Source organism: Ipomoea triloba, chromosome 14 (assembly GCF_003576645.1).
Source record: "Ipomoea triloba cultivar NCNSP0323 chromosome 14, ASM357664v1".
Lineage (NCBI taxonomy): Eukaryota > Viridiplantae > Streptophyta > Magnoliopsida > Solanales > Convolvulaceae > Ipomoea > Ipomoea triloba.
In genome coordinates, this window is record NC_044929.1 from 7764085 (window position 1) to 7836173 (window position 72089).

Sequence of the window (72089 nt, forward strand, 5' to 3'; positions counted from 1 at the left end):
TAATATTAGCCTTTTGCAATCTATTTATCCCTATTAGCTTTCAATTCAATACCTCTGATATTTCCATATATGTTAATATATATTAAATTATGGGTTCCGTTTCAATAAAAAAATTTAAATGGAGAGTTAGACAAAATATTTATATTTTATGCACTATATACTCAACAATATATATATATATATATATATATATATATATATATATATATATATATATATATATACACTAGTATTTGTACGCGCGATGCGCGAAAGTTCATGCCCAATATTAAAACATTAATAAATATAAATAATTAAAATTTTTAATTCTAATTATATACACAAATATAGTATATGTATTTTATACACACACATATATGATTTACCATGTATAGAAATTTAATTAAAATATAATCAACCATTAAATTAATTATATAATAATTTTACTAAAATGATAATTAAGAAATAGGAAAATGATATGATAGATATAGGTGTATGATAATAATAATGGAGTTAAAAACTAACGGTGTTATAACGGTGTAAGGGTATTTTTGTATAACAACAATGTAGTATAAGGACAATTTTGTCTAATAATATTGAAGTGTACAACATTTAAAGTAAAATGTACAAATTTATTAGCATATAGAAAGAGGGACATAAATCAAGGATATAACCTTGATTGAGACTTATTAAGTTTTTAGATATATATATATATATATATATATATATATATATATACTCCCACATGGATGATGGGAATGGCCGGGTTCGAGCCTCAGTGAAGGCAACTATTGACTCTTTGTGTTTCAGTAGGTTGAGAAAGTAGCTATGAACAGATACTACATTGTAACAGAGTCAGTAGTACTCAATATATATATATATATATATATATATATATTGTTGTGGGCTTCGGCTAAGAAAGACGAATGGTTAGGCTATGAAAGCAAAGGACAGAAAGTGGTGGTGGTGCAAAGTCTCGTTACTCCAAAGATGGAGATAAAAGTTAAACGTCACTTAGAAGGAAAATCTCAACATAAGTCAAATTACTCCTTAAGAACTCAAGGAAAAGAAATTGTCAAAGCAATATTCTTGAATTTATTACTGCCAAAGTTATCTAACCAGCAAAAAATAATAGCAGAGCTATTTATACACTTTATCCAGCCCCTACATCAACGGCATTTAAGTTCAAGATGTGTTATTCTAATGCTAGCCTAGATAAAAAGATGCAACTAGCCACAAGACTAGGATAACTAAGTCAAATAGGTTTATAAAAAAACTAAATTCTAATTGAATTTAGGATTTATAAGCTTAATTTGGACTTTACAAATTAAATAGCATAAGTACGGTCTAAAATAGTCTCAAATTTTTATTTGCAAGAAAAATACTCCAATTGTTGATTTATACGGTATGAACCTCCAATCGATTTTTATTTTTCAAATTGTGCCTAAATCAGATTGGTGACCTTCAACTCAACTCCATCTTCATATTCTTGATTAGCTTCACTTCTTTAATAAGGCCACTCACAGCTTCATGAAATATCTTTGTCCTTGCTCTCATCATTGGACCCTCCAAGATTTGCAAAGGATCTTTTTCTTTTGTTGTCATCCTCATAGTTGTCCTCAACATCTCCTCCCCCTTAGAAAGAGTCGTCCACAAATTAATTTCACCCCAAAGAGTTTTCCAAAAATAGCTCAAAAATTTTACATCTTATGATCTTGTTTATAGCTCGACAGTCCACGCACATCCTCCATGACCCATCCTTTTTAGGCACCCGCAATACTAGTACAGCACTAGGACTTAAGCTCTTCTTTATTTGTCATTTTTCCATCAACTCAACCACTTGTTTCTTTTCTTTAGTTTCTTTGGGGTTACATCTGTAAGCATGTCCATTTGGAATAGGAGCCCCAAGTATCAAGTCTATTTGGTGCTCTATTCCTCTTATATGAGGTAACCCACTTGGAATCTCTTCTAGAAATACATCATCAAAAACCTACATCAAAGAAGAAATAGCAAGTGCTCAAGGTTAACTAGTTCAGGGACAGACCCTTTGCAAAGCATAAGAAACATAGATTATCCGGCATCAATAACTCTCTCAATTTCTTTTGTTTTGCATAATATTTTTGATTTTTTTCTTCTCTCTTTCTTTTGCTCACTTTCTTTCTTTTCATTATTTTCTTCTTTTTCTTTTTTCTCTTTTTCTATCCCTTCCATATCCTCTATTACCTCTTCTTCTTCTCCTATCATATTCTTCGCCCATATCTCCCTCACTTATACTGCATTCACCCCTTCTCTCATCGACAAAAACTTTTGTGAGACCGTTTCACGGGTTTCAATTCGTGAGACAGGTCAAATTTTTGATTAATGAGCTCAAAGATCCAACTCATTAATCAAAACTCCAACCTCTCTCACATATTGAGCCCCGTGAGGCGATCTCACACAAGTATTACCCTCTCTCATTACCTCTCACATTCACCCTCTCATTTTGACCTTCATTTTGATTATTTGGTCTCCTATCTCCTTCCATTCTCTCTATTCGACTATTCGACCGTTCGACCTCCATTGTTCATTTTAGCAAATTGTCTCTTAATGGCTCTCATCATGAAGCGTGTGTTAAGAGCTAATTCTTGCTCATCAATCTCACTAGGACCCAACATTTTCCTAACTAGCCCCAAGTATGAGAATTAGACCTCACTCACTCCCTCACTTGCACTTTTTTAATGGGGTGATCACAAGTTAATTTTAAAACTCGTATATAATAAGACACTCTAATGATCTCACACATAAAATTCACTCAAGTAGTAAAAATAAGTCTTGTCTTGTGGAGTTCTTTCGGAGTTTAAAACTAAATCAAGAAGCTTAATTAATCCAAAATGGCTAAACTCACAGAAAGGGAAATATTTGGGAAAAACAAATGATGAATATGAGATAAGGCATTTCAAATGCTGCTTTTCACATTCTTTTTTTTTTGGGTTTTTGTGGGGTTTCAATCTTGTTTCCTTGACTTTTCTTTAAAGAAAAACAAAACTAGTAGCAGATCAAGGTGATATCAATCAAAAAGGATTGAGGTGCATAAGGTGCAGTACGCTCGTGTATAATCCCAATACTCGCACAGAAGTCACCGATAGGTACTTCGTACTCACCACCTCTATCGCTTCTAACCTTTTTAATCTTTCGATTAAGTTGGTTTTCCACTTCATCCTTATAAAGAATGAATTTTTCCTTGGCTTCGTCTTTGCTCTTTAGCAAATACACATAGCAAAACCGTGTGCAGTCATCGATAAACGTGATAAAATATTTATTACCACCTCTCGTTTCATCGATAAACGTGATAAAATATTTATTACCACCTCTCGTTTGATCGATAAACGTGATAAAATATTTATTACCACCTCTCGTTTGAATCGATAACGTGATAAAATATTTATTACCACCTCTCGTTTGAATCGATCTAAAATCGCAATATTTATTACCACCTCTCGTTTGAATCGATCTAAAATCGCACAAATCGCTATGTACCAATTCTAGTGGCTCAGTCTCCCTTTCAACCGATTTGAATGGAACTTTAGTTAATTTTGCCTCAACACAAATTTCGCACTTATTTGTATTAACTTGAAAATTAGGGAATGTATAGTGAAGGAAATGTGAGCAGGGTTTTGATGGAGAAAACAGTGTATCCATGTGTTCTTGGTGTGTTTTTCAAACCTGCTGCTCACAACGAATATATAGTGAAGGATGGGATCATTGCATTAAATCTGGCATTTAATTCCCATTCGTAACCCCCACCCACTAACAACCTATTTACACCCACTACTAATCCATTTAATCAAGAAATAAACTCTGAAATAATGATTGGAATTAATCATATTAATTCCGTAATATTAAGAGTCATTTCTGAACGAATCCAGTAGGTGAACGGTCGCAATCGAGAGGTCACCAAAGTCGTTGTTCGAGACATCGTTCATGTCTGCGTACCTTCGAGACATCGAGTTCGAGACATAGTTCGTGCCGCGAGACGTCGAGAAGTGCTAGCTTCGAGACATCGCACTGGTAGCAAGACATTGCTCGAGACATCAAATTGGTCCGCGAGACATTGAACGTGCACGCCGACCCGGACGCGACTTGGTTCGAGACATTGGACTACATCTCGAGAGGTCAGTGTATTCGTTCGAGACATCAGTTCGATCTCATGTGGTCTGAGATGGAAAATGGCATAACTTAGCCCGCAAGGCCTGCCAATTTTCCGGACGACATTCGTGCCCGCAGGTGCCGGCATACACGAGTCAAGCCTTTTCAAGCTCAGGTTGGGATTTGATTTGCACCCCCCCCCCCTCAGCGCGCGAGAGAGAGAACCTCTATGCTATACAAGTTACTTAGTCATAATGAGACTCTTGTATATATAGTGGTGCAAATGTTCATTCCAAACCAATGTGGGACAATGCTACATAAGCTTTTCCACACTTGAATTCCATCTCAAATGGGTCTACTTTGAGAATCAATATCTCATTCACCCATTATCCATTTTGAGCATATAATATATCCACTTTGACCCGACCCAAAATCGGAAGTGGACCCACATATATTTATACCACAAAATGGCCACTTAAAATGCCATTTTTAGTGCAATTTTCCAACACAGTCTTGCCACTCCAAGGATGGAGATAAGAGTTAGACGCCTCTTACGAGGAAAACCCCAAGATAAGTCAATATACTCCTTAAGAACTCAAGGAAAAGAAAATGTCAAAGAAATACTTTTGAATTTACTACTGTCAAAGTTGTCTATCCAACAAAAAATAATAACAGGACTATTTAAAGTATTTATACACTTTAGTCCGCCCCTACATCAATGGAATTTAAGTTCAAGAGGTGTTACTCTAATGCTAGACTAGCTAAAAAGATGCAATTAGCCACAAAACTAGGATAACTAAGTCAAATAGGTTTATAAGCTTAATTTGGACTTTACAAATTAAATAGCATAAGTACTGTCCAAAATAGTCATAAGGTATGAACCTCCACTCGATTTTTATTCTTCAAATTGTGCCTGAATCAGATTGGCCACCTTCAACTCAACTCCATCTTTATATTCTTGATTAGCTTCACTTACTCATTTAATAAGGCCACTCACAACTTCATGAAATATCTTCGTCTTTGCTCTTGTCATTGGACCCTCCAAGATTTGCAAAGGATCTTTTTCTTTGTTGTCATCCTCATAGTTGTCCTCAACATATACCAACATATTTGTTTAGCATTATTGTTCTGAAAAAAGATGATCTAGTGAATAAATCATAATTCTTATATCAGAAGGTTACATATTTAATTCTTGTCAATATTTTTTCAAGCGAGCTCGTTGCTGCTGTATCTTTCATATTAATTGACTTAGTTACAATGTTACGAATTTCTAGACTTGATAATATAAAGAGTTATTTCAATTTTTGATCATAGATTGTTAGATTTATAGAGGGCATTCCACTTTTTATCCTTTTTTTATCAAAACATACACATTTGGTCCTATTATTATTGCGGCATGATCAACTTTGGTCATCTGTCAACAAAATTTTTGAAATATCGTTAAATACAATGGCATTTTGACCATTTTTATACAAAGTAATTGAAGATCGCAATGTCTTTATATTTAACGAAATTAAAATTGTTTTGTTGATAAAGGACAAAAAATTTTCATACCACAATAATATTAGAACTAAATGCGAATATTGTAATAAAAAAGAAAAGATTAAAATCAACTACTACCTATAAATCTATAACCAAAAGTGAAATTAACTCTAATATAAAATTTGATTAATTTTAGTTCTGAAAGGACATAAATTAAACGTTTGGCGGCCTCTACGTTCATTATTTAAAAGTTTATGATAGTATGACTGCATGATTAGGCACGTTCAACATTGTATGGTAATTGAATAAAAAAGAATAGTTATCTCATATGTATATACATATATAGAATAATAATAAATTTGAATTCCAACTTTAAAAGTAAAGATGAGTGGATGAAGTAAATCATAAGACGTGTCCTAATTAATCTACAAACCCTCTCATTTCTCCCTTAACTTCTTTGATCCTTGGTTTGAACTCTACACTCTGCCATAGAGTGTTAATTGACCATTTGGTCTATGGCTAAGGGCTATATACATATATAATATCCACCATCATATCAAATATAAGTAATGTTTTTTATTTCAAATTTTGTTATCGACAATATGAATAAATCATTCAATTTAGAACAATATTACATTTATTTTTACTTTTAATTTAATTTAATTTGTTCTCTTTTTGAATCGAATGGAGGGTGGTACCAAGGACAACTTATCGTCCTCTCACTAAGACTTTTTACGTTCTCACAATGACCATACAGTCATCTCACATCGCATTGCGAGTTTGGACTGCGAGAACTTCAAGATCGCTTCACTCTCTAGTATGTGAGTATGTTCTGATTAGTCTAAATAAAAAATTGACATCGCAATTTTTTCACTTTCCTTTTCTTTTTCTTTTTTTTTCCTTTTCTCTCTCCCATCAAATTAAAACATTTCCCTTCCATTTATAGATATTTACCATAAATCACACCATTTACATCCAAATTTAATGTAAAAATATTTCCACTCAATATTGAGAATATTTTATTCATTTTTTTTTACCCTCAACCATTAATTTTTATGATCATGATATACTCTATAATTTTTATACAAAACTACATTATATATTTAAAATTTGTGGAAGTACCACGCACCTTTAACATTGCCAAAGCATTCCTTACCAAAAAAAAACATTGCCAAAGCATTAAAATATTAAATTGATTACAATAGTAATTGTAATTTTTTAACAATCAAGGCTTAGTGCATTTAAATTTATACAACTAAGCCAATGACCTTATGGTTTAGTAACACACGATTGCATCCCATATAAAAGAAGTGTGTTCGAGTCTGGGACTATGAACAGGTACTAAACAAAACTACCAACTACTAGCGTAATTGTACCTTTGTTACTCCAGTGATGGTAAAAAATAGTGTTAAAAAAAAAATCAAACAAAACTGTGAAGCCAAAAACAAAATCATATTAGAGAAGATTTACAAAAATGGAGTTCATATAATCATAATAATTTTTCCTTAAAAGGAGTAACCGAGTAGGTGTAGTATAATTACAGTTATTGCATGGACAGTAGTTCACGGTCTAAAAACGACGCCATTTTATGTATTTTTTTTTCACGCAACCCGTTGCTACATATATTTTTATAACTCATAATGTACATTATTCTAAAGCATAATGTACATACATTATTCTAACTCATAAAGTACATTATTCTTACTCATAAAATACATTATCTTATCCTTGAAGTTTTATTATTCTAACACATAAAGTACATTATTTTAACACATAAAGTACATTATTATAACTCATAATATTTAACAACGTTGTTTTGGACTGTGGTTCACTCAATAATTTGCCTAGTGTGATTCTGAAAGTTATAAGTTTGATTTATCTTTTTTTTTTTTGTGTAATTTACGAGTTATTATAACACTCTCAAATGCGCAAATTATATGGTGGACCATGGTCCACAAAGCATTGTGGACCATGATCATAGCTGATACTGCAGTTGTGTTGAACAGATACTGCAGCAGTTGTGTTGAAAAGATACTGCAACTGTGTTGAAAGGAAACTGCATTTGCACGGAACAGAGGTCATTCATCCGTTCAACACAACTGCAGTATCCGTTCAACACAACTGCAGTATCCGTTCAACACAACTGCAGTATCTTTACAACACAACTGCAGTATCTGTTCAAAATAACTACAGTTCCAGATGGATGACACGGCTTCTGTTCCGCACAACTGTAGTTCCCTTTCAACACAATTGCAATATCCTTTCAACACAACTGAAGTATCAGTTCAACACAACTGCAGTATCAACCATGACCCGTGGTCCACAGTATAACAAGTGTCTCAAATGGTGATGGTAAGTTCTGTATCATAAAATAATAATAATTTTTTTCTCTCTTTGTATTTGTCCAATATTCTTTTTAAAAAAATTAAATAAATCCCTGACCTTTGAGGCTTGGAAGCCAACCCCCACCCCCGCCAAAACGTCTCCCTTTCCATGTAAAGAGAAGGAAGCATTCACTCCTCAACTCTCTCCCGTTTTCCTTCATTTTTTTCTTATTTTATTTTTTTGTGTGTGTTCCTCTCCAAAGATCAAAGTTCTGAAGCCAACCACCATTTTTGGCCATTTCTTTCTCTCTCTTCCATGCCTCTCTCTGCTTTTCCCTCTCTGGGAGTTTGAAACAAAGGCCAAAACAAACTTTAAGCTCTAATTTGCATGCCAATCATTCTCCAAATCTTCCATATATGCACTAAAGGCAAGCAAAGGGGGTACGTTCATCAAGATTCTCTCTTTCTTTCTTTCTTTCTTTTTTTCCTGGTTCCTCTCAATTTGTTCTTTTTCTTTTTTCTGGGTTTGATTATTCCCTTCTTTTTTGACTGGTGGAAAGCACAAAGAAACAATCTTTATACTCTGACAGTTATATTTTTTTCCCTACCACATACATAAATTCAAAAAACAGATCCGAAGTGCCAAGCAAAAGAGTTGCCAGCTTAGCTTGTTGTTCTATCTAGGAGGCCTTTTGCACACCACCCTTTAATTTGTTTGCCTTTAGATCTGCAAAACTTCAAACACTTTCATAGTTTTCATCACCTTGAATGAATCTTGACTTTGATTCAATGATTCATCTGCCTTAACCTTAACCCTGTAGTGTACTATTTATAAGTATAGCAGTACAAGGTAGATTCTTGGTCCCCATTGAACATATACATAATAGTACTGTGGTGAGATTTTATTGGATTGTAACACTTTTGGGTTATAGATATAAATTGGAGAGAAAATGCCTAGGCAAAGTTTGAATGGGGATGGAGGAAATGGGAGGAGTTGCAAGGTGAGGAAGAGGGGAGGATCATCATCTTCTTCTTCTTCATTGGTGAGGACTTATCGGCTAAAAAGGGCTGTGTTAGTAGGGAAGAGAGGGGGTTCAAGCACGCCAGTGCCAATGTGGAAGATGATGGATGCTTCGAGATCACCAGCATCGCAGAATTCATGTAAGTATTTGGAGGGAAATGGTGGTGGTGATAGGGGCAAAGAGTTTTTGGTTTCTGCGCGGAAGTTGGCTGCTACTTTGTGGGAGATCAATGGGGTTAGTAGCCTTAGAGGAAAGGAGAATGTGGAGAAGATGAGTGAAGAAGGAGAGAATGGTAGGAAAGGAAGGGGTTTGTTAAAGTCATCCAAACTGCCTTCAAATTCACTCCCTCTGCAATTGTCTCATCCTTCTCATAGCCCTGTTTCTGAGGTGGGGAGTGATTTTTTTTTTCCTTTTTTCTTGGGAAGATTCTTGCTTTTTTTTTTTTTTTTTTCTTGTTTTCTTAAATTTTTATCATCCAATTGATTGGTTGAGTTATCAAAATTTGTTAAATCTTGTTCTAAGGGATATTCTTAATTCTTAAATTCTTAAATTCTTGATTGTATTCAAAAGCTTTTGGTGTTGGGTTTAGCAGGAAATGGAAAGATCTAAAGTGGGCAGCCATAGAAGAAGAGCTTCAGCAGGTTCTGAGAAGATTCTGCAACCTGATCATTCACTGCAAAGTGTTTGTCTGATGGAGGTAGTTGCTTCCTGCTAAACTCAACTATTTCAATGTTTTTTAACAAACATAGAGAAAAATATCTAATTCAACACCCCCAGGCAGATTATCTTATCCATTTTGTGCAGTGCAGTAAATATGGTAAGGTTTAATGCTACCCATAATGTTCATGGTCAGTGTCTGATTGTTCGTTTAATTAGTCTTTTCTGGTTTTTCTTCGAGGGGATTGGGGGATGAATGTTTGGAGCTCACCATTTAAGGTTAAGCCCTTGTAAGTATGAAAAAGGAAATTGGAGTTGGCTTGCTAAGATGAATTGATATGACTAATAGGAAGAAATAGACAAATACTTTGTACGTGGGAAGGAACAGTGAACATGATCTGGTTCTGATTTAGCTTCCACCAGAGCCAACATCTCATGTTGTTTTTTGACATGGTGTGATGTATTCTTTGATGTTTTTGCTTGTCATGGCATGTATTGTGTAGGTTATAGTATTAGGTTTGTGTCAAAAAAATTTAACCAATCAATCCACCGAGGTGAGCTCGTGTTTTTATTTGTTGGTGTGCTAGGTTGAGAATTGTTGTTGATCAATATGCAGGTTGATCAGGCACAACCACATGGGAATTCAAAAACCAGACACCGATTGAAGGATGTTCGCCATGGCCTCACCACCTCGAAAGAGCTGCTCAAAGTTTTGAGTCGCGTTTGGGGTCTAGAAGAGCAGCAGGCTACTTGTTTGTCCCTATTTGCAGCCCTGAAGACGGAGCTTGATAGGGCGTGTGCTCAAGTGACTAAGTTGATCCAAGAACAGAAAGACAATCGCGGTGAGATTGATTTCCTGGTGAAGCAGTTTGAGGAGGAGAAAGCGGTTTGGAAGATTAAAGAGCAAGACAGGATTCAAAGTACCATTGTATCTATAGCTGGGGAGCTCAAGACTGAGAAGAAGCTGAGAAAACAGACTGAGAGGCTGAACAAGAAGCTTGGCAGGGAATTGGCTGATGCAAAGGCATGTCTGTCAAAGGCAACCAAAGAGCTCGAGAGCGAGAAGAGGGCGAGGGAAATATTGGAGCAAGTGTGTGATGAACTGGCTAGAGGTATCGGGGAAGATAGGGCCGAGGTGGAGGAATTAAAGAGGGAATCAGCTAAGGTTCGCGAGGAGGTGGAAAAGGAAAGGGAAATGCTTCAGCTAGCTGATGTGTTGCGCGAGGAAAGAGTTCAGATGAAGCTCTCAGAAGCAAAGTATCAGTTCGAGGAGAAAAACGCAGCTGTGGATCAGCTGAAGACCGAGCTCGAGGCCTATTTGAAATTCAAGAGAGGAGAAGAAGGCAGTGAATCCCCAAACTATGATAGAATCAAGGCTCTCGAGAAACATTTAAGGGAAACACTTCCCGGCCTCATTTACCAAGACAAAGAGAAGCGAGCCGAGGGAGAAGAAACCAAAGAGGAAGGGGAAGAAGAAGACGGAGACGATTCAGCCGATAGTGACCTTCACTCCATTGAACTAAACATGGATGATAACAGCAAGAGTTACGAATGGAGCAACGTCGTTTACAACAACTCAAACCGCCTCTCATCGGCTTCTGACAGAACCAAAGGTAGAAAGTCCACTTCTGCAAAAGCCCCGAGACAAAGTATCTGTCTGGAAAGACAAACCTCAGAAGGCATAGTTTTGGAATTCTCAGCTGGGAGTGGGGGCAAAGAAAACCAAGGTGTGCATAGCAATGGATACTCCCATTTGTATGACAAGGGAGGATCATTGGAGAGCGAACCACACACGTGGAAAAGGGAACACGAAGATGAAATCGAGAGATACAACATGATCAAAGATCTTAGAGATCACATAGTTTCTGCTTCCAAAACCACCCCCTCCCAAGACTTCACTAGTCCTTCCAAAAACTGGAGCCATCAAACTTTCGCCTCCCTCGAGCCTAGCATGATTGCAGATGCATTTACAGTGCTGCAGGGAGCAGAATGAAGCAAAATTCTTATTAAGTTTATTTCCACCATTAACAAGGATAGAGTCTATAAGTATATTGCATTGCCTACAAATCCCAAGAACACACATATTCTTGATGGTTGGTTAGCCCAAAAAAAAATTTTGTGTTCTGCTGTTTGTTTTTAGCTGAATTGTACAAAGTTTGCCACTTTATTTTTTTTTTACTGGGAAGTGAAAAGTTTACAGATTTATTATATATCTCTCCAAAACTCTTGAAGACAATCACTTGTTGACACATGACACCCCCCACCCACCCACCCCCAAGATGCCTTGTCCTCATACCAGAAAACAAAACTAGGTGGTTTGTGGGGCGTTCCATCATAACTATAACGTTGTGTGTACATCTGATAATGATGCAACGTTGTTCATGGAAGTTCCATGGATGTCGCAATCAAGGTTGCCATGCTCATGAATGACAACTCACTTCTTGTGTGTTTGTAAGGATCAAACGCTTACTATTTAAATCAAAAGTTATAGCTAGTAGCATGGGCACAAATTATCCAGTGGACTCGGGTTTTGAATGTTGATTTTGTTATAAGTACATAATTTACATACTAAATATTCACAATTTATTTTTTAAAAATTCACAATTTGTATACTACAAGCACACAATGTTAACATATATATAATTGATTACCTTGTTTTGCATGTATTCACAAGTTTCTTTCAAATACTGTAATCACACAATATTAACAGATTAAGATTTGATGACCATGTATTGTATTCACAATCCCCCTTCTACAATTATGTGTTTTGACTTAAATAACACAATTCATATTTTAGAATTTCAAAATTCCAAAATTAAAAATACACAATATAGTACCTGGGTCCACCCTAATTCATGATATAACCATTCAACTTTATTCTTATAAACCATCACGGACTTGGCCGTTATCAGTTTCTGCCCAATAGTGTGTTGAACTGCAATTCGAAGAGTTGAGTTCAGCATCCTGTCATCAAAACTTTACCCTTTATGTAAGTATAAGAAAATACTCAGTAATAAAATCGGACTGCTAAGTAATATAAGAAAATAAAAATGAGTATTTGTTATTAGCTATAACTTTTGGTCTGCTTGATTATGACTGGATGTACTCATGGGCTTGGAAAAAGTTGAGATTATGGTTTCTACCTGCAAGTACGCGGTTCTTGGAAAGTTGACGAACCTGTGATTGATGAAAAAGGAAAAACTTTCACGTGGATTTAGTTGGGGAAGTTAAGGATGTGTTTGGCAGGAAATGGTTGGTTAATTTTATTTCTTTTTTATTTATCATTTTGCTTCACAGACATGGGAAAAGGATAGTGCTTTCATTGTCATCCTCCTCAACAAGGTGAGACCTTTTCTGGACAGTTGAATTTTGTCACCTGAAAGACTTGGAAAATCTTTAGGTTTGATATGTGTTCCTGTCAAGAAGTGGAACAGACATTAATGATATTTGTTTGTTTGGTTTAAAAATGGGAATGAGAATCGGAATCAAATATTTAGTAATTTGGATGAATTTTAATAAAAGTTACCTAATTGTTTGGCCGGTAGTAAACTTGAATCGAAATTATTATTAACGCTGTGTTTGGTTCGGATTCGCATATGAGAATTCCGAATTGGAATGAGAATCAAATACTTGGTAATGGTAATGAGTTTTGATGAAAATATTTTGCATGTTTGATAGTAGGGTGGAATTGAAATGACTACTAGTATTGATGTTTGGTTGCGTATGACTATATAATAGGAATAAATGTTTTAAAAGTATAAAAAACAAAAACAAAAAATAAAAAATCAAGATAATTGATCATGATATAATGTTATCCAAATCATCAATATGAACACAAAAAAATTTTAAAAAAAAATCTAAAAATATTAATCCAAACTTAAAAATTATATTACCAATAAGATGGAATGATATCATTTTTAATTAGGGAATATGATTTTTAATTGAAGGATAATCAAATCCCATAGTTGTGTTTTAAAAAGTTATTAACCAAATACTTTTTTATTTTTTGGAACAAAAAAAATCAACCAAATACTAGATTTTGATTCTTATTCTTAGTGTATAAACCCATGAACCAAACACACTTCAAATTTGTTGTTGGGATACAATACTTTAACTTTTGTGAATTTTTTTACAAAGAAAGAAAATTTTCCATATCGATTTACCTTTGTGCCATCTTCTACATCTCAAAAAACAAACACCACAACTTTTGATTCTAGTTTTTTTTTTCTTTTAAATCTAGTTGAAGCCTTCTAAAGTAGTGAACCAAACACCGCTTTAATCATTGTGAATCCATCTCTATATTTTTACTTGTGTCCATCAAGACACTTTGAGTGAAGCTCGCATTGTGACTTTAACTAACAAGTGATTAGTAAATCAACTTAAGTTACTCATAGTTGATCGATTCAAACCAAAAAAGTCAATAGACATTTTCCACAAAGAGTCAAATATGGAGCTTTGTAATTACCGAAGTAATTGAAGGTTATCGTGATGATTACTATTACTATAAACAATGGTGTAAATTTTGAAAAAGAGTTCATTATCTTTTAGCCAGTTTTTACTTAATCATTACCAAACACCCACCACCCTTGGATTTCATTGATCTCCCCATGTGCACAAGCTTGTCAATAAATGATTCAACCATATATAAAGTACTGTCAACATAATGTAATATGGCCATTGGACACACTCTGAATTGTTTAACCTCAATAATGAGGCTAAAATCCTGTTGACTATTGATGAGTAATATGTCTGTCTTGCAGAGGAATAATGCCATGTGAGATATAATCAAGAGCACATCTTTATTCCTCCATTATTTGTCAAATTTACAGCTCGATCTACACTTCTTAATCCCGAAAAAATTGATGTATCATACTTGATGTATCATACACAAATATCTTATACGAATCTTATCTTTATCATATCGCATATCTTATCTTCGTTGAGCCGCACTAAGAGAGTGAGTATGTGTGTACTTAAATCAAACAGTTCAGTATGGGTTGCACAAAATAGTCATTGGCTGTGTTTGTGGCTGGCACCAGGAAAACTTGTAGGGATCATGTTTCAATTCTTCCAAGGCATACATAATGGCTTTGTCTTGGATTATTTAGACCAAAGACACTCCGTTCATTTAAAGCTTTTTCAAGAGAAATGAAATTATTTCGTATATTCTTCTCCATTTGTCCTTTTTTTCTTTTCCATACAAGGAAGGATTAAAAAATAAAATTACATAAATTTAAACCACATCAAGCGAACAAGATTTGTAAGTCTTTTCTAGCTTAACCAACTAGAACCACAAGATTACAAATTCAGCTCATAGCAAAAGCAACTTATTGGTCTTCTTGGCTTGAACTGGTCACATCAGGAGCAACCTATTGGTGGTTTGAGCTGATCAGCTATGAACAACCTAGACTGATTTATCTACTTGTAATCCTTTGCCAGCTAAGCTCACAAGACGAGATTTATCCAATGCACAACTTCAGGTAGTGAATACGAATTTCCCTCATCACCAAAATTTAGCTACTTTAAAACTCATGAAAAAATACTTTGATACCCTTCAAGTCCTACCGTGCGAATGAGGTTAATATACTATGGGTTGTCTTATAGGTGCACCATGTCATATACTATTTAACAGATACTATTTCTTTTTGTGTTCAATATTGTATATGATTTATTGCTTTATTTTAGACATTTTCATCCCTATCTTTCCATTGATTCACTGGACCCAAAACTCCAAAAGTCATTAAGAAGAGGAGTATCCGAGACTCAATCTGGCAGGATGTCAAGAAAGGATGAACCTTGAAATGAAAAGAACTAAACAGGCTGGAGTCTGGAGGTTTCATTGAAGCAGGGGGTCCTGAAATTAAATATTCACAGAATTATTGATAAACAAAGTATTAGCACAATGAATGAGCCAGCAGAATAGATGGTCTTCACTCTTCAATAATGTACATGGTGCATGAACACAGAAACCGGAGACATGTCATCAATGTAGAGAATGTCGTTGACTTTGAGATCTAGCGCATGTTCGCTTGTTAGATCTGCTAGTAGTCCATCTCACTTTGCTGAGCTTTCCGCTTTGTTTGATGCAGACGTAAAAGTTACCGGATTCAATGGATGATCCCTCACGACCAAGCTCAGAACTTCTGGCCTTGAGTAGTGCCCAACCACATCAAAGTCGAATTTCGCCCTTGCTATTTCTCCGAGATCTGTGAACCGTGAGATTAGATTAGCATCACTAGATAGACAAACAAAAATGGTGAATATGGGGGTAACCCCAGCCAAGATGGCAAGAGATCCACACTTGTAACTACAAGGTCACAAGTTCGAATCCTTGCTCCCTTGGTTTGAGCCGGTCAGCTATGGATAATGTAAGCTAGTTTACTTCTTTGTGGTCCTTTGCCGGCTAGGGTCATAAGGCGGACCCGAAAGGGTTCTAGGGTTTCCCTCATCATCCCAAAAAATGTTGAATATAAACAGACAATAATGCAAAAGTGTGCTATTTGATGCATAGCGCACATACTAAATGGAATGTATAATCGGATACGGAGTATAATTATTAACCCAGTAATGTACCTAAGTCAGCGGAGATGAGTGCCTCCCCCTCGTAATTTGGTCCCGCCAGCACAGTTCCAGACGGTGAAATGATGACGCTGCCACCAGCACAAACAACGGAATCCGGGGTCAGCTCTTCCTCTGTGCCAGAAAAGATGTAGTCTGGAGGAGGCGGGTAATCTTTCCTTCTGCAGAACTGGTTGGCTGATAAAACAAAACACCCGCCCTCAAGGGCAATGTGAGTCATGGATGCTTGCCACACATCCCGGGAATCAGCGGTAGGGGCACAGTATATCTCTATGCCTAGAATCCACAAGTAATGTAGCCATAAATATTAGGATCAAATGCCAAAAATAGGGTGACGGGGAAGGCTAGTAAACTGTAAACTAAGATTATCATCCACCAAATGCGCGAGTAAAATGTGAAATTTTAAAAACAATACACTTCAGTGTAACTGCATCCACGTTTTGAACTAATTACTATGTACTTTCAGTGATGCAAATGTTAATTATTTCATCACAAGTACAACACGTACTCACGTAGATCCAAGTATTGCATGTTGAATTAAGATGCCATGCTGGTCAAGCAATTACAAATGCGATACGTAGACTTGTTCCTTAGTTATTATCGAGAATATCTTTTGTCAGGATAATTTATTTACATGGGAGAAAGAACATTAAGTTCAAGTGCCTAGAGGCAAATAGAAGAATTGGCGTACAACAGCTTTCAGTGAATACCAAGAACTTTCACTAATGTATTGACCAAATCATAAAAGGACAGAACAACACACACAATTATAACACCAGATTACTAACCTTTAGCATACATTGCAGTCCTCAGAAGTGGCATTCTGTTCTCCCAGCAAATTGCAGCACCAATTTTTCCTATTGGGGTCTCAAAAACTGGAATTGTTGATCCATCTCCAAAACCCCAAATAATGCGTTCCAATGCAGTTGGCATTACTTTCCGATGTTTTCCAAGGTAACGACCTTGAGAATCAAAAAACAGAACTGTACAATAAAGTGTATATCCATCTCTCTCAATAACGCCCATAACTAAGTACACCTTATATTTTCCAGCCATTGCTGCCAATCGATCAACTTCAGGACCTGCAATCAGTGTCTATGAGAGAGAACAAGGACACAGATGGGAAAAGAAGCAGCCACCAAAGCATTAGAAAAGGCATCCATTATTTACTTATCATCAGAAGATAGATGCCTGTAGGTCAAGTTCAGGAGGCCACCAAGTATGTATGCATATGTTTAGCAGGGCCTTAATTTTGTAGTGAAAGAAACTATCAAAACATAAATTCTCAACCCGCACAAGTTTTAAGTTTCCAAACTTCAGATTTTAGTTCTCCTATGCAAGTATATTTTCTCATAGGAGTCAAGACTGTGAAGCTCAATTGCTCCATTGTAACATCAACAAAAGCACACTGCTCCTTTCCACATAACAGCTTCCTGCTGCTAATTCCTTGCAAAATGTCAATTGTCTCAAGGGAAGGAAACATAATTTACCTGGCACATCAATGGCAGCAGCATGATATTTCCGGAATTCCTCCTTGCCCTTCGCTGAACGATTGCCTATGCAGACACCAAAGGTTGACCCACGTGGATAACCACCTATAAACGCTTCCGGAAACACAACCAGCTGTGCACCATATGAAGCTGCTTCAGCTAGCAGCCTCTCAGCCTTATCTATGGGAATTTTGGTGAAACCAATAAGAACTTTTTTTCAACAAATTTGGCAATTTCATATACTTGTTTTGTGAAAATTACAGAATTATCAATAAGAAATTCCAACAAGTAAAAATGTCAACATCTTTATTACTCCTTCAACATACTTAGACAACAACCTTTATTTTGGTGTAGCAAAATTCTAAAGGCACGGGAAGATGTTGCTAGTGTTAAATGCATTCCATGCTTTGGGGAAGAAGAATGACTGCAACATGTTCAGAACACTCTAGAAGTTCAGTGTATTATTTAAAATTTATGATTGTATTTGGTTGTAGTGAATATTAGTTCAATTTGTCCATTTTTGTTTCTCAAGACAAAAAAAATAAAAATAAAAATACCTTGGACATTTTAAATTGTTTGGTAAAAATAAAGACATTAATAAAAACGTTCCACGGAGTGAGCCAATCAATAAAAACTTCACAAGGTAGATTATCTTGTTTTTCCTTCAAATAGGCTCCGTTTAAACCTCTCCTATGAAGGTTGATGCTCTCTTATGTTAAGCATTCATCCATGTTTCATTATGTCCCTCATTAGGCACTCTTCTCTCCACCCAGGCCACCACAGGAAAATTGATCCCATCCCTATTTCCTTTATCAACAATTTATTCACCATCTTAGACAAGAAGTTTCAGCCCCTAGTTCTTAAGAGTTGTAATTCTCAATACTAAACTCAGTTTCTGAAAAGTTAAAAGTAAGATTTTCCCCATTATGCCACTTCTTGATTCCTTATGCTAGTAAACAGAGATGAACATCATAACAAACTAAAATCAACTAAACCTTAATCCCATTCTAGATGCCATTAGGTACATTGATAAGGCACCAAATCAAGGCACAAATGAAAATGGAAGCTAACCAATCAATCAAGCATCAGATTTGCAAGTCACAAATGGAGCACAACTCATGGGATTGGAGCAGAAAATCAGAAGACAAATTACATAATTTATGCTATTTTACTTAATTTCTACATTGTATCGGGTTATAAGTAAGGCGCCTCCCCTAGTGTTGATGGTATCGAATATCCATTAGAAAATAATAGCTATTGTAGCTGGGCAAGGATCCATTCTTGCTGGAGGATACTTTAAAGTATCCTTGTTTGTCTCTATTCATTTTAATCCTATCAATTCTGCATTACTTCTTCCTCGTCTGCTCTTTACTCCAACATACATGTACAATTCAAGTATTGAACACCATGAACACAGCGTCTGATTATTTCTCCCTTCCCTTGAGTCATTGCCCTTCTTTTGCTCTATTACCACCAGACATCAAATGATCAAATAGAATGTTTAGGGTCTAAGTATCTTTACATAAATAGACAAAAGCTGTGAGTATCAGCTAGTTCCAGCACAGATACATTGGAATTCATAGAAATCACATATACCCAAATGAAATTGATCAAATGTTTGCACTCTGTCAAACACAGACCTTGGGGAAAGAAAATAGTGAACTGTGCCATTAAGTTGTTCACACATTCTCACCCTGCCATTGAGTTGTCCACTCATCTCTTCTTATTCAAATAGGTTATAATAAAGTAGACCTTTTACATTGGTTAAGTTAGTCAATGGCCTTTGATTTAAACATATGACAACGAGGATTTTAGGATTACCATACAGATTCAGTTTTCTTTGGTTATAGGCAAATAATTTTTGCTCAACTTTTTACTCTGGAGTTGTATTCCAACTTTGCTTGATAATTCCAAGGGGCAGAAAATAAGTTCTAATTGCACACAGATATTTATAACTAACTTCATCTTCATTATGAACAAGCTCTCAGGCCTCAGCTCTATACTACCACAAACTACCAGCTACCATACTTGAATGTTCTTTGACACTACACTTTATCTGCAACCATATACAATGTAGAAGAGGATTACAAAAGAAATTTCAGATAAGCTACGAACCTCAGAGGATATGCCTAAAGGCTATAGAAAACGCCATTTGACATTTATCATTTCTAGGACTGCACCATTTGAAGCAAGGATACAAACCATTGCTAGGCAAGGAAAGACAGAACTGATGAACTCAAGCATTTTATAATTCTCTAGACACTTGTAAGCTATAGCACTCTAATATTTGACTCAAAATCAACTTGTCACTTATATTCATCACAAAATAATCAACAAACAAATACGGTGCCCAGTACCCTGAAAATCCCTAAGTTTCAATCTTCATTGTACATAATCTCCCGCTGAGAAACCCTTCATTCATCAATTTCCATAACCCCAAGAGGCCAAGAAGCATCTTTTATGAAAACCCCGGAAAAGAAAACGACCGTTATCAAAGCAACAACCACCAAAAACGAAAATAATCGATCAATTTCACCACAGCGAGAAACTGAATCACAGATGTCAAACCAAAAATTTAAAGCAAGAATTGCATAAGTGAAATGGAATGGAGAGGCGACCAAGAGTGGCGGGGGTGTCATAAAAGACGGTGGATGCCTGGACCACGGTAGCGCGGACGGTGGAGGAATCACCAGCCATTTCCACTTCAGCGAAGAGAGGTTCTTCGTTCGAGGGTTGCGGCACCAGAGCCATTTTCCTTAGCTGGGTGGCGATAATCTCGCTCCCTGTTTCTAGAGCTGCTGGATCTTCGGTAGGCTGCTGTGGGTTTTGACTGCTCAGTGGACTTTGCATATGTGAATTGGCAAATATAGGCCAAGATCATCATAGAGAATGTGTTAGCCATAGCCCACAGAAGTTGGGGAAGTGGCTCACCGTTCACTGGGTTGTGGTGCAGAAAAGATTTTGAGATATCAAAAGTAAATAAGATAAATCGTGAGTCGGCCATCTTCTTTTTTAGAATAAAAATTTAGGAAAAGGTACCAATAGGCCATCAAACTATTTGGAAAATAGAAGCCATTGAACTTGAAAAAGCTCAAAATCAATACACCAACTTGAAAAAAGTTACAATTAGCATTTTTAGTAGGTAAATGACCAGTTTCCTCTAATTACATTGCCAAATTTGCCATGTGTATTTTTTTTTTAATCCTAGGTGGATTACATGCCCTATTTCCAACGTGGATTACATGGCATAATCCTTCCGCTGGAGCCTTTGCCGTTGCGTATCATCGTCTCAAACACGACCGACCTGAAATGCTCGTCGATCCCAGCAGCGGCGCTCTAGCTCAACCTCACGCCCAACCCGGCGGCAGAGGGGTAAAGATCTTGCAATGGGTTGATTTGGTGGTGGTGCAGCGATTGATCTTGCCACAACTCAGATCCTTTATAGGCCGACGACATTTCCTGGTTATTCCTGCTTTTGGCTTTCCCGGTGCTCCAGCTGTTAGTGGTGGCTCCAGCTGTTAGTGGTGGCTCCACCTCTTCCTCCTCCACCACCACCGCTCACGGAAAAGAAACCCACCATTTTAATACGAAGAATGAGATGCCACAGATAGTAGTTCTTGGTCCACCATTAGTATTCCAGGAATACGACCACAATGTCCCATCTCACTTTGTTATCTTCTGAAGCCCTGGGAGTCGCCGCTATCGCTGGAAGAGTTTTTCTTAGCCCACACACAGACGATCATATATATATATATATATATATATATATATATATATATATATATATATATATATAAAGTTCTAGGATTTGGCAGCGCAAAACAAATCTTGGAGGACTAAACACGCTAAGATCAACGATGCGAGATCGACCATCCATCATAAGTTCTGCCATAGAAGCACCAGTGGAAGGGCCATTTAGGATACCCCAACAGCTATGACTAGTCGCAGAGCATCCCTTAACACTGGGAACTTCTCTGATAACCAACACGCTATCATCGGTGCAAGGTAGGAAGCACACTTACTCCACCTCCATCGCCGCTTCCCCTTCTACCAAATGGCTTGACACATTTCCGGCTATTCTCTTAAGCATCGCATTGGATTCTAGTACCGGAGCTATCTGCTCTAGATCGTCGGTGACTGATTCAATGTAAAGAAGAAATGAAAATTGCAGCTTTATTCTTGGACATAAAAGTACATAACAAAGTGAGATGGGAATACTTTTTTAGAGAGAGAAACATAAAAGAGAGGTAATGTAATCCACGTAGGATAACAATAAAAAATATAATCACACGTGTCAGTCAAAATCTGACATTTACCTGCTAAAAATGTTAATTGTAACTTTTTTTCAAGTTGGTGTATTGATTTGGAGCTTTTTCAAGTTCAATGGCTTAATTGCTATTTCCCAAATAGTTCGATGGCCTATTTGTCCCTTTTCCCCAAAAATTTAATGCATTAAATTACGAGAAAGACAGTTTACAAGGAAAATAGGAGGAATGTTAAATCATTCCTCACAACCTGACATAGAAAAGGCCTTCTTAATAACAATGTGGGCGACACAATTCGCAAATCGTTTAACAAAACAGAATTCAACATCATCAATTGACGATGCCAATTTTTTAATATCATCAATTAAAAGACCAAAAGTTGAACGAAAAGAAGTAGAGGAAATAGCATGATAAACTAACTGGGAATCCATCTCCACATCTGCCAATCGTTATATCGTGGACCCATGGACCCTAGTCCGAAACGACGTCGTTTTGATGTTAGTGGACGCGGACACGAATGACTCTAGGGAATTCATTATCTATAATACACATAATCATTATCTAGAATACACAAAACGTTTGCCCGGAATATATAGAATATTGACACAAAATATACAGAACTCATCCTTCTAACATTCGAATGCACAAACACATCACAACCTGTGTTAATAACATGAATACACAGAATATTGATACAAAATACACAGAACTCATCCTCCTAAACATTTGAATGCACAAACACATCACAACATGTGCTACTAACATGAATACATAGAACGGTTGCCTAGAATACACAGAATGGTTGCTTGGAATACACAGAACGATTACCTAGAATACATAGATTTGGTACAGGGTGCACAATGCATTGTGCAACGTGGTCCACGATATAAATTGCCCACATCTGCATTACCCATACCAGTATCTTTTAGCCAACTAAGAGCCTCTCTTTGACAAATAGCTTCAGCCCCTCTAACTGTATAGGAACCAGTGATCCAAACGTTTTTTGCAGCAAAAAATTTGCCTTCATCATCATGTAAAATCCATCCTAAACCCATAGCATTATTTGTTGTATCAAAAGTCACATCCATATTTAATTTAATTCGTCCTCGTACTGGCCAAACCCAAGCATCATTACCAGTAGCTCTTGTATTTGTGGAATCTTGAGAGTTTGCATGCTGCCAATTCGACCAAAACGTAAATGCCCTTCTCAGCATCGCATGCATGTCAAAAGGTACCCCCTTTCGTACACTATCATTCCTGCTACACCATATACCCCAACAGGCTATAACAAACTTAACAAGTAATTCGCCATTAAGACATTGATATACCCAAAAAAAAAAACACTCAGTTACATTATTACTGTGGTTTATACTAGCACCTGGTAGACCAATAGCATTCCATATTTTAACAACCTCAGCACAACTAGCAAAAATGTGACATGCACTTTCATCTTCTCTCTTGCACATACATATGGCAAATAAGTGAACAATGTATGTGTTTAGAGGCTAGTGCATCTCTTGTGGCAAATAAGAAGAGGCCAGCTGTCAGCAAAAATGTTTTACTTTTGGCAGCACATCTAAATTCCATAACCTAAACCAAGGTGATCATCATGCACCAAGCCAATAATCCATCTATAACAGGACTTAACAGTATAATCCCCCTTCTGATCCCAATACCAGTACCATGAATCTGGAGGCTTATGGAGGCTAATAGAGATATTCAAAATCAACTTTGCATCATGTTCATTAAAGGTATTCAGTATATAAGTCACGTTCCAACTCGTACCTTGATCATTGAATAGAGTTGCAACTGCTGCCTCTTTAACGTCGTCACTCAACTGGGAATGAACATATAGATCAACCTCTGTAGGGAGCCACGCATGTGCCCCTATTTTTGTGTCAAGTCCGTTTCCAATGCTCCGACGACACCCGAGGAGTAAGACATATTGAACCTCTAGCAAGCCCTTCCATATATATGACGGGTTTCTACTTGTATACTCTGTGCACAAGAATCATCATGACTTCTTATCGGGTTAAGGTCTCTCAAGTTTTTGAAATGAAACATTACATAATCCTAGTGTTATCTAGAATTTGAAATAAATGTCATTGCCTTACTTTCACTACAAAAAAAAAGTCAGAATAGCGACGGACGAATTTCGTCGCTAAAGGAGGAAATTCCGTCGCTAAACCATTTAGCGACGGATTTCGTCCGTCACAAAAACCCTCCTCGCTAGAATTTTGCGACGCAATTTTTTTTCGTCGCTAAAAGTTACGACGGATATTTCCCTCGCTAAACGAAAGGAATCCGTCGCTAACTATCTTCCGGCAACCGATTCGTCAGTGACATTTGTGAGGGAATAGCGACGACATTTTCCGTCGCTACGTATCGCGACGGAAATTCCGTCGCTATGCTAACAATTTGTCCGTCGCTAATTTCATTCGACGACGATTTTTGGACAAAATTTGTGAGGGATTAACGGGATATTTCCGTCGCTAATATTAGTGTCAGAATTTTCCGTTGCTATTTTCCGTCGTTATATATAGCGACGGATATTGTGGTCACTAATTTTTTGAATTGAATTTCATTTAGCTTGAACTTAGTGACGGAATTATCCGTCGCTAAAATTTAAAAAAAAAAATTTACCCACAACTAATATCACGTACCTGCACTAAATCTATTATATTAAAAAGCATAATCTGAGCTTGACAAATATATTAAGCAAACATAATATTAAGAAACTTCCAAAAACAACATCAACATCCAAAAACATAATCTGAGTTTGCCACAATAATAAGAAACAGTGTCAAACAACATCAACAACATCCAACAACATCCAAAAACATAATTGAGCTTGCCAAATATATTAAGAAAACATAATCTAATCATCTCCCAAGTCTTCATCATTTGAATTAACAGAATGTCCTTCAGTAGTTGGAGGTTGTGGCGTAGAAGTGGTGGGTATGACGCCGTTGCGACGCAACTCATCCATCAAACTTGCAATTTGAGCTTGCATTTGAGTCTCCATTTGAGTTCTTTCAGCTTGTAATTTAGCCTGCATTTGAGTTCTTTCAGCTTGTAATTTAGCCTCCATCTCAACTCGCATGGTATCTAACATCTCCTTCATAGCCTCCATCTCAACTCGCATGGTATCTAACATCTCCTTCATTGTCTCCATCTCAACTCGCATGGTATCTAACATCTCCTTCATTGTATCTTGATGAAATTGTGAAGTAGCAGATGAACTACAACTATTGTCATTGATAAATAAGGATGCCTTGGTTCCTAAGCCATAAATACGCTGCTTTTTTACCCCACCAACAACATCCACATACAGCTGTGACATGTTTATAACTGGTGGCTTAGTTGACCCTTCCACCTCTTGCGTTGCAGCATCATGTCGTGCTTGTATTTCTTACTACAATTACAAATTTATACAAAATAAAAGAAGTATACAAAGACATAATAATTTGATCTATTTTACATTATACTTACATCAATTTTCTTTGACCTTTCATCAACAAATGCACCATTCTTCTTTTTGTGCATATGCTCAAAGCACTCAAACATATTAGGCTCCTTTTGAAGTTCATCTCGCTATTAAACCAACAAAAACAATAAAATGATGTTTAATTTGTAAAGAATATATATATATATATATATATATATATATATATATATATATATATATATATATATATATATATATATATATATATATATATATATATATATATATATATATATATATATATATATATATAAATTTTTAAGTTAGGTGTATTACCAATTTGTGATAGTGCTTAATAGCAGATCTAGATCATCCGGTATGTCGGGAACATCCAGTACCGGGTCCTGCAACCTCACTCATCCTATTCTTCCGCTGTTGCTCAGGTTTAGCTATAACGTCATGCCTATCCCAATATGCCTCCCAAATGCGCCATGTATCTTCATGTATACAAGCTGGCTTCCTAGTTGAAGTTCGGTTTGACTTAAATTTTGAGACCATATCTGTATACCGTATGCCTGCTTGTGCTAAAAAAGCTTTACGAACATGTCGGTCAATAGACGCATCCCACTTGTAAAATTTTTGTAACATTACAAATTCATTAAATATAAGATTACAGCATAAGAAGTGATCTAATGACTACATGTCATATTATATTAAAGCATAACCAGTCATATTTAACAAATAAGAACCCACAAGTAAGAATTCACATGGGAAAGATTTACAAACTAAAACAAAAAATTAGTGAGGCCAACTAGAGTAAGATAAGAAATATAAACAGCAAAAAGAACCACAACAGAAATTTTCCCTTAACTCCATTGACTACTAAATTTATCCTCAATTCCTCTTTCAAGTGTAACTCTTTCTTCCAAAATTTGGTCTATAAACTAACAAAAAGATCACAATTTACATATATATATACACATTTGATAACACATGCAAGCACTGAAAGAAATGCAAAGGCCAAACAAAGATTCACCTCAAACAAAGAAATGCAAAGGCAAAGTTATTGACAGAAATTTAATAACAGTCTAACTTCAAGAATTAACCACAATTTTCAAAATCATATCATGAATTTACCTTAAATTCCTCAAAGTATGATTCCTTGTACTCATTAGGTATATTCTTCCAAGTATACCCTTCAGGATAGATCCTTTGCATGAATATTTTTTTCATTGTAGTTGAACATTTATGAGAAGGTAGCAACCTGTACATATATAAGAAATGAATAAAGATAAAATAATATACACATAAATGTAAACATAATAAAACATTTCTACATTTTTACCTCCCATCCTCTACATCAACAATAGGCAAATCAGGACCAATAGATGATCCTTCAACTGATGAGGATGTGGGTGGAACAGTAGAGTCTGATGGTGATGAAATCGGTAAGTCAGATGGTGAACCAGTAGAAACAGGTACTACAGTAGGTGGAGACACCACAGTAGGAGGAGGTGCCACAGGAGAAGGTAGTGCAGACGAGGATGGGCTAGAACTCGAAGGTGTAACCGATATACCTTGCCCACGTCCTCTTATGCGTCCGGTACTACTACCATCTTGTGCCATCTGAAATAAAATATAATAAAGTTAAATAACATATAAATATAACATACCATTTAGTATTTAAGCTTTGCACTAACTATCAGTACCATTATCACTATCTCCTATTACTGAACCTCTACTTGAGTCATCTGTTTCTTCCTCTAACTCAAGTTCATCTTCATTGTCACCATGTTCGCCATCAAGTTCTATCACCCCACCATTTGGGTCATTTAAATGTGATGGGTCTTCATCTATTTGCATGAGATCTTGATTCTCGGTAATTTCCTCTTGAAATGGTGTAGGTACTAGTGATTCTTCAGACGATATAGATGATTCAGGAACTTCTACTTCAGATCTCGCTTTAATTTTGCACACAGCCCACCAGTCAAGCTTGTCGCGACGCAAACTTGGGTATGTACAATAATAAACCTGGCATGCTTGCACTGCTAGAACGAATGGTTCATAGCGATTGAATCTACGCTTATGATTAACTTCAACAAGTTTATACTGGGAATGAACCTTCATGCCTACATTTGTCGGGTCAAACCACTCACACTTGAATAATATTGTCCTCTTGACTGGTAAGCCAGGATACTCAATTTGTACAACTTCTACCAATCGGCCATAGTAATCACTTTCATCTATACTATAGTTTATACCTTTTATGCAAACTCCACTATTCATTGTTTCTTTAGTTCCACCATAACCAATGGTGTGAAATTTAAAGCCATTCACATAATACCCTGAATAGGTATTAACACATCTTAGTGGCCCTTTCGCAAGATCCTTTATAAATTTATTTGAAATACTGTTTGAAGGATCATGTGCCTGTATAATATTAACATAATCTAAGTGTTAAAGTTTATTAAACAAATTGAAGCTCAATATACATAATATACAATTCTTACATAGTCATTGAACCAATTTGCAAATTCATTTTCCAATTTACCATCGATGGTAGTACTGGAAATGTTTGGTTGACTCCTCTTTAACTCCTCAGTATAAACCCTTTAAAAAAATTAATGGGTTAACATTTATAACACATTACATAAGAAAAATTGAACAGAAGTGAATTCTTACTCAATAAATGGCTCCACTTCTGAACAATTTAGCAACACATAGGTTTGAGCAGCTTTAAACTCTTCATCTGTCATATATCTCGCTTTTGATTTTCCAAATGCTCGACCCAGATACTTAAATATAGAAAGAGTTTCTTCATGTTCATCAACTACATATTCATTACTATCCGTATTTCGAGGCACATTTCTGTGTTTCGTGCTAACATGGTCCTCAAAATAGTATACATTTCTGTGTTTCGTGCTAACATGGTCCTCAAAATAGTATGAACAGAACGATGATGCTTCTTCCACCAAATATGCATTAGATATAGAGCCCTCGACTGCTTCTTCCACCAAATATGCATTAGATATAGAGCCCTCGACCTTCGCTTTATTTTTGACATTATTTTTCAATTTTCGAAGGTATCTAAACAAAATTGACATATATAAGTAACAATTTTATTATATGTTCGGAAACATATAAAATAAAAATCATACTTCTCAAATGGATACATCCACCTATATTGAACTGGACCAGCAATCCTTGCTTCGTAAGCTAAGTGGATTGGTAGATGTTCCATGGAGTCGAAGAAACTAGGAGGAAATATACGTTCAAGTTTACAAAGAATGAGAGGTATATCATTCTCGAGTTTCGCCATTTCCTCAACTCTAATTGTAGTGGAAGTAAGGTTCTTAAAGAATAAACTCAACTCTGTAAGAACTTTCCAAACATTTAGCGGTAGCAACTCACGAAATGCAATCGGTATTAACCTCTGCATAAACACATGACAGTCGTGACTTTTCATACCAAATAACTTCAACTTCTTCATATCTACACATCGACTCATATTAGATGCATAGCCATCAGGAAATTTGAGATTCTTAACCCATTCACACAATGCTTCCCTTGCCGGTTTGTCAAGTGTGTAACAAGCTTTTGGAAACTTCCCGGTTACAAGGTTTCGCTTCAGCTCAGGCCGCCGACAATAATCATTCAACTCTTCTCTAGATTTATATGTGTCCTTTGTTTTTCCAGTAACATCCATAACTGTGTTGAACACATTATCAAACACATTTTTTTCTATATGCATGACATCCAAATTATGTCGTACCAAGTGTGAACTCCAATACGGCAAATCCCAAAAGATACTTCGTTTCTTCCAACCGCAAGTTTTGGAAATTAATCCATTAACTTCAGCAGCATCCAATTCAGTGACCTTTTTCAGGCCTAAAGTCTCAATCTCTGCAAGGATATCATACCCTGACCGAACAAGCGATGCCTCAGTTGTAACCGCTTTGTTCTTGAAAAACGCTGTCTTATTCTTGCGAAATGGATGATTTGCTGGCAAAAACTTTCGATGATTGTCAAACCACGATTGCTTACCACTATGTTTTAGGGTGAAGGCATCTGATTTGTCCATGCAATACGGACAAGCTAACCTCCCAGCAGTGCTCCACCCGGATAGCTTCGAATATGCAGGAAAATCACTAACTGTCCACATAAGGGCAGCTCGCATCTGAAAATTCTGCTTCTTAGAAATATCATATGTTTAAACACCTACTTCCCATAAATGGTTTAACTCTGCAATAAGCGGTTGGAGAAAAACATCTATCTTCTCTTTTGGATTTTTTGGACCTGGAACCAATACGGTCAAGAACATATACTCTTCCTTCATACACATCCAAGGAGGCAAGTTGTATGTTGTCAATATCACAGGCCATGAGGAGTATTGCTGCCCTGTCCAAATGGTTGAAAACCATCCGTGCACAGACCTAACCTGACATTTCGAATTTCAGATGCAAAGTCAGGATAAATACGGTTAAAATGCTTCCAAGCGAGCGAGTCTGAAGGATGACGCATGATTCCATCTTCAACTGAATTTGCATGCCACTTCATATCATTTGCTGTAGCATTAGATGCATACAACCTCCAATCGAGGAACTAGAGGAAAGTAATACATTTTTTTGTATGCTACATTAGTTTTTTGTCGTTTTGTAGCACCACGAGAAGTTTGTTTAAATCGAGGATGGGCACAAAACTTACACGTTGTCATATCAATATCTGACTCCCAATATATCATGCAGTTGTTCTTGCAACAATCAATCTTCTGAACCGGCAACCCCATGCCCCGTAATAGCTTTTTGGTTTCGTAGAAGTTTTCAGGGACTAGATTACCTTCTGGAATAACTTCTTTCATAAGTTCAGTGAATTGATTGAAACATTTTTCTAATATGTGATTTTCTGATTTCAAGCTCATAAGTCGAGCTACAAGAGACAACTGCGAGTGGTTTTTACTCCTAGGCCACAACTCTTGATCTGCAGCTTTCAACATGTCATAAAATTTCTGGGCCTCAGGATTTGGCGATTCTTCTATTTCATCCACATTAAATTCAGGACCAGCAGCATCCATAACCATTGTATGGTAAGCATTAGATGCTTCTTCACTAGCCATTTGAGATGGGGCACCAACATCTTGTTCGACATCTACCCTCAAATTGCACTCGCCATGGAAGCGCCAAACATAGTAGTCCGACACAAATCCATATTTTGCTAAGTGGAATTTCACGGTAGGCACATCTAAAAATTTGGTGTTTTGACACTTGCGCTGATTACATGGACACTTAATTCTTTCCCCATCCATCCAACTATGTTGACTAGTAGCAAATTGGATGAAAGTTTCAAGACCAGCCAAAAACTCCTCAGTGAGAAGACCATTTCTAATTCGTGTATACATCCAATGACGATTTGAACTCATTGTATTTATCACCTATTGTAAAATATTTTTCAATTATATTTCTTCTTTGAATATAATTGTTCAATATATACCTTACTATCAAACGTAGTTTCCACAAATCATGCCAAATTGAAATGAATCAAATGTATAACAATTCTACCTTATTTGGGAATTACTAACTAAAATTAAATGTATTGACAAGTGTATTAGACATCTTTATAATACTTCTGCTACCTCTCTATAATTTTCTTTCTTAAAGAATGGACAAGTGTAATTGCATAATCAGTTTTGTATAATCACATAATCATATTACAAGGAATCCTAACATTTGCTACATAAGGAACCCCTCTAACAAAATCCATTTATCCTAAACAAACCAATAAATACTTTCAAACATTCCTAAAAATTCCTAAAAATTCTTATTACCAAATAACAAAGAGTGTAATGAGAACCAACAATATATGTATGATAACATTCTTTTCAACATTGTGTGAGGAATACATATGGTTTCTTCGGTCTGTGTTTAAGTGAATGGCATGACATAATCCTTCGGTCTGTGTTTAAGTGACAAGACAACCCTACACTGGAAGCATTACAATTCAACGTTATGTGAGGAATACATATGGTTTCCAGCTCGTTGAAGGCTGGAACCCGACACAGAAGGCTGACTGTTTGTTCATGGGGCTTTGGCAAAGCTTGGTTGCTTATGGTGTAGCTACTTAGTTACAGAAGTCCCAAAGTGCCTATATTTTTATGGATCTAACAATCTGCCAAGATTTCCAAACCCATTCTTTACCATATTTTAGATGTACTGTGTTCATTAGCCATATGAAACAAATATTTCAATATAACACAAATTTATGCAGAAATTAGACATTTAGATACACAAATTCTGCCAACCCAATTCAGACAAAGCAGGGCAATGGGAACGGCCAGTGAAAGAATGAAGCCACAGTGAAGCAATGACATCCAAATTCAATACACATTTTTGTATTTAATTTTAATAAAAAAAAATCATTGGCACAAATATTGCAGTGAAAGAATGAAGCCAGTAAATCATACCAGGCCGGCGTCAGTCTACGGCGGAGCGACGGCAATGGGAACGGCCGAACAGTGGAGCCGAACAACAGAGCACGGCGGAGCACGGCTAGGTGTTTGCGGCGGAGCACGGCTACGTTCGACGGTGGGAGCACGGCAGAGCGGTGAGCGATGGAGGGCGACGCGAGCAGAGGAGGGTGACGCGAGGCGAGCAGCGGCGGTGGGAGAGGTGAGCAGCGACGGTGGGAGATCCGGCGATTAGAACATTGCGCAGCGGTGGCGGCGTATATTTTCCCTTAGGGCTGCTGATGAGAAGGCGTATATTTTCCCTTAGGGTTGGACTACAGAACATAGCGGGGAAACATTTTAATTGACATTAGCGACGGAATTTGTATCCGCCGCTAAATCTAGCGATGGATTTAAATTCCGTCGCTAGAGTCCATGAAAACAAAATATATTCCGTGTTTTTTAGCGACGGGAATTAAAATCCATCGCTAGACTTAGCGACGGATACAAGTTCCGTCGCTAGGCCTAGCGACGGATATATATTCTGTCGCTAAAGTCATGAAACAAATTCGTGAGGTTCACATTCTAGCGACGGAAAAAGGGTTCATCGCTATATATAGCGACGGATCCAATTTTCCGTCGCTACGAAAACCCCGCCCTTTTTATTTAGAACAAATAAACGCATCAAATTTAGCTCTAGCGACGGATATCACTTTCCGTCGCTATATTATAAAAAAATAAATATATTATTGTTAGCAACGGATAGTTATCCGTCGCTAACTACAAAACTAACGACGGAGGATTTATTCCGTCGCTAATCCGTCGCTATTGTGTAAAAAATAAATTATCTTTGGACAAATTAGCGACAGATTAAAATTTCCGTCACTAATCCGTCGTTATTCTAATTAATTAAAAAACTGCGAAATTCCCGTCGCTAATCCGTCGCTAAAATGTCTTAATTTTTTGCACGCCGGATTCCCGCTAATTTTAGCTACAGATTTAATGACAAAATTATTCCGTCGCAGATCCGTCGCTAATTGCCAATTTTTTTTTAAAAACATAACTCCGTCGCTAATCCGTCGCTAATCCGTCGTTAATTTAGCATCGGAAGCAATCTGTCGGTATTTCTGCGTTTCTAGTAGTGTTTTAGGGCATCTAAATGGTTCTCTCCTTTGTGGAGTAGTGGGTGGGGACAGTCTGCGCTTCATTTGTGACGTGTGTCATGCCAATTTAATTTTTCTCTATACTATAATCTCATTTCTCCTCCATTTATTTTCTTCTCATTTCTCCCCTCTCTTTCTCCTTAGAGATGCCCTTATTATATATTTTTATATTATTTTGGGAAAATGATCAAATAGGCTCTTGAGCTTTAGTTGAAAAGTCAATTAGCCCCTTAAAATTTTTAAAGGTGCAATTACACGCATAAACAATTTATTTTGAGGCAATGAAGCTCAAAAACCTTTTAATGACTTGTTATCACATGTCATTAGGGTTTGGACGAAATTTCAAGCAACAAAGGTCGACGGTCACCTTCTCCGTAGAGAAGGTGACCATCTAAGTTACCTTCTGCTGGTCTCCTTCTCAAGCAGAGAAGGCGACCATCTAAGTTGCTTTATAGCCGGAGAAAGCGACCACTGCGGTACCACAGTAGTCGCCTTCTACTAGAGAAGGCGACCTTGGTCTTGTTCTCGTTGACTGGCGACCATTCGTCGTTCGCCGGTCGCTAGTAACTTTGTTGCCTGAAAGTTCAATGGAATCTTACCGGCGGGTTGTCGGAACTCTAACGATCTGTGATAGCAGGTCATTAACCGATTTTTTAGCTTCATTGCATCAAAATAAATTGTTTATGGGTGTAATTGCACTTTTAAAAAGTTTAGGTAGCTAATTGACTTTTCAGCTAAAGTTTAAGGGCCTATTTGATCATTTTCTCTATTATTTTCAATGTTTATTTATTATTTGTATTGAGAAAATTTAAGTAAATTAAACAATATAACCTAAAATATAATTTCACAATCTCATCTAATCATACAAAGTAATCTTACATTATATCTCCATAAATAATCTTATATTTTATGAACTTACGCCTTTAAGGGTGTGTTTGGAAAGCAGGAAAATGACTTCTGCAAAATATTTTCTGGAAAATGAGTCATTTTCCGGAAAATGAATTCTTTTCCAGTGTTTGGATGTATTATGGAAAACTATCTTTGTGTGTTTGGTTCATTTTTTGGAAAATAGGTAGGAAAATTGGTAGAATTATATAATTAAACATTTTAATTATTTTATTTAAATATAAAAATTATAATAATATTAAAATAATATTATTTATTTAAAATAACATTTAAATAAAATTTAAAAAAAAACTAAATCTACAGATTTCCGGCGGAAACTAGAGCAGTTGCTCTGGTTCCGCCATAGACCAGACCAGTACACATGTACTGGTCTATGGCGGAAACCAGAGCAACTGCTATGGTTTCCGGCGGAAACCAGATATTCCCCAACTTCCTGGTCCATTTTCGCAGCTACGCCATGGTTCCGGAAAATGACTTCCGGAAAAAAATTCCGGAAGTTGTTTTCCGGAAATTTGGCTTGATTTTCCTTGGTCAACGGAAATTGTTTTCCGTTGACCGTATTTTCCATGCGTTCCCAAACAAAGGAAACCCGGAAAATGATTTTCGGAAATCATTTTTCGGGTTTCCAAACACACCCTAAGTGTATCTGTGCTAAAAGTTAAGTGAGTATGTATATATAATTGATGGGACCAGAGGACCTATTTTATTGAGCTAAGCAAGACTTTCAACATAACAATATAAGTTCTTAACCATCAAGCCACTCAAGATCTTGTGTATTAAAAGGCAAGAAGCCCAAACTTGCAGTTACCTATAATTGGAAAAGAAGGAACAAAAATATGTTTTTTTTTTCCAAGCGTTAGAGTAAGAATAGTGATAGAATATAACTATCTCATTTAGCAAAATGTGATCACGTCACTATAAAATACGAGAATGACCATTTTTACTATTTATGCCAAGGTGAAGATCGGTTACATGGACGAGGGGTTCCTCTTAGTACTCACACAAATGATTTCAAACAACAAGAAAAGTATTACTCCATATTATATTGATTAGTATTTTGTATACGAGATACGCAAAAAAAAAATGTCCAATATTAATACTCAATGTTAAAATATTTTTTAAATAATAATATATAATTTTTCTTTAAATTCATAGTTGTAGAATTAATATTATATTAAAAGTATAGTTGATAATTTGAGTAATAATTATGATATGATTAATATTATTATGGGGCGTTTGGTTAGAGGGAATGAATTAGGTGGGAAAATAATTGCAGTTCCATGAGAAATGAATAATGTAGGAATAAAGTGGGAGTTTAAATTCCAATGTTTGGTTTGCATGAATAAAATTACTGGAAATTTCAATTCAAATGTTTGGTATACATGGGAATTGAGAGGCAATAAGTAGTATAAAGTCCAAAATGCCCATTGTTGTTGTTGTTGTTATTATTATTATTATTATTGACAAATTAATTCACAAATTGTTAGAGTTGTTGCATATAAATAATGCGAATTTTGAAAAGTTCTGCATATAAAGAATTCAAAGAAACATACATGAAAGTTGTTGTATATAAATAACGCATATAAAGAATGCAAATTTTGAATAGTTATTGCATATAAAGATTTAAATTAAATGAACATACACAAAAAGAAGTTAAAGAATAATATACGCTATAATTTAGAATGGAAAGTCATGTATCAATTTTAGGTTAAAAAATGGAGGGTAATTTTGTCTCAGGCCTATCTTTTGTTCTTCATAACATCCATGGAATTAAAATCCCATATGAATTAAAATCCCAAGAGGGCCATGGAATTTTAATTCAATGAAAAGGAGGGAAGAGTGCAATTCACTCCAACCAAACGAATGAATTTTGTTGCATTCTGAATTAGGTGGGAATGAAATTGTAATTCCCTTCAACCAAATGTTAAAGTAAGATTTTTAGATATGATAAATTACTAAATACTATATTTTTTTGAGTACTATTAACTCTATTATTAGAATTCAAACCTTAGGCCGCTCGACCACAATGCATTTGGCTACTAAATACTATATAATTATGATAATATTTAATTAAAACTTAAATAAAATCAAACTTTTATATATATATATATATATATATATATATATATATATATATATATATAATGTTTACATATCTATACTATATATAAAAGTATTATCCTCCTCCAGAATTTTCCCGCCCAAACGTAAGGGTATTTTAGTAATATGTAATTATTATAATAATATTAATATTAACAATATTAAATATTATTATTATAGAATAATATTAATTATAATTGGTTATAATAGGTTATTAGTAATTATGGTAATTATTTAGATACAAAAATTATGAATGTCAATTATATTATATTATATATGTATCTATACTATATATAAAAGCAATATCCTCCTCCAAAATTTTCCAGCCCAATTATAGGGGCATTTTAGTAATTATATATATTAATCCTAAATCCTATCTTGATAACTACGTACATATGATGTACGATATATATATATATATATATATATATATATATATATATATATATATATATATATATATATATANATATATATATATATATATATATATATATATATATATATATATATATATATATATATATATATATATATATATATATATATATGTATACATATAAATATAGTATTATCCTATTATACTTATATGTAATTATGAAATTAGCAGTTACATACGTTCATATGGAAATAGTTATTATATAAATAAATATATATCTTACAATACTACACATTTCTTTCCCTAATTTCATCCTAATCTCATTATATCCTCTTCATTAGTAATCATTATGCACTCCTTTCCATAACAAAATCTTAATCCGAGTATATATTCTCCCATCTTCTTCCATTGTTGCAAAAAAATCTTCATCTTCGAGTATATGTTCTCCCATCTTCTTCCATTGTTGCAAAAAAATTCTTCATCCTTCCCCATAATTTCTTCTCTTTTCTCGCCAAAAGGAAGAAAAGAACTAGCAAACAAGGATTATCAACTATAAGTATTTCGAGTGTGCGCAGTGAATTTTGATTTCTAGGGTAAGTATTCATGTTCACCAAAATACTTTTTCCCAAAAGTAATCATTTTCGTAAGTGTTTAGTATTCATGTTTACCAAAATACTTTTTCGCCAAAAGTAATCATTTTCGTAAGTGTTTATATGCACAATCTTTCTACTTTTTCTAATATCTAAAAGTAATCATTTTCGTAAGTGTTTAGTATTCATGTTTACCAAAAGTAATCATTTTCGTAAGTGTTTAGTATTCATGTTTACCAAAATAAATCATTTTCGTAAGTGTTTAGTATTCATGTTTACCAAAATACTTTTTCGCCAAAAGTAATCATTTTCGTAAGTGTTTATATGCACAATCTTTCTACGGATGCTCCTATAATTCGGGAAAACAAATGACAACTATATTGACATTTTTTTTTGAGTTCTTTTGCTACTTTCTCAACCTACTTAATAATTCGGGAAAACAAATGACGCTACTTTCTCAACCTACTTAATGAAGCACAAAGAGTTAACAGATGCTTCCACTGAGACTTGAACCCACTCCCTTCCACATGGGAGTGTACACCGAGTGCCGCTTGACCACAAGGTCTTTGGCGCCTGCACACCTATATTAAATTACTTTTTAGTTAATGAATATAAGCAAATCTTTCAAAATATCAATATTTGCAATAATTAAAATATTTTAATTATTATACTAATTAATGAATTAAATAATTAATTATAATTAAGCTAATAATGAAATTAAGGAATTATTAATTAAGTAATATAAGGAAATAATTCTAATTAAGTTAATAATCGAAAATAAGAATAAGGAAATAATTCTAATTAAGTTAATAATCGAAAATAAGAAATTAAGTAAAATTCTAATTAAGTTAATAATCGAAAATAAGAAATTAAGTAATTGAAAGTAATTATAGAGTATTTAAATGGTAATAACATTATCTTTATAATTAAAATAAATATTTTTTAGTTAATGAATATAATCAAAATTTTCAAAATATTAATATTTGCACTAAATAAAATATTTTCAATTTTCAAAATATTAATATTTGCACTAAATAAAATATTTTCAATTTTCAAAATATTAATATTTGCACTAAATAAAATATTTTCAAATTTCAAAATATTAATATTTGCACTAAATAAAATATTTTCAAAATAATCATTATAAATATTTGCACTAAATAAAATATTTTCAAAATAATCATTATAATGATTTGCACTAAATAAAATATTTTCAAAATAATCATTATAATGATAATTAATACTATATAAAATATTTAATAAAGAGTATTTAAATTGTAATAAAAGTGCAATATAATAAAAAAAATCATATACAATGAAACGTAACTATTTTTAGAATCTTTATTCCTTATTCCTGATTTACTTTCTGATGATTAACTTTTAGAACAATTTTCATCTTCTCCATCTACGGATGCTCCTGTAATTCAGGAAAACAAATGAAGACTATTGCAGGAAGGATCTCTCCTTGGTATGCAGATTGTAGTGTTGCAAACGTATATTAAATCATTTTTTTAGTTAATGAATATAAGCAAATGTTTCAAAATATCAATATTTGTAATAATTAAAATATTTTAATTATTATACTAATTAAGGAATTAATTATAATTAAACTACTAATGAAATTAAAGAATTAAGTAATATAAGGAAATAATTCTAATTAAGGTTATAATGGAAAATAAGAAATTAAGTAATTGAAAGTAATTATAGAGTATTTAAATGGTAATAAAATTATATTTATAATTTAAAAAATTATTATTTTTAGTTAATGAATATAAGCAAATTTTTAAAAATATTAATATTTGCAATAAATAAAATATTTTCAAAATAATCATTATAATAATAATTAATACTTTGTAAAATATTTAATAAAGAGTATTTAAATGGTAATTAAAGTGCCTTATAATAAAAAATAAAGCATTTTTTTTCTTAATGAATATACTAAAAAGGTAAAAATCATTGGAAAAAATATTAAATACATTTTAAAATTTAGTGTACTATAATATTATTATTAGATAGTCGTTTCTTTCCTTAATTTTATTATTATACTAATTAAAGAATTAATTAAAATTAAGCTAATAATAGAATTAATGAATTAATTAAAATAAGAAAATAATTGTAATGAAATTAATAATCCAGAATAAGAAATTAAGGAATTGAAAGTAAATACAAAGTATTTAAATGGTAATAAAATTATCTTTATAATGAGAAATTCATTTTTTTTAGGTAATGAATATACGCAAATCTTTCATAATATTAATATTTATAATAAATAAAATATTTTCAAATTATCATTATAAAGATAATTAATAATTAATAATATAAAAATATTTAATATAGAGAATTTAAATGGTAATAATATTATCTTTACAATCAAAAAATTATTATTTTTAGTTAATGAATATACAGAAAAGCTAAAACTCATTGTAAAGGAAAATTATTAAATAGATTTTAAAACATAGTGTACTATAATATTATTATTAGGTAGTCATTTCCTCCCTTTTATTATTATTATTATACTAATTAAGGAATTAGGGAATTAATTATAATTAAGCTAATAATGGAATTAAGTAAGACATAGTATAATTATCTTTGTAATAAAAAAAACACAGAGTACTTAAATGGTAATAAAATTATATTTATAATAAAAAATCATATAAATGCTTTTAAAATTATTTTCCCTTTTCCCATATTTATTTTAAATAATAATATAATTTCATAAATCATATTACAAAATAAATGCAATAAAATGAGTCATATATTATTGATACCTTTGCATTGATCTTATAATTAAATAAATGTACACTTTCAAATATTATAATTATTTATAATTTACCTTTAATTTTATTATTTAAATATAAAATAAAAAATTAATCCGTGCATTGCACGGGTAATTTACTAGTATTATTAATATGGAAGAATATAAGAAAATACATTGTGTATGCATGTGCATAGTAATAATAAGAGTTAATTCCAGCAATGGTACTCCGACTATGTTGATTTTCTAAAATTAGTCCCTAGCTTTTAATTTGGACAATTTAAGTCCCCTGACTTTTAGATTCTTTCCAAAATGTTGGTCCTTTCGTCAAATTTTGGTTAAGTTGAGGTCAAATGAATGGGTAAAATTGTCTGTTAACTTATATACTCGTATTTCTCCTGTCTTATACGCTATATATATGAATATAATATCAGTCGAAGAGACATCGACTGAGATTATATGGCTTCGATTGAGACTTCGACTGAGATTATATTCATATATACAACGTATATGACATGAGAAATACGAGTAATTATACACTAAACAGGTGAACGGACAATTTTACCCCTTCGTTTGACCTCAACTTAACCAAAATTTGACGAAAGGACCAACATTGGAAAGAATTTGAAAGTCAAGGGATCTAAATTGTCCAAATTAAAAGTCGAGGACTAATTTTGAAAAATCAACATAGTCGGAGGGCCATTGCTGGAATTAACTCTAATAATAATAACAAAAGATAACATAGATTATAACGATGGAGTTACTTTTGTCTAAGAAATTGGAATACAACTCTTATAACATAATGTATAAAAATTTAATATAAAAAATAGAGATAAATCAGATATATAATCTGAATTGAAACTTATTATGTTTTTTAATTTAAATTTAAATTTAAAATTTAAAATTGAAGAAAAATATGCTTATTCTCGATGTGAGACCATGAATAAAAGTAAATACCTTACAATTTCAAAATACATTTTAATTTTGGGAAAATGGCATCTTTAGTCCCTAAGTTATAGGGGTAGTGTAGACTCGGTCCCTAAGTTATGGTTGTATGCGAGTTTAGTCCCTAAGTTATTCACAAAGTGGCGAGTTTAGTCCCTTAACATTAAATTTGACGAAAAAATTTAAAAATATTCAAAATTTGAGGGGTAAAATAGGAAATTCACATATTATTATTATTCTTATATCAAAACCACTTTTACAACATTATTTTTTCACTTCTTAGCCTAATTATTTTCAATATTTTTCATTTTTAAAAGCATTTTAATAACTTTCAAATGACTTGTTAGGAACGTGACTCTCGTATAACACATTTAAAACTTAGCACAAATAAAGAAATGCATGATCATTGTATTTAGGTGTATGAAACACACTGTCCTAACAAGTTTTTATTTTTTTACTAAGTAACAAATGTAATAAAATTAAACTTTTGAGATACGATAGTGTGTAAAAAAATCTCAAAAGTTTTAATTGTATTACATTTGTTGCTTAGTAAAAAAATAAAAACTTGTTAGGATAGTGTGTTTCATACACCTAAATACAATGATCATGCATTTCTTTATTTGTGCTAGGTTTTAAGTGTGTTATACGAGAGTCAGGTTACTAATAAGTCATTTGAAAGTTATTAAAATGCTTTTAAAAATGAAAAATCTTGAAAATAATTAGGCTAAGAAGTGAAAAATAATGTTGTAAAAGTGGTTTTGATATAAAAATAATAATAAAATGTGAATTTCCTATTTTACCCCTCAAATTTTGAATATTTTTTAATTTTTTCGTCAAATTCAATGTCCAGGGACTAAACTCGCCACTTTGTGAATAACTGAGGGACTAAACTCGCATACAACCATAACTTAGGGACTGAGTCTACACTACCCCTATAACTCAGGGACTAAAGATGCCATTTTCCCTTTAATTTTTTAATAATTGACGATGATAATGATAGAATGTTCAAGTCTTGTACTTAATATACTTTTTAAATATATCAAAAATGATTTTTAAAAATAATATTAGATAAATATAATTAAGTAGGAGTAACTCTTTGGGATGTAGGATACGTTTCCGTAACTCCAAAAAAAATACGTAGTCGTCGTTCAAATGTACGCATGGACTATTACTACTCACTTCTCCCTCGCTTCTCTGGGCGTTGATGGACCCAAACCTGGACACCCAAGAGCCTCAGCCGCAGCCGTATCCGACCCGACCGCAAAACGGCCAACACGCCGACGATCTTATGCCACCGGACCCGCTGCTACGATCAGACGCCTACATCGAAGTAGACATGGAGGCCACGCCGCTCCGGTCCCGCGTTGTCGTTGACCCACCGGAGATGTCGGCGGACACTGTGACAGATCAGGCGGCCGACTCGTCGCAGCGGCGAGCCAGGAGGAAGATGCTCCCGGAGGACGCGGCCGAGCGTCCGGCCTGGTTGCCGGAGAACTGGAAGATGGAATTGAGAGTTCGGAACTCTGGAGCCACTGCAGGATCGATTGATAGGGTAATTTCCGTCCGCTATCTCTCATCACATGCACAATTATACTGAAGCACTGAAGCAGATAATGCATTCATGAGCACTGTATGCATAGTTAAATTTGTTCCTTTGGTCATTTTATTTATGTATTTGTGATAGCGGACTCTTTCGTTGACTTAGGCGATTCATTCACCTCTTCCTGCCTTTCATTGTTTGAAACTCAATTCGACCTGCATAACATGCAAATTTGGCAGCATTTCTGTAAAATGGAAGAGCTTCTACAACTACTAAAGATGAACTCATTATCTGGAAAAGTTATGATATTAGTATTGCTTAATACCTTGAGGCTATAAGGCATCACATTAATTTTTTACATTTGCCTGGCTTATTGGATAGAAATTGTCTATTAATGACTTAACTTTAGTGTTGTTCAGCCTTTTTACTCCTAGTAGGATGCCAGCATTTCTGCAGAATCTTTAATGTTATTAAACATGTAACATAAGGTTATGACAGAATGCCAATTGACAACTGATTAAGTTCATTTAGATGGAATCCAAGTCATAAAGGAAAGGAAATTTATCAGCTATGGCTTTTTAAAGCACATCTGTGAACTATTGGGTATCTAAAACACAGTGTTGGACAATGTGGCATACATTTTGTTGCTGGAGATAAGATGGCAGTTGAAGTGTAGCCTTATTAATCTGTCTTGAAAACAGCCTATTTCAATTTTAATTTTGTTCTTTTAGTTGTGATTCTTGCTGTTGTCCACCATTGGAGTAGTGTTGATCTTACATGTTGGGAAAACTTCTAATATTTGAATTTTCTGTAGTGCTTCCAACTTCCAAGAACTAGTTTTAGGAAGTCTGCTGGCTTATGCCAATAGAATCAGCAACTTCGAGATAACTTGTTAATTGAGTAATTACTTTAACCATAATGCATTATCCAAGTATTTCATAATCCCCTTCAGTGAGCATTGGGAAGCCACCATATATATAATCTTAAAAGAAGGAAATTGTGCCATGTATTACATGTTGGGGAAATAAGGTTGATAATGTGAAAATAAAGGAATGTTATGCCGTGGAATAAACTGAATGAAGTCCTCCGTTTCTTTCGGAGGTGCTGACCCGCAGCGAGGCAGAGATCACTGCCATAGAAGTGGATTATCCGCCACCAATGCATGTTCACAACAACAGTGTCGCCCCCCAAGGTTAACACAATAATCCTCGTCTCCGTTCATCCAAAGTAGGGACTAGAACTCACATGACATTCTTTGAGTGAAGAGGGGACAAGAAAGAGATCAAACAATTTGTTGTCTGTCTATCTGAACTCAAGAACAATCTTGTTTAAATAGCAGAGGCCAAACAATTATGGCCAGATACTATCTAAAAGGTCTTGGCCACTCATCATCTTGTGGTGAAGATTAAACCAAGACTAAATAATCAGGATTTGAGAACCATAAAAACCCCATTGACTTTGCATTTTTCCAACAATCCCCCACAAATGCAAAGGCGACTAGAGGATACGGGATACCATGTGTCACTACGTTCTAGTTCAAGATTTGTTCACTTGCACTTAAGTGTCAAACCTTTATTGTTTCTTAGAGTCTTTATTGTCTTGCCTTTGCATTTGTGGGGGATTGTTGGAGAAATGCAAAGTCAATGGGGGGTTTTTGTGGCAACTATCTTGATTATTTAAATCTTGGTTTAATCTTCACCACAAGATGATGAGTGACCAAGACCTTTTAGATAGTATGTCACCTTAATTGTTTGACCTCTACTATTTAAAAGGGTTGCTCTTGAGTTTAAACTCGGAGAATGTCGTGTAAGTTCCAATCCTTGCTTCGGGTGCATGGAGGCAGGGATTGTTGTGTTAACCTTGGGGGGTGACTCCGTTGTTGCGAACTTGCACCGGCAGTGGCGAATTCACTCCTATGGCAATGGTTATTCCACGGTACAACATTCCTTTATTTTCACATTATCAACCTTATTTTCCCAACATTACATTCCATTTTTAATAAGCTTTCTATTGGGTTGCATTTAGTGGCTATGAAAAGCTCAGTTACCTTTTGGATACTTAGGTCTTGGTCTAATGGCACAAATCAAAACGCTTTCTTAAGCGAGCACAATATGGAAAATAATTTTCTTTGTATTACTGATAGTGTGTTACTTTCATTGCATGCTGTAATAAAACCTCTTGGAGCTGAAAGTCAGCAGTCTACATATAAGTTGAAGATAATCTAGCTCCAATACACCAGTGATATGGTTTCACTCCTCTCTGTTTAATTTTGGAATGAAAAAAATATGCAATGGTTCTAAGGACATCAATTTTCTTTGAGACAATTCAAAGATCTATTTGTTCTTCCACTCTTATTTTGGACTCAGTGGTAGACTCTTTTAGTGCTCTTTCTTTGGTAGATTTTTTGGCATTGGGTTGTACAGTGCTTTATATTGCTGCTACCATCTGATGCCTCTAAGCGAAATTCTGACTCACCAAACACACACACACACACACACACACATATCAGTTATGTAGTGTTTAGTTAAACATTTCCATTTAGAATATAAGCCTAGAATAATAGCGATCTCTCGGCCATTTTTTGAAGGATCTTGAGACAAGTTATTCTTGAATAGAAAACTGTATCCATTTAGGACATGTTCATGGACACTTCAGCAAATTATTCCTTGCCTCTTGGAAAATTTGCCAAAAACATTTAAAGTTGAAGTACAAGGACTTGAATGGCAGATTTCCAAAGTTTTAAGAGCTTCTTTTCTAGGAGTTCTGATAAATTTTAATGGTAGTTTGATTGGCTGAGTCCTTTGTATGGCAAGATTTGTTGACATCCCCCCACCCACCTAGGATTCAGTGATATCCCCTGTGCTTAATTATCTTTATACTAGAGTATTCCTACTAAATTTAGAGTATGTTGAAATGTATTATTGGCGAAACTTTTTGTTGAACTTTATGGTAGGGGAGATTAAAGACTTCACAGTAATAATGCCATCTCACTTATCTGTGACTTTAAATCTAAATCAGGTAAAGGGTTCCAATACAAGTCCTTGCTAGTAGCAGAACAAGGAAAAACTGTACAAAAAGAAATATTTGACCAATTTATGAATTCGATTTGTAACTAGATTGTTTTGAAAAACTGCTAACTGGAAATTTTCTTTGTTAAAAAAGTTAAAGCTAATTATTTGTCCCCTTACTGTGATATTTAATATAATTACAATTCAACCTCTCCCAATTATCAATTATCTTTGTCTATATATTTGTATGTAATGAACCATGCTAGTTAGTACAGAAAGTAGCACTTGGTTGAAGCTGGTTGTAAGATTCACAATCACATAATGGTCATGTGAGGCATAGTGTGTTCTTGAACATGCAGGAAGTTATTGAATGTGGAATTTAATGTGATAACAAGTGCATTGAATGTAAGAGCATGAGAAGTTGAATTGAATATGGCAATATGCACTGAAGTTCTGAAAATGGGGTAGCAAGAAATTACTGTATATTTTTGTTAGTCTAGATGATATAGGATCTAAGGTTGGATAAAGAAACTACCTATTCTTAGCTTCATTTGACAATTTGAACATGTTGCAGCTGCTTAGCCTTAAATTACACCAAAAAAATCTGTAAACCATCTAAACCCTATCTTTATTTTATTAATATTGGTTCAAAAAATTTGTGAACACTCCTTAAGCCACTATTTGAACTTATGGAAACTTTTTTGCTTGAGAAAGTTAAAGGTTTCTGATCAGTGAATGCAGGATGCAAATTAGGGAAGTGACTAGTGAATGATGTTAGGTTGTGGATATATAAGTAGGTTGGTCATTCGTGTCAGGCTATTATGGTACTAGTTTAAGGAACAAATTAAATTAGTGCACAAGTTGAAAAGATAAATAGATAAGGTTAAATTGAAATGTCCATATGGGAGTTCTGGTCCGATTTTCAACCAGACATTTCCTAACCTTGATATTCTGTAAAACCTTGGAACTCCGGAAGTAAATAAATGAAGTGAATACTGTAGAACACTTATATCATTATAAAGTATTATTCTAGCTCTTCCGTAGTTATTATCTGTTTCTTTCTTTCTATTGTATTCCTCTTCAGGGGTTGCACAGAGCTTATTGGCTCTTGCAGGCACATCTTTTCATGTTACCCTTTTTTTCCCAAAAACTTTGCTTGAATCAGTTTTTATTTATGTACCTTCTTTTTTGTATTTGTTTTTGTTTTTGTTTTTGTTTTGTTTTTTGTTTTTTGTTTTTTGTAGGAAACTTTTGTAAAGAAATTTTGGATTTGAAATTTCCATGTTTTCACAAACATTCGAACTTGAACAATGTTAGAGTCCTTCAAACTTGAAATAGATTTATCAGATGCTGCTTTTTATGGTTTAGCTAATGATTTGCCATCACTGTATCTCAATTGTGCATCTCTAATGGGTGAAATAGCTGAATGTCTTTATAGTGCAATAGACAACCTCAATTATGAGTGGCAGGTAAAAGTATTTCCAGACTTCCATTCTCTAAAAGCATTTATAGGTACTTAGGTAGCAGCTTCCCTTGGGACAGTAACATTTTCTCTCTAAAGTAATTGTGCATATTTTAAAGATTAATGGCTGACTTCAAATTTGTTTAATAGGAAAAAGGAATGCATTTATACCTTGATGTTTGAAGAAGACTGAATTACTTGCATTTTAACTCTTAATCCCAATTACGATTGTTTTTGTTTCTGCAGTATTATATTGACCCAGTTTCAGGCAAGAAGTTCCGGTCAAGCAAAGAAGTGCTTCACTATTTAGAAACAGGAACCAAACGAAAGGTAAGAAGTTGAACTCCGATGCTGATGTTACATAAAGAATTCTTTCCATAGTTGTTCTCCTGAACTTTTTTTTTTCTATATCCTTTCCTCTAAGTTGGCTTCTATTCTGATTCCATTTTATGGTTTTTGTCATTCCTTTCCCAGCCATCCGACAGCCCTGGGGGGAGCCAGAAACAAAAGAAGAGCAGTCCAATGCCTAAGAAGGCCCCTCCTTTCTATTTTGATTTTGAGAACCCACCGCAGAGCGTAAGCTGGGTTCAGACAAATGCTCCAGGAGACGCTTGGACACCGTATAGTTGTCATGGCATGGTTCCAGAATGCATTCGGAATGAATGGAGTACAGTATTCTCTAGCGTCACGCAAGTGGTGGGGCAGAAGAATGCACCTTTGAAGGACAAGAAGTCGTCATCCTAGCAACAGAACTCACGATGAACCGTGAACTTAACTTTTAAGGCTTCAATCTTCTCTTTAAAGATGATCAAAATGCTTGGACTACGGTGAAGTACTTTTTGTAACCTAATCTTGTAACTAAATGATGCACAGCTACGATATGACCTGCGTGTCGTAAAATACCTGTACCACTAGTTACTCTATTCAGTGTCCTTTCACAGTAGTGTCTTAGCATGTTATGGCTTTGTTGTTTGCGTAGGACGAGTCTGAATGCACATGTTATAACAATAGGACATTGATTGCTATTTTTCTGTAACTTTTAATGATATTTAGCACTTTGTTATGGTCTAAGTTTTGTTGCTAATTTGAGCGTGATGAGTTTGAAGTGAATGTTGAATGCCGATATTTGTCGGTCCAAAAACCGTATTACCGCCGCGGGCATGTTTTGTAAGTAAATGTCTCAGTGAGAAAATGCTTCTATATGGCCTAATGGTAGTTGCCGATCTAAAATGATTAACGGCTTGAAAGCAGAAAGCTTTTTTATTTTATTTTATTTTATTTTATTTATTTATTTTTTGTGACAGCTTGAAAGCAGAAAGTTATGTTGATAATTTTGTAAATATTACAATAGTTTATTTGAGATATTTAAAATTATATTCAAAATGATTACACTTCAACATTGTTAGAATAATTTGGGGTTAGTTAGTCGGCGGTTAGTATGTGGCTATCAAACCTTGTATCTATATATATACTGTACCGTCTTAGGCTTAATAACATCATCAGATATACATAGTGAGCATTTAACATCATCAGGTATACATAGTGAGCTTTTTCCCTCAAATATTAACATGGTATCAGATTCTGTGAGAGTGAGATAGTGGGTCGTGCTCGAAATAACAGGGCGACACCGAAGTAGGAATTAGGCCGCCATTGAAGCCACCACGCGTCGCTTCACCGCTGCTCCGACGCCACGCGTCGACACATGTGGCAGTTTCCGGCGTCATCTTCGGCCGAAATTCACACCGGTCGACTTGCCTCGTGAGTAGGTTCTGCCAAGGTATGTTTTGTGGAGTTTTGGTTTGTTGATGTTTTACGCTTGAGAGCCTATGAGAGTCTGCGTTTGTCTTTCTTCTTGGGTTGAACATGGCAGAGGAAAGTAATATGAATATTACTGTTGTATCTACGCTATCCAAATTAATTGATGTGATATTGGCAACTGATGGGTCTAGTTTTACTGAATGAAAATTCTTGATTAAAATTAATTTAGATGGAATGGGTAAATGTGATCATTTAGATAAAGATTTCCCTTCAGATAACACAATTAAAAAGGAATGGGAAGCATATGATAAAGCTCTACTATCACGTGTAATTAATTGTATTAGTAGGAAAGTAATATTATCAATGCAACTGATAGGGAATATACCTCAGGTAAGACCCTGAGTATTCGGTACGTAGACCGTATACGAGTACGGGACTACGCCTATAAAAGGGACCTAAACCTACATGTAAATGACGTTTTTCCCTGTCTACTTCTCTCTAGATTGATAGCAGGCCATGCTCTCTCTCTTCCTTTTGCATTACACGAGAACCATGAATGAAAGGAGGATTTTGGCCTAAATTCTAGATTTTATTCATACATACGTACATTGCTATACATGTAAAATACATGAGAGATTAAACATTATCAAATGGCGCCGTCTGTGGGGACCCGAGCAAAGGCCGTCCTCCTTCAAATCTCAGTTTTCCTCTTCCGTTTAGCCCGGTTATGTTTATGGTGCTGAGCTTTTTGCATGTGTTCTTGAGATTCCTTACGCTAATAGGTTGCTAAGATGAGGCCGCAGCTGGCACAACTTTGGCACTATTATTAGTATAGGACTACAAGCAGAAGAATCAAGAAAGATGAACAATTCAAGAAATTTCTGGGAAATCCCAAAGCACACTTGACTTCGTGATTGCATGGCTCTCCATGCCACCAAGAAATATGTCTCTGAAGTTGTTCCAGTCATAGTCCGCGCATCGCTATCCATGCTTCATATACCGGTCATTACCATCGCCAACGTCAAACCTCTCCTTCGCCATGCTTCCTCGCTGTTGTCCTAAGTTTCGACGCTTCTTCCAAGGGTCAAGCCTCGCCTCAACAGCCTCAAAGGGATTTGAGGGTGCAGGGATGACTTTGGAAATAGGAAAAGGCTGAGTTCAGATGTTGCATGCAATTTGATTGGTGGCCAGTGGCGGTGGAGCAAGAAAACAAATAAATTAAAAGTTAAATGGTGCATGCAACCTGATTGGTAGGGAGTGGCGGTGAAAGAAAAATTGAAAAATGAGCAGAAAATACTTTATTTTTCCTGAAAGGTTCCATGTTGATGGATTATCAAGTGCTGTGTCATCTTGTTCCTTTGACATTTTTCTTAGTCCGATGAGGGTTGAGTTAAATCAATGTGAAGGCATGGGTAGTGAGTAATCACATGGTGAAGTCGGGCAGAGATAATCGAGACTGGGCAAATGCATGTACACCCTTTATTTCTCCACGCCTGTAAGTCCAGGCCTCCATAAATCCCTTTACACAATGTATTTTCTACCCTCTTGTCCGACCAGGAACAATGATGATTCCGATCTCTCCTCTAAATGGGCAAACAAGAGTAACTCGCCAACTGACTTTGAAAATTGGAGTGTTGGTGGTCGGCAGTCTTGCCAAAAGCGAAGCGTAATTTGCAAACATAATTCACTAAAGATTGCGAGAACTACACTCTAACTATGGCTACATTAATTCGCATTCTCCCGATCATCAAGTTTCCTGATCAGCTTGTCAGCAGCCTAACCGGAATCATAGGTCAAGAATTTGTGGTGCGGAGGTCGCCTTCAAGCCATCACCCAGCATCACCGAGTGAGAGCCTAATCCGGTTAGCTTCCCGGCCAATCTCCAATTGATCACCGGTACACCGCTGGGATACACGTGTAACATACTACTCCCCGGTCAAATGCACGGACTCCGTTGACCCTCGACGACCCCAAACCACCGGTAGAGTTCTCGACGATCATCGAGCAGTACAGTCCGTTGCTGCATATTGAGACCCGCATGCATGCATTAATCCCAAGGTGACTGAATATTGATTGAATGCAGCCAGGGACGGACGACGGAGGACAACACTGCCCATTCTGGATAACTGTTGACGTGCGACAGCTTTGAGTCGGTCCACGAGAGCCTGTGCAAAAATAGAGAAATTGGGAATAGATGATCGAGCACGAGGTCGGGAAGTCAACCGGCAGGGAACCATATGCATGCTCGAACATCTCAGCGACACATTTTCTGCATGTGACCGGGAGAGTGCACACACGTTATTCCCATTGGATGTGGTACAGATCAAACTCTATGAAGTTTTGACCGGCAGAGTTGGGTGAGACCGTGTGGATGTATGTACACCTCATCTTTTGGCAGACACGGGCGAGTGCAGGTCTGGGTGATCCTCTTGCACAGCTAAGATGAAATGTAGCAGCTTAGTGAGAGTGATCAATGTTCATGATTGCCCGTAATCACCGAGCAAGAGCCTAACTAGGGGAGCTTCCCGGTTAATCTTTGATCGATCACCAATATCTTGGGCAAGTTCCTAGGCCACCGCAATCTTCAAGAAAAATGAACGGATTACCGACCTCCCTTGAGTTGGTTAGAATTGTTCGAGCATGCTGCATTGCGGACCCAATTCCCATTCTCCGATCGAAGGGTAGTCATCGACAATTCCATCAAGATGATGAGAACACAATATTTGTATAAATTGAACTCAGTCTTACAATAGTAGGGATAGGAGATATATATACAAGAAGAGTCTCAGGGAGACTGGAACATATAGTCCTAACATGACTCTGACACATAGAGTCCTAATACTCCCCCTCAAGCACAGGGTAAACTAGACACCTGTTCTCCCCCTCAAGCACAGGGTAAACTAGACACGGGTAAACTAGACACCTGTAGCTTGTCCTTAAGAAAAGAAAATCTAGGACTAGGTAAGGCTTTGGTGAAGATCTCTGCAAGTTGATCCTTTGTTGAGATAAAATTCACCTGAATATCACCATTAGCAACACTATCCCTGACGAAGTGATAGTCAATCTCCACATGTTTAGTCCTCGCATGAAAGATAGGGTTCACACACATGTATGTAGCACCAAGATTGTCACACCATAAGTGAGGAATGGATATGTCAGATATACGAAGCTCACATAGCAAGGACACTATCCAAATTACCTCAGCACAAACATTTGCTAGGGCTTTGTATTCATCCTCTGTGGAAGACCTAGCAACTGTCCTTTGTTTCTTGTACACCCAAGACATAAGATTGGTGCCTAGAAAAATAGCATACCCACTGGTAGATTTGCGATCCTTAGGACAACCAGCCCAATCAGAGTCAGAGAAAGCATGAAGCTGCCTAGACGGATACTTAGAGATACGCAGGCCAAAAGACAAGGTGCCTTTAACATACCTGAGGACCCGCTTTAGGTTCTCCCAATGAGACAGAGTGGGGGCATGCATATGCTGACACAGGTGATTAACCGCAAAAGAGAGATTAGATCGGGTAATAGTGAGATACTGGAGTGCACCTGCCAGGCTCCTGTACTTTGTTGGATCCTCGTATAAATCCACAGTAGGTGAGGCGGATTTTGATGTAGACATAAGGGTGGCTAGAGGCTTGCAATCTGTCATGCCAGCTCGTTTCAAAATATCTGTCATATATCGTTGCTGAGAAAGGATAACTCCAGTACTAGTTTGCACTAGCTCAATCCCAAGGAAGAAGCCAGGCACACCAACATCTCTAATCTTGAAAGTAGTAGACAACCGTGACAACAAATCAGCCACCAGTTGCTGATCAGTACCCATCACAAGAATGTCATCTACATAAACTAACAAGTATAGACAAGTAGAGCCTTTAGAATAATAGAACATAGATACATCAGTTTTAAAAGCAACGAACCCAACTGAGAGCAGGAATGTATGTAGACGATTAAACCAAACCCTATGAACCTGTTTCAAACCATACAGAGATCGCTTCAACAGACACACATGATCAGGAAACTGAATATCAGTATAACCAGGTGGTTGACGCATATACACAGTTTCAGTTAAATGACCATTCAAGAAAGCATTGTGTACATCAAGTTGTCTCACCACCCATCCTGAAGAGATGGCTAAACTCAAGAGAATCCTAACAGTAGTAGGTTTCACAATCGGACTGAACGTATCAAAAAAATCCTGACCAGGGACCTGATTAAACCCCTTTGCAACCAACCGAGCTTTATGTCTCTCTATTGAACCATCAACTTTCCGCTTAGTGCGAAAAACCCATTTACAGCCAATGAGATTCATACTTGGACGAGGAGGAACTAGCTCCCAAGTCTGATTGTGCAACAGAGCATTGAACTCCTGATCTATCGCCTCTCTCCATTCTAGAAATTTCACCTCCTGAGTGTAGCGTGTAGGCTCAGGAAGACAAACCCGAGCAGACAAAGCTGTGTGAGGAGCCACAGACCGACTCCTAGTAACCATTGCATAAGTACGAACTGTAGGTCTAGAAGACCAACCACGTGGCCGACCCTAGGCCGAGTAGGAGCCGTGACAGGTGTAGGCGAAGAGGGCAGCACAGCAGTGGCAGGAGGCGAAGTATGCAGAACAGATTCCGCCCAAGGTTCATACTTAGTAGAAGGGGGCTGTAAGACTGTCTTAGGAACAAACGGAAAAACTTTCTCATCAAACTGCACATGTCTGCAAACATAAAGCTTATTAGTCTGTAAGTCCATGCACCTATACCCCCCCTGAAGGAATCCGGATAACCTAAGAAGACACAAGGAGAAGATCTGTATGACATTTTGTGACGATTATAGGGACGCAAGTGAGGATAATAGAGGCAACCAAAAACACGAAGAAAAGAATAAGAGGGTGGAGACTTATGCAATAACAAGTGAGGACGGGAATTGTGTAAAGTGGTAGATGGCAACTTATTAATCAGGTAGACTGTAGTTTCAAAAGCAAAGTCCCAAAAACGAGAAGGAACTGACGCATGTGCCATGAGAGTAAGACCTGTCTCAACAATATGCCTATGTTTCCTCTCAACACGACCATTTTGCTCATGTGTATAAGCACAGGAATGCCTATGACGAATACCTAACTGCACAAACAGAGAATGCAACTTTTGATACTCAGCTCCTAAATCAGACTGAACAAATTTTATTTTTCGATTAATGGAGCGTTCAACTAGAGCATGAAACTTATCAAAAATGCCATATAAGTCAGATTTCAATTTCACAGGGTAAAACCAAGTATAGCGAGAATAATCATCAACAAAAATAACAAAGTAGCGATGACCAGAAGACGATAAAACAGGAGCTGGACCCCAAATATCAGTATATATTAAATCAAGAACGTTTGAACTAACAGACTCAATACGTGGCAGAGGGAATCGAGCAGATTTCCCCAACTGACACGCAGAACATAAAGCAGAATCACAACGAATAGTACGACTATAACCACTAACAGAACAAAAAGGTAAAACATGACTCAAAACTCGCTGGTGAGGATGACCAAACGATCGTGCCAAATAGACGAGGTGGCACGAGAAGAAACAAAGGCTTGAGGACTGATCTTGGGAACGGGCAATGTGTAAAGACCACCTGAGCTATTGCCGCGTAGGAGGATCGCCTTGGTGGTTGTATCCTTCACAACAAAGAAAGACGGATGAAACTCAAAAAAGACATTATTATCCGTAGCAAAGCACTGAACAGACAAAAGAGAAGAGGATAAACCAAGAACATGCAAAATATCAGACATCCTAAAAACACTAGAAGGGGTAGTAAGCGAAACATGGCCAATACGACTAATATGTAATCCCTTACCATCACCAACTCTCAATGTATCATCACCAGTGTACTCCTCAGACACAGATAACGCAGCAATATCAGGAGTGGCATGAGTTGTGGCTCCCGTATCAGGAATCCATAAATGCGAAGTAGGAGCAACACTAGGATTACCCATAAGAATATGTGAAATTGGCCTGATGTTGGGAGTTAATGAAAGAGTAACAATTAGGAGCAATATGGCCTTGGACCCCACAAAGTTGACACTAGACCTACTAACCGCCACCGCCGCGCTGTCCCTTGACACGCGACCGAGAGCCACGACCGCCGGAATTACGGCCACTACGCTGCTAGACTCCAGTAGTCGGCTGCTGGAAATCACCGAAATAACCACCACGTGACTGGGCAGCTCCTTGCTGCTGCTGGACGCCACCACGCCAACCACCGCCACTGCCTCGGCGACCTCTGCCTCGCTGCTGCGAGAAGAAAGCAGCAGGCGCTGCTGTAGAGCCGGCATAGCCGCCACCACCAGCGACGAACTCATGTGCACCCAGAAGATCTGCCATCTCTTGAAGCAAAACAGATATGCCACGAACAGCAAGGGACGCCGTGAGAGGGATGAACTCCGAACACAAGCCCCGAAGAACATACATTTATTGATCATCCAAAGTTACGGAAAGCCCTGCAAGAGCCAGATCCTCCACAATCACTTGGGCGCGCGCAATGTAATCGGCGACCGACGAATCCCCTTGTTGAATGGTCTGTAATTGGCCAAGAAGATTCAAAACACGGGCTCGGGAAGACGAAGCCAATGCTTGTTCAATAGATGTCCATAAAGCTTGCAATGTGGCGCAACCAATGGCAAGATGCATTACTTCAGGGGAAAGAGAGGAGATAAGCATACTCAAGACTCCCCTGATCCTGACGAACCCACAAGGCATCAGGAGGACAAGGGTTTGTACCATCAACAAAACCCATTAATTCATTACCGCGAAGAAATAGAACTACCTAAGTCCGCCAAAATAAGAAATTCCTTTTTGTTAATTTGATACTGATGAAGTGGTGAGCTGTGGATAAGGAGGACACGACCGAAGAGGCCGAAGAAGTGATGACATCATCAGAAACGGTCCGTTCAGATGAATTAACAGATCCGTCGGCCATAGGAAAAGAAACCTAGCAAACTGATACCATATGAGAACACAATATTTGTATAAATTAAACTCAGTCTTGCAATAGTAGGGATAGGAGATATATATACAAGAAGAGTCTTAGGGAGACTGGAATAGATAGTCCTAACATGACTCTGACACATAAAGTCCTAATAAAGATATATATACAAGGTCTGAATGTTCAGTCTAGTCATGGCGCGATCGCAGATTGCAAGCACGAACAAAATGTGGTTTGCGCAAATGGTAGAATTGCTAGCTGAGTCCATCGGTCTAGAACTGCTTCGTGAATTTTTAAAGCTCAGAAAATTGCTCTTACTCGGAAGAGAATGTATTAATGATCGAAGAACCGACTTCGAGAGAAGATACCGGCCGGACAGTAAAAACTCGTAGAAATTGCCAGCTTGCTCCGTTGAGAAAATTGCTCGGCTCCGATCATTCCCAACCTGCCAACTGTGAGCCCGGGCTTCCACAAGCATGGGACCGGCGCCACCGAACGAAAACCAATTAGCCTCTCGTGATCAGTTCTCAAAATTGGGAAGTCTGTTGTGACCTCAGCAAGATGTTTCCTTGATCGTGGGATTTTTGCGGAATGGAGGCAGAATTAATCGAATGGTCAAAAATTCACCAAAGTTGCAAACTTACTATTGGAATTTTAAAATTGCAAATTGTAATAGTAGTTTTTAGATTGTAAAATGTATGGCCTAAATTGTAAATTGTATAAGTTACAGGCACATACTTAGAAAATTGTAATAGCAAAATTCTATGTAAAAAGCCCGGTCAGGTTGGTCCATCGACCATCGGCATTGTAAGCCCGAGGTAAAATCTCGGCACAATTACGACAACGATCGAAAAAAACGCTACGATGCGATCAGAAAAAACGCAAATGGGAGTAAGGTGCCCGTTTATGGTCCTCGGACCGATCTTTGTGGGAGCAAGGTGCCCACTACGGGAGTAAGGTGCCCGTTTATGGTCCTCTGACCGATCTTTGTGGGAGCAAGGTACCCACTACTGGAGTAAGGTGCCCGTTTATGGTCTTCCGACTGATCTTTGTGGGAGAAAGGTGCCCACTACGGGAGAAAGGTGCCCACTACGGGAGCAAGGTGCCCGTTTATGGTCCTCGGACCGATCTTTGTTGGAGCAAGGTGCCCACTACGGGAGCAAGGTGCCCGTTTATGGTTCGAGCAAGGTGCCCACTACTGGAGTAAGGTGCCCGTTTATAGTCCTCGGACCAATCTTTGTGGGAGCAAGGTGTCCACTATGGGAGTAAGGTGCCCGTTTATGGTCCTCGGACCGATCTTTGTGGGAGCAAGGTGCCCACTACAGGAGTAAGGTGCCTGTTTATGATCCTCGGACCGATCTTTGTGGGAGCAAGGTGCCCGGTTAGGTCAGCACTACCACCACCGGCGTTGTAAGCCCGATTAGATCGGCGTCACATCGTTATCACCGGCATAGTTAGCCCGCCAGGTCGGCATCCCGCCTCGAATAAATCCAATCCCTTGATTGGTAAAACCCGATCCCTAGATCGGCAAAATTCGACATCACATCGTCATCACCGGCATAGTTAGCCCACCAGGTCGGCATCCCGCCTCGAATAAGTCCAATCCCTTGATTTGTAAAACCCGATCTCTAGATCGGCAAAATTCGACATCCCTCTCAAATTGCAAATTCGATCCTTAGATCGGTAGAGTTCGGACGACCCCTGTAGTCCAAAAGACTGTGCTTAAGGTTGTACTCTTTTTCCTTGACTAGGATTTTTTCCCGTTGGGTTTTTTCTTAGTCTAAGGTTTTTTAGCAAGACAACCGGCATAAGTCACAGACTATATGGTCAGCTTTTAGTCCGAACTCTTCCTCATTGGCGCTTAAATGTGTGATTTTTTTTCCTTGGCTATGATTTTTTTTCCATTGAGTTTTTTCTTAGCCCAAGGTTTTTAACAAGGTAACTAGTGTAGGTCATGGACCTTAAGGCCAGTGTTCCAGCCCGAACCCTTCCTCATTGACTCAACGTCAGGGCACGGACTGAGGGGGCTACTTGATAGGGAATATACCCCGGGTATCGCCCTGAGTATTCAGTACGTAGACCGTATACGAGTACGGGACTACGCTTATAAAAAGGACCTAAACCTACATGTAAAGGACTTCTTCCCTCTCTACTTCTCTCTAAGATTGATAGCAAGCCATGCTCTCTCTCTTCCTTCTACATTACACGAGAACCATGAATAAAAGGAGGATTTTGGCCTAAATTCTAGATTTTATTCATACATACGTACATTGCTATACATGCAAAATACATGAGAGATTAAACATTATCAGCAACATTGTACTACAGTGAAAGAAATATTGGAATTAGTGTCTAAATGGTTTAGTGGGTCAAGTAATTTGACAAAATTGTACCAGTTATCTCAAGATGTCCATTGACCTAATCATAAAGGCTGGAATCTACGAGATTACTACTATGATTTCAAAAGTTTAAATTAAGCTTTATGTGCTGCAATACCTATTACAACTGATGCGCAGAAAATGAAAGCACAACGTGATCAATTAATTGTCTTTAGTTAGATTTTCGGGCTTGACAAAGAATATGAGATTTTTAGGTCACAATTGCTGGGAAACAAGGAGTTAGGGTCATTGGACCAAGTGTTCTCTAAGATACAGAATGCGGCAGTAAGTACTCACAATAACGGACTTTTCGAAAAGAGTGTTTTTGTATCACAAGGAAACAATAGTGAAGGAAGTGTATTTGTATCACAAGAAAATTATACCAACGAAGGGTATAATAGTCGAGGAGGTGGAGGTGGTCGCTATCGAGGATGTGGTTGTTTTGGAAGAGTTCATGTAGGACCAAGGGTATGTTTCAACTATGGAGAACCAGGTCATTTTCGAAACCAATGTCCTAAACCACCCAAGCAACAAAGATTTGCTAACACAACTTCAAGGTTTGAAGGACATATGGTGGCTATGACATATGAAGAGTTAGCAACGTTTAATCAACTGAAGGTGTCCTCTACCGTGCAGTCTCCGTCCCAATTTCCATCCAATCAACCGTCTTCTCTTGCAACCTTTGTCCAAACAGGTAATCTTGTTGCATGTGTGTCTTCTTCGTATACACAGTGGGTCATTGACTCAGGGGCTAGTAACCATATGAAGGTAATTCTAATGTTTTTTTCGGTTTTGGGTAGGGGTAGTGTTGTTGCAACCTCATCATTACCCCTATCATCTAATTATAGTTTCCCTTTAATTTGCTCTCTAATAGTCAAATCACACAGACTTTGAATTGTTTTGTCTCTTTTTTCCCCAGGTTATTGTCTATTTTAGGATCTTTTGATGAAGAAGATTATTGGTAATGGGGAGGAAGTCAGAGGCCTATACGTGTTAGAGAACTCTATATCTCCATCCAAGGCTATGTTGAGTGATACCTCTCCTGTCTAGTTACACTATTAGTATGGTCATCCACCGTTGTCAACTCTAAAGAAGCTCTTTCCTGGTGTTTAGAATTGTTGTATGCTTTGCAGTGTGAGTCTTTTGAGTTTGCTAAGCATTGTCGGGTTTCCTACCCTCCTCGTGTCAATAACAGGGTAAGGTTTATATTTGAACTTGTTCATTCTTATGTCCGGGGTCCTTGTCGTGTCACAGGGAAGAATGTGTTTAGATATTTCATAACATTTGTGGAAAATTTCTCTAGGTGCACGTGGTTATATCTTATGAAATCTAGAGATGAGTTGGTTAATAACACTATTAAATAGCCAAGACGTTGTGGTCTAGTGGCACCCGGTTGCACTCCCATATGGAATGTGGTGGGTTCAAGCCTCAGTGGAGGCGATATTGACTATTTGTGCTTCAGTAGGTTGAGAAAGTAGTTATGAACAAATACTGCATTGTAATAGAGTCAGTAGTACTAAAAAAAATAAAACTATTAAGTGTGTGCGAAGTGATAATGCACAAGAATATTTCTCTAAACCTTTTTCCACTTATATGAGCCAAAATGGGATAGTTTACTAATCCTCGTGTGGGTATACCCCTCAGTAGAATGGATATGCAGAAAGAAAAAAATAGTCATTTATTAGAGGTAGCTTAGGCTATTTTGTTTCAAATGAATGTGTCTAAGGCTTTTTGGTCTGATGGTGTTCACAATGCATGTTTTCTTATCAATCGAATGCATTCGTCTGTCCTTCAGGGTCAAATTCCTTATTCTTTCGTGTATCCTTCGAAACCCCTTTTCCATCTCCATCCGAAAATATTTGGGTGTACTTGTTTTGTTTAGGATGTTCATCCTCAACATGGAAAACTTGATCTGAAATCACTTAAGTCTATATTCCTTGGTACACGCATACTCATATGGATTATTAGTGGTATTCACCTGACTTGGGGCAGTATTTAGTGTTAGCTGATGTTACTTTCTTTGAGAACATGTTGATCTCTAGAGGTGTCATTGGGTCTTCTAGGTGTGGGTCTACTCCAAATGATGATTTCCTTACATATACTATTACTATACCGGTCGGGTTTGTTTCTAGGCCACTTGTTACACAGGTTTATGTTTGGCAACTGAGAGATGAGGTGGCACCACCAGAACCACAAGTGAGTACTTTCTCCTTACCAAAGTCTTTGTCAAATGATATGGATCTTCCCATTTCCCTTCGTAAAGGTAAATGTCGTTGTCGACACCCTATTTCCTCTTTTGTGTCGTATAATCATTTGCTAGTGTCATCTCGCACCTTCGTATCTCGTTTAACTTATGTGTCGGTTCCAAACACTTTGAATCAGGCTATAGCTCATGATGGGTGGAAACATGCAATGGAGGAGGAGATGACTGCTCTTGAGAACAATCAAGCTTGGGATTTGGTATCCCTCCCATCCGGTAAGACTATGATTGGTTGCAAATGGGTTTATGTTGTGAACCATGATGGGTTAGTTTCTAGACTTAAAGCTTGTCTAGTAGCAAAGGATATGCATAGATGTATGGTTTCGATTATACATAAACTTTCTCCCCTGTAGCTAAGTTAGCTTCTGTTCGTATCTTTATTTTCTTAGCTACTTCTAATCATTGGCCTTTGTATCAGTTAAATGTCAAAAATACATTTTTGCATTGTGATTTGGTTGAGGAGGTTTACATGGAGCAACCCCTTGAGGATATTCAATATAAGAGGTTAAAAGATAGGATTTTACCTTGATAGTGATGTATTTAACCTTCTTTGAAGATGAAAATAAGCACTATGTTCAATTCTTTGAGTATGGAGTATACCTTGCGTGGAGAAGAGAAGAAAAATAGGGTTGAAGAGCAAATTGGCGTGGGAAGGCCGAATGGATAGTTTTTAATCCGTGGGGAAGGTTTCACGCCGGCGACACGCGTGTGTGCGTGCGTGGGAGCTTACTACCTCGCTCCCACGCACGGCTGCACTCGTGTGAGCATGCGTGGGGGTTTACTGCTTTGCTCCCACGCACGTCTGCACGCCTGTGATCCTGCGTGTCAGCGCGGTGCACTATTATCCTCCGATTTTGGTCTTTTCCTTCACGCTTGTACCTGTGTTAGGTCCTTTCAACGCAATTTTCAGTCTCGAATCCTACAAGTTAGTCCTTAAAAACATAGTACCATTGGGTTGTAACAAATTATTAGAACAAAAACATAAAAAGATTATGAAAAGACAATTTATTAAACCTTGGGTTGTCTCCCAAGCAGCGCCACAGTTTACGTCATTGGGTAGACGCATTATACCTTGTTCGTTTTTCAGCCATACTCCTTGGTAGTGGGTAGAAAACATTTTGGTACCCACGTATTTTTCCATGTCAGCTTGTCATTTTTCCACTTCGGTTTTGTGACACCCCAACTTTTCACAAACCGAGATAGCTAAACTTTAACACAAAAGCTGCCTATCTCAACTATAAAACATAACATAGCGGAAGCGATTTATAACCTAAGGGGTATCATGCCACATCTAGGTAAGAAACACGGCCTAGATGCACAGGTTAGCCAAAAACTAAACTTCATAGTATATAAATCCTCAAAACATATCCCAAAACATCCAAATCTAAAACAAGAGTATATATAATCTCATCATTGGCACACATGCCCAAAACATAAGTCTAAAACATAATAAACTAGTCTAAGCCGTCTCATACGGATATATCTCTATCGCGCTCACGCTTAGACTTATTGCATACCTGGAAAACATACAAGAAACCATTAGCAAAAGACTGCTAAGCAACCACCATTCACACCCGCAAGGAAGTATAGATATATAGTAAGTTTGTAAATAGGTTTACACACCCATATAGAATATAAACACCAACGAACTGCTCGATATTTAAAATCGGATACTCAACAACAACAAGCTGAAAGAATATATAAACCAAGACTTCTCAACAATACTAATATCCAACTGAATCACAAACTCAACCGAATACTCATAAGAAACAACCAAACCGCAATATATCAACGAATAACCAATAATCAACAAGATACAATACAACTCAAGAGTCAACAAGGAACCAAACTGTAACCCCCCGGACCTACCTTCCCGTACATCCGAGGCGTTACCGCCACACCTGGAGAGAGAATCCTATCGTTCCTCAATAGACCTCACTCTAGGTGCACAGGCTAAAGGAGTTATTCTCATCACAACAACCACTCAACAGATCTTACAATTTTCAGACATGTTAATAGATGAAGCTTCATTTGGCAGGATTCATAATTTTTCCAAAATACATACATAGGAAGCCTCTCGGGCTTTAAAAAAAATAACAGGGTCCGACCTAAAAGCACTGGTTATGCCTAGCCATTACTACGGCTACAAAAAATTTATGTACACCAAAAACAAATTCCCCAGAAACTCCTAAAGATCCGACGTCTAGTCAAGCATGCGGTACACAGGGCCGGTGAACTCTCCCCAGACCAGGTGCCACTCCCCCTCATACCAAGTAATATGGTCCAAAAACCGAGAAGTGGTTATGACCATCGACCACTCCTCCCAAACATCCCGAGGGCTAGGGTCCCAAGGGTAGGGGTAGTGCACAATGAACTCTAGGGGATCGCTACCCTCTAACGGCTCTATGGGGTAAAAGCCGTAAGCAGCCTGGATCTCGTCCATAACCGGGCAAGAGTAAAACGGGGCCGACGGAGCCATAGGAGTATCTGGGTGCGTGGGAGCCTCAAGAGCATAACCGGGTGCATACGGGTCTTCTCCCTCCATCATCTGTATATAGTCATCATAGTCCATACCCTGACAAACGTACTCCGGTGAGCTTTCGGAGCTCACCGGACTGCAAGAACTGACACTAGACGACATCTGATAAGAACACAGTGAAGTGTAGTTAGCACGACGGCTAAGCAAGGATATCCAAGGGTTATTTGAAACTAAGTAAAGGTTTTGAAAACAAAAGAGTACTTAGGATACCCTATACCTTACTCATCTGCAAGATTCTACCTGCAACAGTTATAATCAACAACTTGCATACATCATGAGTAGAATTCAACTATGTTGATAACATTCCTTCTTGACAAGGTCATTTAGTAATCATTCACATACTCCATAATATAATGTTAAACAGATAAGCATACTAGCAAGTAATATAAACATAATTCGTACATCTTGCTTGTAATCATTTTAGTAGAAAACTTTTCCTCACAAAGAGATTCTCATCATTTCTCACCTTTCAAAGAATACGATTACCCACAACCTTTGGGTATTTAATTAGTTGTCATATCTTTCTTTCCCGTAGCTACAGAGTAACTACCTTCACATTTCAAAATTCTTCTTAGTCCTAGTTAGAAAGTGTGAGGCCTTTGGAGTCCTTTCTCCACTTCTGACCACTTGGATCGTTAAACTCGGGTTCAGTGGTCATCGCCCGGTCTAATACTGATCCCCTGGACTTATAGGAGCGTTGGAATGATTCCTAGCTAGCCTCACTAGGTTCATAAGAACGACACCTACCCGAACATAGAGTGACTATACTTAAGTGTGCACATCCCCGTAGGAGTCCTTTTCCTTCCGGGTGATATAGTACTCGGCGAATAGACTTCGCCCCCAGTATGATTGATCACACATAATTACCATGCGGAATAGGCACTTTAAGCTCATCTTTATTCCGTGGTTAACAAGATCCTTCACAACTTACTAGAACTAAGGTTTGAAAATATTTTTCTATCCTTTCCCCTTTCTTGCTTTGAAAATAGTTTGAACATACTTGGGTAAATCCCAATACTCGGAAATAAGTTCCCCTTTCAACCCAATTCAAAAATCCTCCTTTCTTTTCAAAACATTTGAATATTCCACTAACATCATGTCACTAAGGTAATTCAAGTGTACTACCCTACACTTTCAACGTCACATAAATCACATAAGCCTCATATCCAACACATACATTTCCCAACTTCAACACATACGTAACACATAACAACATTTATTCTTTCAAACACGAACTACCCAACTACATAGTGTTGCTCTTCTCATTACCCACATATATAATTTTGATTCATACAACTATGTACCTCACACAAAAGGTGACATTTTAATTATACATACGTACCCATATATGTACTCATAAATATACGACCTTTATATATATATACATATCCCATACATATAATGGCATTTACCTACTTTATACATATATATATAAATAACACTACACTATGTAACTATGTATATATATATACACCCACACATATCTCTCACGTCACTCTCTATATATATATATATACTTTATATCACTCCCACACACAACCCACGTAACATACATATTAGAGCACTATATATATATCACAACACACACCCATATATATTTATAGTTTATAATGCACACACAGTATATATATACTTACGTATTTCACCACCCACTCACACCTATTATACGCGCATATATATATTATACTACACGCATACACCATATGTACATGTAGTCACAACATATAGGTATGTAAATATTGGTACATAAATACATAATTTTCCCCTTTACACATAATACATAGTTTCATGTACACAAAGTTTGTAACAAGTACTCATAATAATTTCAACCAAATCATCAATCACCTAGTTTCAAACAACCTCAACCAAATAAAGGGATTCCTTACCTTAAATGGGTTCCAAATCTTGTATGAGGTCTTTGTAGGTGGTTTTCCCCAATTTACCTCAAAACCCTAAAATTTCATCAACCACATAACACAAGATTTCAAGAAATTTTAACTTAGATTTAGGTTCTAGGAGGCAAAATAAAACTAATTACCGAATAAAATTGAAATTTTACCGAATATCTTGGAGGTTGTGTTGAAGGTCTTGGCTATGGAAGTTGGAGTTGAAGAAGAAGATGAAATTTCACTCTCTCTCTCTCTCCCTTGAGTAATTTCGGCCAACACACAAAAATGGAGAAGAAAAATGGGTTTTTATGGTCTTTGGTCAAAAGGTTGACTAGTCCACACCTAATGGATAAGACATCACCTAACTTGGATTAAAATACTCCAAAATATCTTTACTTAGACTGTTTTGGATTAATTCAGATAAATTCTCGGTGGAAACTAATTTAATTCAAATAATTTTCGAACCCAAAAATTAATTCCAGTCTAAAACTCCAAATTGGGCTAGGTTCGGTATCCTGCGAAATTTCGCGATGTTACGATCAAAAATAATTTTGGCTGCTATGGCTAATCTAATAAAATAGGAAATTCAAGAATAATAGTAGGGTGTCTAAAAATCCATTTCTTAGGTCAAACGGGTTCGAATACTAGTTCCTAAAATTATTACGGTTCGTGACCGGGACGTACGATCGCAACTTATTACTAATTGTCCTCACTTATAATAATTCTTTTGAAGCATCTGGAGATCATCTCATGGATGTTATAGCCTCAAGAAATATTTTTCGAACCTTAATTTTACTGAAATAGGTGGGGGGTTACACAAACAGACCTCAACCCAAGGATAAGCACCAAAACCTTAACTTCCAACCCAAGTACCAATTCTCACACCAAACACCAAGGCCGAAAGTTAGAAGTTAGTTACACAGGGGTAAAAACCCAATCACAGGGACCGAAGTCCAATCACAGGGGCAAAAGCCCAATCACAGGGACCGAAGTCCAATCACAGGGGTAAAACCCAATCACAGGGGCAAAAGCCCAATCACAGGGACTGAAGTCCAATCACAGGGGTAAAAACCCAATCACAGGGACCGAAGTCCAATCACAGGGACGAAAGTCCAATCACAGGGACTAAAGTCCAATCGCAGGGGTAAAAACCCAATCACAGGGGCAAAAGCCCAATCATAGGGACCGAAGTCCAATCACAGGGGTAAAAACCCTATCACAGGGACCGAAGTCCAAAGTTAGTTCCACAGTTAGTTCATCCTCAAACAGCCCAAAAGATACTCAAAGATCCACCACCCATATCCAACCTCAAACTCATCCCAAGAACAAAACACTCACAGTGTTCATCCCAGAACATGAACACAACATATACTCAGGAAATAAAACCAAGGATTCAACCAACCAATACATCAAGATAATGAATCAAGAGACATGAATAAGTGCTCAAGAATCAAGGAAAAATACTCAACATAATATCCCAACAAGTTCCAGAAACAAGGGTGAAACAACCAGACAACAGACCAACAAAATAGCTACTGGAAACAGAACCCAGAATGACCCAACGGATCACCCTGGCGGAACCACCTGCTCCGCCACACACCTCCGCCTCAACCGGCGGCACTCCCCAGCGGATCACCCTGGTCCGCCGCCCTCTTCCGCCAAAAGGGGCGGGGCTGCCCAGCGGATCACCGTCCTCTACCACACTACTCCCCGGCTGTTCTCGCGGACCACTTAGGCGGGACACATTAACCTTACCGCAAGAGCAACTCCAAACCACTCCCAGACCAGAATAGACAGAATACACGATGAATTATTCCAGAATACGAAACATGCTCAGAATACACAAATCACCTATCTCAGAAGACAAATAAATCAGGGAATCCATAACAAGAATTACTCATACTCCTCAAAATACAAAGGATCAAGAACACAAGTTCATTAACCCATCAAGCAACTCACAGACAACCAAAAACATAGGCTAACAACAAGAAATTTCTCAGGATTCCAATACACCAAATAATATCATAGATTGAGAGCGTAAAATAGATTTTGTGAGACATGATGGTTACCTCTTGAAGCACACTTCACCCAAGAACTCTTAAACCTTCTCACTAAGCTTCACCTTCACCTTGATCATCTTTTCCCAAAAGATCCCCAAAAGAATAACACAAGAACTTATATAAAGATTATGAAAATAACATGATGTAAGGTGTATTCCTAGAGATAAACACTTACCCAAGCACTAGAAATCCTAAAGGAGTAATCTTGGTCTTGAATCTTGAAGGTGAAGGGGTAGTGTATGTTGTGGGGTTTTTAGGAGAGTTAATGTTGAGAATGAATTGTTTGCAGGGAAAGTAAAAGGAATGGTAGGGTTGATACAAGTTCCTTTTATATTATGGGAGAAATCATTACATACATAAAATATATATCACACTAGGGTAACTAGAGTAGATAATGGGCCTTTTAAGAGAATGGGTCTTGCATAATTTAATATAATACTAGTAAGTAGGAATTTGATCTTTCAAGAACAAATATATATATACATATTGGGCCATTATAAAATGCTCCATAGAAATTGTAAGGATCCAATAAAATAAATAAATCCCTTACAAGAATTAGATCAAGAATTGGGCCTTAGAATTAATAATAAATTCCGGAATGAAATGTATGTATATCAATTGGTAGGATTGAGCCCAATTAAATCAAATAAATTTCCCAATGGAATTTAATTACCGGTCTTAAGGCTTGAATGAAATTTACGGGGTGTTACAGGTTTTGACTTAGTTTTCGTTCTGACCATCGCCTTTACTTCTTCATCAGTCCCTTCCTTTCTTGCTTTGTCATCATTTGAGGCTTGTCCATCAAATCTCAAGGTTATCTCCCCTGAGCTTACGTCAATGCGTGCGTGACAAGTAGCCAGAAATGGTCTTCCAAGAATTAAAGAACCATGGGGCTCTACATCTCCCATCTTACAAACAACAAAATCGACAGGCACAAGAAATTTTCCTACTCTTACTAGAGCGTCTTCCGCCAAGCCTTCCAGATACCGTGTGGTCCCGTCAGCTAAACGTAGTGTCAGCCTTGTCGGTTTCAAGCTTGGTAAGTTCAATTTTTCAAAAAGATTTGAATACATGACATTAATAGAAGCTCCAAGATCGGCAAGAGCATTTTGAGGATCCATGTTCTGTATAGAACAAGGAATCAACAAAGCTCCGGGGTCGCCCTTCTTTCTGGGGTAACCCTCAGTTAAACAAGCCGAAGATTCTTGGCTTAAGCAAGTAAAAGTATCACAGTTGTCATCTTCAAATAACTCGCGGCATTCTTTGTTATTGAAAAAATTTCGTATAAAAGCATTAATTGTACCTTCTCGTGCCGCTTCTTTCTCTTTTGTATTTTTGGATTTGTCTTGTGATAGCTTTGTTTCTTTTGGGCGTACTTCTGAAGTGGTTTTCTCCTTGCTTTCCTTCATTGAGATTGTGCACGAACCGCTCGCATTTTTTAATTTAAGATCGGGACTACAAGAGGTAGTCTCGTCTCTTTTTCCTTCCTTCCTACATTGGCATATTTTGGATACAATATCCATCGGGTCACAATTTCCATGCTTTTCTTTCTTGGCATCAATAGCATTGACTCTCTCCTTTGGATTATTCTCCGTGTTACTCGGGAGTTGTCCGTAGTGCCTCTCAGACATCATCTTAAACATTTGTGAGATTTGATTCTCAATGGTCTTAAGTGTAGCTTTGGACTCTTGTCTGAGACTAGAAATCTCTTGTCTGATTTCCTGAGTGATCTCTTGTTTAAGATTTGCACGATCATTTTTCAATTCCATAATCGTCCTTGTAAGCCTATCATCTACTTCACGGATATCATCTCTCCTTTGTTGAGTCAAGTCCATTACTTCACGGATATCATCTCTCCTTTGTTGAGTCAAGTCCATTTGAGAGTTGTATTGATCTCTCCTTTGTTGAGTCAAGTCCATTTGAGAGTTGTATTGTGGCCTGTATTGGGTCATTTGACTTCCATTACCTTGGTTTTGATTGTACATCAGTCTACCCTTCTCATTTTGTCCATGAACAGGTTTGTTTCCATAATTGTATTGTCCTCGCGCTTGATATCAATCATTGTTGTTCCATCTCTCACCCTACTTCCAATTGTTATTCGATCTTTGATTCTGTCCATAAGTATTATAGTTGGAGTTCCTTTGAAAGTCTACCGCCTCAACTTGCTCAGATGCAGATGGAGAAGTGCAAATATTGGTATCATGAGGTCCTCCACAGATGCTACAGTAAAGTGCTAAAGCCATACAAGGCTTGGGTTTTCCTTCCATTTTTTCTACCATGGCCTATAGCTTTTTGATTTCGTGATTCATTGCCTCTATTTTTGCCTCACTTGCCACACGATTATCAACTTCATATATGCCTCTATGCTCTCCTCGTCGGTCATACCAACAAGAGATATTCTTAGATATTCTCTCAATCAAATCTTCAGCTTCTGGCAAAGCTAGGGAGACAAAGGCACCGCTGGAGGATGAGTCAAGCAACATCTTTCCTTCGTCTGTTAGCCCTCCGTAGAATGAGCTAATCATGTCCCATTGGTGCATCAGATCCTGTGGGCATTGTCTTTTAAGAACCTTGAATCGTCGCCAAGCCTCTCCCAAACTCTCGAGCCTTCCTTGCTTGAATTCCTGTATTAGCCTTCGAATCCTCATAGTTTTGGTAATGGGAAAGAACTCATTCATGAATTCACGATGCAACTGCTGCCACGATCTGAAATGATTGTCGTCTTGGCTTTCCAACCATCGTGTTGCCTCTCCTATAATCGAAAATGGGAATATTTTAAGTCGAACTATTTCCTCGCTAACGCATTCTTGTCTGTACATCCCACATGCTCGTATGAACCTTGTTATGTGTGCATTGGGATCTTCAGATGGTAATCCCGAGTATTGACTATTCTGAACCAGTGTGAGAATAGTTGGATGCACGTGAAAGTTGACGTTTTCCATCGGCGGTATATAGATCGAGATATGCATGTTAAAATCAAGAGTCATGTAATTTGCAATTGATCTTTGTAGTTCCTGAGGAATTCCACAGTATTCTTCTTCACGAATATTCTCTTGGTTGTTTGCTCTGTTAGCTTGTGGTTCTTCAAGAATTGATTCTTCATGGTTAGTTGATGCTTGTGGAATAATTGGAACTGGGGGTGGATTTGGTACAGTTGTTCCTCTTCCTTGTAGATTTCTTGTTGCGCTTGATGAAGCCATTTGTGACCTTTGGGTATTTTTCTTCCTAGTTGCTCTATTGATTTCAGAAATGTAGGGTAGTAAGCCTTGATTTCCCTTTGCTCGCGTGTGCATTCACCTAGTAAGATTATCAATGAAACAAAAACTCCACAATTGACTAGAAGTAGTCAATTGGGTAAGTAGCAAAAAAAAAAAATAAAATAGAAATAAAACAAAAGAAAGTGGTATGGATTAACAATGCTCAATTCTAGCAATCATTCAATCAAAGTAAACAAAAACATATGACAACCTATTGCCTTCCCCGGCAACGGCGCCATTTTGAAGAGTGCAGTTTTACGTGTGGTGAATCGTCAAAAGATATTTGTGTTAAAACGGAAAGTCAGTGACTCCCTGAGTGTTGGTCTCGAACGAAGGACGTGGAGGTGTGTCAAGTGTTCGGGAGTTTACTTGATTGAGTCATGCAAAAGATTCGAGTGTGGTGAGTGGTGAATTGTGAGTGAAAGGAGTTCATAAGGTTTGGTTTGAGTGCAAGAAAGTAATAAAGTAAGAGAGTTTGAAAATATGTAAAAAGGGGTAGGGATTGGATATTGTTCATATATGTTGAATCTTGGTGTGTCTAAGGTAATGGATAAACAAGACAAAGATGTTGGCTATTCAAGAGTGTGTGTTCTTAGTCCTTTTCCACCTTTGTGTACTGAGGCTTCTTTGACTTAGGAGCGCCTTCAAGTATCCAAAGCTCTAAGAGGAATTTTATCAAACACTTGAGCTACACACTATCCTACTATTCTTAAGAAGTTCATAGGAACTATGATTGTTTCAAAGCTTCAAATCCTAACTCTAATCAAAGACATGAAAGAGTCAAGAGCTCAATCTCTCATCTAGATTGGCCAAATTCAAACAAGATCTCATCAAAACAACAATCAATAGACAAGAATAGATAATCCAACAATCTAAGCATTTAGATCCAAAATATAGATATAAGATCATCACACTAGCAACATATTTTCACACAATCCAAATCCCTAGATTAAACTAGCCACACATGATATGAAATTCAAGACAAAAGCTAATTTAATCCAAGAACAAGATAACAAAATATAATAGAAATGTAATAGAGATCACCTAGAATGAAGTAATCCTTCAATCCAAGCTTGTTGTCTTCTACAATGGAAATCTACCTAAAAACTAATCTAAAAATGAAAAGAAAATGGAATAGTAAAAGTCTCTCTAAATTTCTGGGAACCTCCTCTGAAAATATATCAAAGGGGTTTAAATAGTCTCCGAAAAGCAACCCTAGCAAAATTTCCGCGCAATGCAGTCTCCACGCCAGCTCACACGCGTGTGAGCGTGCGTGGGAGGCTACTGGATTATTTCCACGCATACTCACACGCGTGTGGCCATCCTCTTGGGTCCTCCAGGGCTCCGATCTTTCCTGGTTCGTTCTTTAATCTCAACTTTTGCTCCTATTGGCTCCCGGGACTCCTGTTTCACCTCCTTTAGGCTAAAAGTAGCTTTTGTGTGTTGGTTAGTGAATTTAAAGCATTTATGACCATAATTCATCATGTACGGATGCTATAAGCGTGACAAAACACCCTAATATGCACTTAATTTATGGGTATCTCGGAGGTTTATCAGTGCACAATATTTTAAAGGAGGTTGGTCTGGAGGTAGTAAAACCCATACTATAATACCCCGTAATAAAATTATTCCAAATGAGCGATATTATTTTAATACATATACTTCAAAAATAAAATTTATTTTACAATTATTAATATTTTTTTTTAGCTTAAATGCTATTAAAATATATTATTTTGTTTTAGGATTTAAATAAACTATTTTATGATCCAAAAATATTTCTATCCAAAATCTATATAAGAGAAGCTTGCTAATATTATTTTTATAACTATCAAAACTCTTGAGTCCAAAAATTTTATAATTAAAATTTTGCCCTTCAAATACCCCTAGCTATAAAAGGGGCACAATTCATATTTTCCTTCCCACATTTCCTTGTGTCTTTCTCTCACTCTCATCATTCTTCTCCAAGAAGCAATATGAAGAAACCTTAGTCCTTTCCTTCTTTCTCAAGACATGGTAAGCTTCCTTTTCTCTTCTCCATTTCTTTCCTTTATTAGCTCTTTAGGATGGATTGTGATGTTATTTTGTGTGGGTTTGTTGTGGTTTGAGGAAAGGTTTTGATGTTATGGTGGTGTTTTGGCTTGAGAAAAGAAAAGGAGGGTTTAAAAGATAAGATTAAGAGATGAATTTTTGGAGCTTTAGCTATGGAGGCAAAGATTCAGGGATGTCCAAACTATTTTGCCCTTAAGTTTTATTGTTGAAATTATTTGAAATTATGGATTATTTTGCTACTTTAAATCCTTAAAAATTGTGTTAATATGATTTTT

General features: G+C 36.8%; 3 protein-coding genes across 3 annotated transcripts; 2 read left to right on the plus strand and 1 right to left on the minus strand.

Moving 5' to 3' along the window:
* The first annotated feature begins 8047 nt into the window (after nucleotides 1-8047).
* LOC116004849 (uncharacterized protein At5g41620-like) lies at nucleotides 8048-11799 on the plus strand. The gene is made up of 3 exons (XM_031245027.1): nucleotides 8048-9319; nucleotides 9525-9629; nucleotides 10206-11799. The coding sequence occupies exons 1-3, from the start codon at nucleotides 8861-8863 to the stop codon at nucleotides 11580-11582; spliced, it is 1941 nt and encodes a 646-aa protein (XP_031100887.1). The 5' UTR covers nucleotides 8048-8860; the 3' UTR covers nucleotides 11583-11799.
* A 3569-nt stretch (nucleotides 11800-15368) lies between these two features.
* LOC116004786 (bifunctional nitrilase/nitrile hydratase NIT4A) lies at nucleotides 15369-20553 on the minus strand. The gene is made up of 5 exons (XM_031244956.1): nucleotides 20277-20553; nucleotides 17659-17838; nucleotides 16957-17250; nucleotides 16163-16444; nucleotides 15369-15795 (listed from the first exon to the last, which is right to left on the minus strand). The coding sequence occupies exons 1-5, from the start codon at nucleotides 20506-20508 to the stop codon at nucleotides 15644-15646; spliced, it is 1140 nt and encodes a 379-aa protein (XP_031100816.1). The 5' UTR covers nucleotides 20509-20553; the 3' UTR covers nucleotides 15369-15643.
* Nucleotides 20554-41801: 21248 nt separating this feature from the next.
* On the plus strand, nucleotides 41802-47742 carry LOC116003578 (methyl-CpG-binding domain-containing protein 5-like). The gene is made up of 3 exons (XM_031243475.1): nucleotides 41802-42200; nucleotides 46905-46988; nucleotides 47133-47742. The coding sequence occupies exons 1-3, from the start codon at nucleotides 41853-41855 to the stop codon at nucleotides 47400-47402; spliced, it is 702 nt and encodes a 233-aa protein (XP_031099335.1). The 5' UTR covers nucleotides 41802-41852; the 3' UTR covers nucleotides 47403-47742.
* Nucleotides 47743-72089: the final 24347 nt, after the last annotated feature.

What these genes read in the sequence shown, in the direction of transcription:
- LOC116004849 (XM_031245027.1), top strand. Translation starts at nt 8,861, where the DNA reads ATGCCTAGGCAAAGTTTGAATGGGGATGGAGGAAATGGGAGGAGTTGC. An exon ending in CTCATAGCCCTGTTTCTGAG is followed by an intron (nt 9,320 to 9,524) that starts GTGGGGAGTGAT and finishes TGGGTTTAGCAG; the next exon opens with GAAATGGAAAGATCTAAAGT. An exon ending in AAAGTGTTTGTCTGATGGAG is followed by an intron (nt 9,630 to 10,205) that starts GTAGTTGCTTCC and finishes ATCAATATGCAG; the next exon opens with GTTGATCAGGCACAACCACA.
- LOC116004786 (XM_031244956.1), bottom strand. Translation starts at nt 20,508, where the DNA reads ATGCAAAGTCCACTGAGCAGTCAAAACCCACAGCAGCCTACCGAAGAT. An exon ending in TGACACCCCCGCCACTCTTG is followed by an intron (nt 17,839 to 20,276) that starts GTCGCCTCTCCA and finishes AAATTCCCATAG; the next exon opens with ATAAGGCTGAGAGGCTGCTA. An exon ending in GACTGCAATGTATGCTAAAG is followed by an intron (nt 16,445 to 16,956) that starts GTTAGTAATCTG and finishes TGTGGATTCTAG; the next exon opens with GCATAGAGATATACTGTGCC.
- LOC116003578 (XM_031243475.1), top strand. Translation starts at nt 41,853, where the DNA reads ATGGACCCAAACCTGGACACCCAAGAGCCTCAGCCGCAGCCGTATCCG. An exon ending in CTGCAGGATCGATTGATAGG is followed by an intron (nt 42,201 to 46,904) that starts GTAATTTCCGTC and finishes TTGTTTCTGCAG; the next exon opens with TATTATATTGACCCAGTTTC. An exon ending in AAACAGGAACCAAACGAAAG is followed by an intron (nt 46,989 to 47,132) that starts GTAAGAAGTTGA and finishes TTCCTTTCCCAG; the next exon opens with CCATCCGACAGCCCTGGGGG.